The sequence below is a fragment of the Netta rufina genome, assembly GCF_964035555.1.
Source record: "Netta rufina genome assembly, chromosome: 18".
In the NCBI taxonomy this organism is placed as follows: Eukaryota; Metazoa; Chordata; class Aves; order Anseriformes; family Anatidae; genus Netta; species Netta rufina.
Genome location: NC_140142.1, coordinates 3743642 through 3813549, shown reverse-complemented (window position 1 = coordinate 3813549; position 69908 = coordinate 3743642). Strand labels below are relative to the sequence as shown.

The window sequence follows — 69908 nt, the reverse complement described above, 5'->3', positions numbered from 1 at the left end:
TCATAATGCTTTATTGGAATTTGGGGGGAAAACCCAGTGACAAGGGATGAGGTAAAGGCTAAGACACTTAATGCCTTCTTTGCCTCTGTTACTAGCAGCAAGACCAGTTGTTCCCCTGGTTATTTCTTCCTCCTCATGGCCAGTGCCATCCTTCCATTGCACACTTTGTGGCATTTTTTTCTCTATTGCTCTTCCCTGCTACCAAAGAAAGCTCCATCAGGGTGGAAACCACTCCTGAAGTAGGCATCCCAACCCAGCAGGCTCCTTGTGGCCTGTCAGCCAAGCAGAAACAAGTCACCTCAGCAGCAGCTTCCAAGCCAGGGGCCTGCTGCTGGCCTTGCAGCGTCTTGTGGAGACATAGCCAAGCCTTGTGCCTCCTGCTGTGCAGTCATGGACTCAAGCAGAAGGGACAGGACAACCCATCTGGGGGCCTTCTTTCTGCCTGGGTCCTCCTGGCTCTGGAGGCAGAGGGGATCCCCCAGTCAGCATGCCAAGCAGGTGCCTTCTGCTGGCCTAGCAGGGCCACTGCCAGATGTCAGCCCAAAAGTGCAGCACCCAGGCAGAATTCAAGGGTGATCTGCCACCTCCAGACACAAGTGACTTCACAGTCCCTTTCTGTGACACGTTCCTGCTGCTGCCCTATCAAGTGCAGAGACAGAAGTGACCTCACAGTCCCTACCACAGTCACATTGCTCCTGCTGGGGCAGTAGATCCTGAGGCAGAGCTGAATTTGCTCTAGCCCCCTCGGTATCTCTTTTTACTTTCTGGGTTAGAGATTAAGCAAAGTTTTAGTGGGATTGTTTGGTGTTCTGTTTGTGCTGTCACGTCTGTGGTTGAGGTATGGACAAGCTCTGTGGTTTACAGGTGTTTTACATCTGCCAAGGTGTTTAGGGTTAAATAGAGCATTTTAATGTTAGTTTTAAGGGAAGGGATTATGGTTATCAAGAGAGAAAATTGATTCCTTTCAGAGTGTTGTAGTAGCATTGAGGTTTAGGGATTAAAATCACTGTTTCCAGTAAAGTAAGGGACATACATTACTGTTTTAAGTCAGTGTTACTGCAGGATCGGCATAGCATGAATTCGCTTACCTCTATGAAATCATTAATTTCTGCTGGCCATGCTCCTCTTCCCACCCCAAAATCTCACGTGTCTTGTTCAGGCTGCTCCTGAACTCCCCATATCTTACTGGGATCAGCTTTCTGATGACATTTACCATCTCATTGTATCTGTCTCACCTCTGTTGCCTCCTCCATTCCTGAGAAGGAAGTGGCGTTGTAGTCAGGAGGGAAAAGGGCACAAAGGTCTTTAGGAGCATCCTGTGCAATGTGCCCATCAGCTCTACACCTCCATAAAACCATGCTTCCAAGCTACAAGTTTTGTTTCCCAAATGGCTTCTGTGGATCCAGGGTTACTTTTCCCAGGCCCTCTCACATTTTCAGTTTTGGATGTGCAGGGATGGGATAAGGAAAGCCAAGGCATGGATGGAACTGATCTTCTCAATGGATGCAAGTAATAAAAAGAAGAGGTCCTATAGGTACTTTGCTCAGAAAACAAAGGCCAAGGACAGTGTACCCCCTTCTGATGGATGAGAAAGCTGAACTGATAATGACAGGCATGCAGAAGCCTGAGGGACTCAACAACATCTTTGCCTCAGTCTTCCCTGCCAGTCAGGCTTCCCAAGTCTTTCATTCCCTGAACCTATAGATGGAGGCTGGGGGGCAAAGTCCCTCCTGCTCTAAGTAAAGAGGAGGTCTGAGTCCACCTGAAGAAACTGAGCACATGCAAGTCTATGGGGCTTGGTGACATGCATCCCAGGGTCCTGAGGGAGCTGGCTGATGTAGTCGTCAAGCCTCTCTCCATCATATTTGAAGAGTCCTGGCAGTCAGGTGAAGTCCCTGACTGGAAAAAGGAAATATCACTCCCATTTTTAAAAAGGGTAGAAATGAGAACCCATGGAACTACCGAATGCTGAGCCTCACCTCTGTGCCTCAAAAGATCATGGAAAAGATCCTCCTGGAATCGATGTCAAGGCACATGCAAGACAAAGAGGTGATCTCAGACAGCCAGCATGGCTTCTCCAAAGGGTAAATCATGCCTGACCAATGTGCTGGCTTTCTACAATGGAGTGATAACATCAGACAGCAACAGAAGACCAACCTACGTCATCTACTTGTAATTCTGTAAGACCATTGACACTGTCCCACATGACATCCTTGTCTCCAAACTGGAGAGATACACGTTTGATGGGTGCACCATTCAGTGGATAAGGAGTTGGCTTGAAGGTCACACCCAGAGCGTGGTGCTCAATGGCTCTATGTCTCTATGGAGGCTGGTGACAAGTGTTGTACCTCAAGGGTCTTTCCTGGGACTGGTGCTGTTTAATATCTTTATCTGTGACATAGACAGTGAGATCGACATTGAGAAAGTACATTCTGCGCTTGTAGCCCAGAAGGCCAACTGCATCCTGGGCTCCATAAGCAGAGGAGTGGCCAGCAGGTGGAGGGAGGTGACTTCTACTCCTTGTACTCTGCCTTTGTAAGGCCCCACTTGGAGTCCTGCATCCAGGACTGGGGCCCCCAGCACTAGAAGGGTGTGGGTCTGTTAGAAGAAGTCCAGAGGAGGGCCACAAAGATGATCAAGGGGCTGGAGCACCTCTCCTATGAAAAAAGGCTGAGAGAGCTGGGGCTGTTCAGCCTGGAGAAAAGAAGGCTCCGGGGTGACCTCTTTGTGGCCTTTCAGTACTTAAAGAGGGCTTATAAAAAAGATGGAGAGTGACTCTTTGCTCAGTCAGATAATGATGGGGCAAGGGGGAATTTTTTTAAGTTAAATGAGGGGAGATTTAGATTAGAGGTTAGGAGAAAATTCTTCAATCAGATGGAGGTGAGGCACTGGAACAGGTTGCTGAGAGACCTTAGAGGTGCCCCATCCCTGGAGCTGTTCAAGAGCAGGGTAGATGACGCCTTGGACAACCTGATTTCGTGGGGGGCATCCCTGCTTATGGCCAGGGGGTTGGAACTAGATGACCTTCAAGGTCCTTTCCAACAGGAGCCATTCTCTGTTTCTATGGTCTCACAAACTATACCTCAACCATGACTCCCATGCCATCAGCCTTCCTGTGGTCTCTCACCTGATCAGAACAGAAGGTGCCTCACCATCATCTTCAGTGCCTTGTGCATGCTTCTGGCCTTTACGGTCCCTATCTGTGTCACATTCCTCCTGCTGGTCCATCAGCTCCAGAGACCAAAGTGACCTCCCAGCCTCCGTCACAGCCACGTGCCTCCTGCAGGCCCAGCACATCCTGAGGCACACCTGACCTCATCCCAGCATTCCCAGCCAGCTCCTCCTTGTAGCCTCTGATCTGATCACATACCTGTCACCTCACATGCCTCTTCCAATGCCATGGGACTGCTGCAGGACCTCACAGTCCCTGCCCTGCCCCAAGGGGACAAGCAGCTGAAGTTAGGGGTAGGAGTGGGGTTGAGGATGAGATGTGCTGTGTGCATGGTGGAGGGCTTTGGGGGTTAGATGATCAGGTTAATGTTTAGGGATTAGAGGGCACCCTCCAGGGTCAAGGGAATGGCAAAGCATCGAGGGAGGGATTGGTGTTCTGCTTAAGGATCCTGCTCAAGGTTTAGGATAAGGGCAAGCTTTGAGGACTTCAGTTTAGGTCTGGTTTGGGGGTTAAGGCTAAGGTTGGCATTTTATTCCTTGGTTAGGCTTTATCATCCTTCTGCTTGCCCTCCTATTAGCAGATGAGTTTGACATCTGTCATTTCCATGTTCTGAGGAATGTCTTTGATCCATCTGTCCTTTCCAAGGTCTTTGAGATAGGTCTTATGATGACATCTGCAGATCCACTTGAACCTCTGTCACCCTTCCCACACCACCTCTAAGCAATCTGAAGAGTGACCAGGAGGACGATGTTTGCTTGGGAAAGAGTTTCGTTAAGATCTTTGAGGAGGGCTGTATTTGGCCTTCTCAGAGACCGTGATGGCAGTATCACAGAAAACAGTGACACTCGTGAGGACAGAAGAGCAGGTGGATAAGGCCTTGGCCTGCCAATACAGGACACACACACACATGAAAACTGCATGAGAGGGAAGAGGAAGATTGGATCCAAAATGTAGATTATGAAAGCAAAGACTGTGAGTATCACCTTGGCACTGCAGAACAGCTCCAGCAATGGGGCAAAACCACAGAAGGTGTCCACGACACTGGGGTCACAGAACAACAGCTGGGAGGAGAAGAAATAATTCCTGTACATGAGAGATCTTCCCCTGGTTCAGGTACAGCTGCCTTCTGGAACCAGACCTTCCACTACTCGAGCCTTGCAGAGAACAGGGATGACATACCGCCCGGGGCTGACCATGGAGCATGGTCCCCAGAAGGAAGCATGGCATCTGCAGGTGTTTGGTGGCAGGTACCAGAACAGTGTAGAGGGTGTTCCACATCCCAGTCACCGTGCTGGTCATGCGAGAGAGGAAGAAGAGATTTGTGTATGGGTAGAGGATCTTCCATTTGGATTGCTGGGAAAACTCAACAAATGGTGTCTTAGTGTCCAGTTCCCTTCATGGAAAACCTTTTAGAGCATTCAGGTCCCCCCTCTCTTGTTAGGACACATTCAGAGGGGTGAAATGATCCCTGGCAGTTGTGGCTAAGGTATCCTGCCATGCAATGGGAAAACAATAGAAGTTAAGGGAGGGAATCATTTTACTCACGATGGACAATCAAACTTAAATAGCATAAATCACACTTCTAAAATCAGTCTCTCCCAAGTTCAGCAAGGAGCAGTCAGTGAAGACTTCAGTCTACTTCAGGCACCACACCCCAGCAGAGACCCTGCTGCCTTCGGGAGCTGTCAGCCCTGAGGCCTTGGGGACACCTCGAGGGAGCCCAAGGGCACAGAGCAAGCGATGCCATGGTCGGGTGCTGTGCTGCTGAGCTGGGCCGGGTTCCTGGACCCAAGCGGAGCTCCTGGCAAGTGCTGCAGAGAGACAGCTGTGGCCAGGAGCAGCTCCTCTGCACAGCACAGCAGGGCTGGGGGCTCTGACCGCAGCTGGCACACAGAGAGGAGAGAAGGAGAGAGGGCTTGGAGGCACTGAGGAGCGCAACAACAGAGGGCAGCGTGTGGCAGGACACATCTGCAGGCTCTTGACACCGTGAGGCTCTGGCAGCAGGGCACTGCAGGTCGGGTTGCCAGAGGGGTCTTGTACAGCTGGCACATCCGATGGCTGATAGCATCTGTCAGGGTAGGTCTCTCTGTTTCTCCAGTGAGGAGTAGAAAACGCATTAGAGAGTGGCCTTTAAAATTGGATTTTTCAAGAGAAAGACCTGGGCAGGGACTACCTGAAAAGCAAGACGTTTTTTTCAGTCAGTGTATTCATATTCTTGCAGTGGAGTGGACAAAGGTTTCATGGTAATGAATTTTCAGGGCTGTACAGGAGACTGAGACTCCTGGAGCATAGCACTGAGAAATTGATATGTCAGTGATGAAATTTGTAAAGTACCTTCCCAAACCTCATCTCACGGACTGCACCAACATCATATTGTGGTCCTCCCAGGTTTTATCCTCGCTGATTTTTTGGAGCTAGAACCCCCCTGATATCCCCTGTCTTTGAGAGGTGTTTGCAGGCCAAAGCAGAGCAAACAGCATTCGCAATGAGCAGGAGCTGCCTATTCTCAGGCAGAGCTGCAGCACAGGAGGGTCTGCTGAGTGTCCGTCTGTCCCTCCCTGGCCTTGCCTCCCCTGGCAGCAGCACGCTGGCATTCCTCCTGGCTTCTCCAGCTGGCCATGCTGCTGCTGGTCTTGTTCCCAGGCTGGCTGGGGATGGGGGTTTCACATGCCCATGGCGTGAGCCCTCGGTGTGCTTGGGGGAAGGGGAGTACAGGGACAGGGTGAGGGGTGTGGAGATGGGCACTTTGAGCCTGGATTCCTCTGCTCTCAGCAGTATCCTGGTTTGTTTCAGGCAAACATAGGAGTGCAATTGTCCAGTAGGTCAAAGAGACACCAGCACAGGGCAGTTGACACTAGGACTAACACACAGACTTGATGTGCTCTCCCAAGGACACTGCACTGAAGCCATCACCACGTTGATGACATACAAGGTTTTACTTTGAGTACAGTGGGGCTGCTAGCACAAAAGAGACAAAATAAAAGTCACTATATGATCTTTACCACTAACTTAGGGCAGGACTGACTCCCGAATTGCCCACAGCAAGTCCCATGCTCTCAGTGACACCCTCTAGCAGCACCAGCCAGAACTCATGAAAAGGACCTGTCAAAAGTCTGAATGGAAATGGAGAATCATTTGGGATGGATTAAATGAAAAATGGAATGAGTTTTCCTCTGAAATGTGAAATTAAGTCATAAAAGAATTATTATTTTTTATTTTTTTTGTAAGACAACTCTGTTAAGATAACTCTGATAAACTCTCAGTGTTTTTCTGTTCCTTGTGCAGGACCTCATGACCAGAAGCAGGAAATGCCCAACATCAGCTCTGTGACTGAGTTCCTCCTGCTGGCATTCGCAGACACGCACGAGCTGCAGCTCCTGCACTTCGCGCTCTTCCTGGGCATCTACCTGGCTGCCCTCCTGGGCAACGGCCTCATCCTCAGCGCCGTAGCCTGCCACCACCGCCTCCACACCCCCATGTACTTCTTCCTCCTCAACCTCGCCCTCCTGGACCTGGGCTGCATCTCCACCACTCTGCCCAAAGCCATGGCCAATGCCCTCTGGGACACCAGGGCCATCTCCTATCAAGGATGTGCTGCACAGGTCTTCCTTTTAGTTTTCCTGGTTGGAGCAGAGTATTCCCTTCTCACCGTCATGGCCTATGACCGCTACGTTGCCATCTGCAAGCCCCTGCACTACGGGAGCCTCCTGGGCAGCAGAGCTTGTGCCCAGATGGCAGCAGCTGCCTGGGGCAGTGGCTTTCTCAATGCTGTCCTGCACACGGCCACTACTTTTTCCCTGCCCCTCTGCCAAGGCAATGCTGTGGACCAGTTCTTCTGTGAAATCCCCCAGATCCTCAAGCTCTCCTGCTCAGATGCCTACCTCAGGGAAGTTGAGGCACTAGTTTTTAGTGTTTCTTTAGCCTTGTTGCTTTGTTTTCATCATGTTATTCTATGTGCAGATCCTCAGGGCAGTGCTGAGGATGCCCTCTGAGCAGGGCCGGCACAAAGCCTTTTCCACTTGCCTCCCTCACCTGGCCGTGGTCTCCCTGTTTGTCAGTACTGCCATATTTGCCTACCTGAAGCCCCCCTCTATTTCCTGTCCATCCCTGGACCTGGTGGTGTCATTTCTGTACTCCGTGGTGCCTCCAGCACTGAACCCCCTCATCTACAGCATGAGGAACCAGGAGTTCAAGGATGCAGTAAGGAAACTCTTTGGATACGTGTTTCTTTGCAATCAATGTCTGTGAGTTCCCTGATTATTTCAGGAACTGTGAGGAAAATTTTTGTTACTATCTTTCTCTATAAATATTTTCTACAAATTATTTGTTTTGATTTAAATTCTGTTATCGTTAACCTGCTACCTGACTTTCCTATTTTTACTTTTTCATTTACAGTCATCTACTCAGTCATCATACCCAGTCATCTAATTACTGAAAGAAGCTGGTTATGTAGAAAAACTCAATTAAAAAAAATAATAAAACAACACATCAGAACTACACTGTTATCAGCTGCCATCTCTTCCCATACCCTCTGGAGCTGGGGGAGCAGCCCCAGCACACAGGAGGGGCTCAGGGCCAAGAGCCCAGCTGCTACATGGAGTTTGGGTGGGGGCTGCTGCTTCTCTGGAGCCATGGCCATGGCCAGCAGCAGGACGTGGCCTTTTCGCTGCTGCTCTCTTCTGGCTTCCAGTGTTTTCTCCTGTGCTCTTTTATTTGGACAAGCTGTCAGATCTCATGTACCTTGGTGACAGACCTGTTTTCTCTGCAGTGGCATCCCTGTGGCTGCAGGCAGCAGCAGGCACTGTGCAGCCCTGGGTCACAGCTGGCCTCCCTACTAGCACCACAGTAACAGGAGGGTCTTGCTCTGGGCAAACCCAGAAGCCTGGACACCTCTTCCAAATGTGCTATCAGGAACACAGCCAAGGGGTTTCTCCCTGCTCTTCTGTTTTCTGGGGTTCTTTGTGCGGGGTTCCTCACCTGGGGCACAACAACCCCAAACAGAGCTACAGGCTGGGAGATGAGTGGTTGGAAATCTGCCTGGCAGAGAAGGACCTGGGAGTGATGGTTAATAGTCGACTGAATATGGGCCAGCAGTGTGCTCAGGTGGCCAAGAAGGCCAACAGCATCCTGGCTTGCATAAGAAGCAGTGTGGCCAGCAGGTCCAGGGAAGTGATCGTCCCCCTGTACTTGGCTCAGGTAGTGAGAGGAGAGTGATGTAACCACTTGAGAAGCTAAAGTCAGAAGGAAAAGTTGAAGTGACTTGGAGTATTAATGGGCCCCACTGAGGGCTGTTACTAATGAAGCCTCCCCAGGGCCTTCTTAGGGGAGATAATTGTAGGCCGTGGTTACAGACAGGCAAAGCACTGTGCTGAGAAAAATCTTGGTTGGTTTTAGTGAAGCTGAAGGGCCAAGGCCTGACCAAGGCCACTGGGAGAGGAGACCCTGCACACCCATGTCTGGCTCAGGGCTAGTCTTGGGGTCTGTGGGATGTGGTGGGTAGTGTGATGCTATTAGAAGAACTTCATTTTGACACCTCCTCAGCCCTGCACATTGTTGCAAGGACAAATGCCAACAGTCAGCATGCCAAGCAGGTGCCTTCTGCTGGCCTAGCAGGGCCACTGCCAGATGTCAGCCCAAAAGTGCAGCTCCCAGGGAGAAGTCAATGGTGACCTGCCACCTCCAGACACTAGTGACCTCACAGTCACTTTCTGTGACACATTCCTGCTGCTGCCCTATCAAGTGCAGAGACAGAAGTGACCTCACAGTCCCTGCCACAGTCACATTCCTCGTGCTGGGGCAGGAGATCACAGAATCACAGAATTTCTAGGTTGGAAGAGACCTCAAGATCATCGAGTCCAACCTCTGACCTAACGCTAATAGTCCCCACTAAGCCATATCCCTAAGCTCTACATCTAAACGTCTTTTAAAGGCTTCCAGGGATGGTGACTCCACCACTTCCCTGGGCAGCCTGTTCCAATGCCTCACAACCCTTTCAGTAAAGAAGTTCTTCCTAACATCTAACCTAAAACTCCCCTGGCTCAACTTAAGCCCATTCCCCCTCGTCCTGTCACCAGGCACATGGGAGAACAGACCAACCCCCACCTCTCTACAGCCTCCTTTGAGGTTGCTGTAGAGAGCGATAAGGTCGCCCCTGAGCCTCCTCTTCTCCAGGCTGAACAAGCCCACCTCCCTCAGCTGCTCCTCGTAGGACTTGTTCTCCAGGCCCCTCACCAGCTTCGTCGCCCTTCTCTGGACCCGCTCAAGCACCTCGATGTCCTTCTTGTAGCAAGGGGCCCAAAACTGAACACAGTACTCGAGGTGCGGCCTCACCAGAGCTGAGTACAGGGGGACGATCACCTCCCTAGCCCTGCTGGTCACACTGTTCCTGATACAAGCCAGGACGCCGTTGGCCTTCTTGGCCACCTGAGCACACTGCTGGCTCATATTCAGCCGACTATCCACCATCACTCCCAGGTCCTTCTCTGCCTGGCAGCTCTCCAACCATTCCTCTCCCAGCCCGTAGCTCTGCTTGGGGTTATTGCGCCCCAGGTGCAGGACCCGGCACTTGGCCTTGTTGAACTTCATGCAGTTGGCCTCAGCCCATCGGTGCAGCCTATCCAGATCCTCCTGCAGAGCTTTTCCTACCCTCAAGGAGATCAACACACGCACCTAGCTTGGTGTCATTTGCAAACTTACTGAGGGTGCACTCAATGCCCTCGTCCAGATCATCGATGAAGATATTAAAGAGGACCGGCCCCAGCACCGAGCCCTGGGGGACGCCACTAGTGACTGGCCTCCAACTGGACTTGGCTCCATTCACCACGACTCTTTGGGCCCGGCTATCCAGCCAGTTTCTAACCCAATGAAGCGTGCGCCAGTCCAAGCCAAGAGCAGCCAGTTTCTTGAGGAGAATGCTGTGGGAGACGGTGTCAAAAGCCTTGCTGAAGTCAAGGTAGACCACATCCACAGCCTTTCCCTCGTCCACCCAGCGCGTCACTTAGTCATAGAAGGAGATCAGGTTCGTCAGGCATGACCTGCCTTTCATAAACCTATGCTGACTGGGCCTGATCGCCTGCTTGCCCTGCAAGTGCTGCGTGATGACTCTCAGGAGGATCTGCTCCATGAGCTTCCCTTACACTGAGGGCAAACTGACAGGCCTGTAGTTTCCCGGGTCTGCCCTCTGGCCCTTCTTGTAGATGGGCGTCACATTTGCTAGCCGCCAGTCAACTGGGACCTCCCCCGATCTCCAGGACTGCTGATAAATGATGGACAGTGGCTTGGCCAGCTCCTCTGCCAGTTCTCTCTGTACACTTGGGTGGATCCCATCCGGCCCCATCGACTTGTGCACATCTAAGTGCCGTAGCAGGTCACCAACCAGTTCTTTGTGGATAGTGAGGGCCACATCCTGCTCCCCATCCCCTTCCACCAGCTCAGGGTACTGAGTATCCAGAGAACAACCGGTATTGCCGCTAAAGACTGAGGCAAAGAAGGCATTGAGCACCTCCGCCTTTTGCTCATCTCTTGTAACTAAGTTTCCCCCCACATCCAGTAAAGGATGGAGATTCTCCTTAGTCCTCCTTTTTGTGTTTGTCCTGGTTTCAGTTAGCACAGAATTAATTTTCTTCCTAGTAGCTGGTGGAATGCTGTGTTTTGGCTTAGAATGAGAAGAGTGCTGATAACACCCCGATGCTTTAATTGTTGCAGAGCAGTGCTTATACTAAGCCAAGGACATCTCAGCCTTTGCTCTGTCCTGCCAACGGGCAGGCTGGGGGGTGCAGTAAGAGCTGGGAGGGGACAGACCCAGGACAGGTGACCCAAACTAGCCAAAGGGGTATTCCATACCATCTGACGTCATGCTAAACAATATATAGGGGTGGCTAGCCAGGGGGAGGGGGCCGGACTGCTCGGGGTTAGGCTGGGCATCGGTCAGCGGGTGGTGAGCAATTGCATTGTGCATCACTTGTTTGTACATACTATTATTACTTTCGTATTATCCCCATTGTATCATCATTATTATTATTGTTATTATTATTTTTGTTATTTTTTTTTTTTTTTTTTCCTGTCTTATTAAACTGTCTTTATCTCAACTCACGGGCTTCACTTTCCATTTCTCTCCCCCGTCCCAGAGAGGGAGGGGGGAGGGTGAGCGAACGGCTGCGTGGTGTTTAGCTGCCGGTCGGGTTAAACCACGACAGTGTTGATGTATTTATAGAAACGTTTTTTGTTATCTTTAACGGCAGTATCCAGATTGAGCTCCAGATGAGCTTTAGCCTTCCTAATTTTGTCCCTGCACAGCCTCACTACATCCTTAAAGTCCTCCCTAGTGGCCTTCCCACTTTTCCAAAGCTTATAAACCCTCTTTTTTCTAAGATCAAGCCACAATTCTCTGTTGAGCCAGGCCGGTCTTCTTCCCCGCCAGCTCATCTTTGGGCACTTGGGGACAGACCGCTCCTGACACATTCAGAGAAAGCCTCTGGGTCACAGATGATGTGGTGAAAACTAACACAAAACGTAACATTCAGAATGCTAAGAATTGCATTATAAAAAAAAAAAAATATATTTAAAATATTAACAGAGAAAAATAATTAAAAAAATATTATATCATCTTCCCAAATACCCTTTTATTTCTGTTAGGATTATTATCAATGATAATGTTATGATAGCACTAGTAAAGATAAAAATGAAATAACATAATATGAATCAAAATTCCACATTATTAGAAATACATCTTCTGAACACATTACTGATGCTTAAGAAGCATGTATTGAAACAGTTTTCTCACTGCATCCTTCACCTCTTGGTTTCTCATGCTGTAGATGAGGGGGTTCAGTGCTGGAGGCACGACCGAGTACAGAAGTGCGACCACCAGATCCAAGGATGGAGAGGAAATGGAGGGTGGCTTCAGGTAGGCAAATATGGCAGTGCTGACAAACAGGGAGACGACGGTCAGGTGAGGGAGGCACATGGGAAAAACTTTGTGTCGTCCCTGCTCAGAGGGCATCCTCAGCACAGCCCTGAAGATCTGCACATAAGACAACACAATGAAAACAAAACATCCAAAAAATAAAGAAACACTAAAGACAAGTGCCCCAGCTTCCCTGAGGTAGGCATCTGAGCAGGAGAGCTTGAGGATGTGGGGGATTTCACAGAAGAACTGGTCCACAGCATTGTCATGGCAGAGGGGCAGGGAAAATGTAGTGGCTGTGTGCAGGACAGCATTGAGGAAGCCACTGCCCCAGGCAGCTGCTGCCATCTGGGCACAAGCTCTGCTGCCCAGGAGGCTCCCGTAGTGCAGGGGCTTGCAGATGGCAATGTAGCGGTCGTAGGCCATGACGGTGAGAAGGGAAAACTCTGAGCCAAAGAAGAAGACTAAAAAGAGAACTTGAGCAGCACATCCTTGATAGGAGATGACCCTGGTATCCCAGAGAGAATTGGCCATGGCTTTGGGCAGAGTGGTGGAGATGCAGCCCAGGTCGAGGAGGGCGAGGTTGAGGAGGAAGAAGTACATGGGGGTGTGCAGGCGGTGGTGGCAGGCTATGGCGCTGAGGATGAGGCCGTTGCCCAGGAGGGCAGCCAGGTAGATGCCCAGGAAGAGCGCGAAGTGCAGGAGCTGCAGCTCGCGCGTGTCTGCGAATGCCAGCAGGAGGAACTCACTCACAGAGCTGATGTTGGGCATTTCCTTGTTCTGTGCATGGGGTCCTGCCCAAGGAACAGAAAGACGGTGATTATGAACATTAGAATTATCTAAGGAAAAGGATTTCCATTTCTCATTTCAGCCTCACAAAATGCTTGCTCACTTCCATGAAGATATTTGGCGGATTCCTTTCTTGCATTTGGATTGATGCTGGCTTAGACTGTGCTTTGGAGCAGAGGACTCTGCTATAGGCAATGTAGGAGTCAGTCTTGTCCTACACCGAGAGGTAAATAACATAGGAAGACTTGTATCTTTTCTTCTAGCTTAGCCATTACTCCTGTGGAGAATCTCTAAGGCAGAAATCCTGTACATTTCGTTCTTATTGCACATGAAATACTGGGGATCCTGTGGATCCTCTCCATGGTTTCAGCTGATCTGTGCTGCAGGAAAACTGCATTCAGAAGTTCACCTGAGAATAACCTGGACACTGCTGAGAGCAGAGACATCCAGGCTCAAAGTGCCCATCTCCCGATGCCTCACCTTCTCCCCGTACTCCCCTTCCCCCAAGCACACCGAGGGCTCTCCCCATGTGAATGTGAAACCCCCATCCCCAGCCAGCCTGGGAACAAGACCAGCAGCAGCACGGCCAGCTGGAGAAGCCAGGAGGAATGCCAGCGTGCTGCTGCCAGGGGAGGCAAGGCCAGGGAGGGACAGACGGACACTCAGCAGACCCTCCTGTGCTGCAGCTCTGCCTGCAGACGAGGCAGCTCCTGCTGGGGACACCGGGGGCTTGAGGGCAGAGGCTGTGCTGGTGGGAGAGGAGAGCAGGGGGTGTCCCAGGGAAGGTGCCTGCCCTGCAGGGGATGGCAGGGAGGTGCCTGAGCAATCCCTCGCACAACATTTCTGGCAGCAGCTCCCTCTTACTGCCTGCCCATGTCCCTGCTACCTACCCATATTCTTGCCAGAAGCCAGATTAGCATCAGCTCAGTAAAAACCTGAGGAGACCACAAACATGACATTGGTCCAATCTTTAAACTGAGGTGGCTGAAGGCAATTTATGAAGTTCATTTCTGACATATGGATCTCTCAGTGCAATGCTCCCGGAGTCTCAGTCTCCTACACAATGCTGACAACAAATTACCATGAAACCTGCCTGCACTCCACTGCCATAAGCTCAAAACACAGACCATAGAAAAAATTTACCCTTCAGGTAACCCCAGTTTTAGCCTTTCTAAATGTCCAACCATAGATGCCATTCTCTAAAGCATTTTCTGCTCATTTCTGGAGAAACAGAGAGACCCACCCTGACAGATACTATCAGCCATCAGATGTGCCAGCTGTAGAAGACCCCTCTGGCAACCCCATCTGCAGTGCCCTGCTGCAAGAGCCTCATGGTGTCGAGAGCCTGCAGATGTGTCCTGCCACACGCTGCCCTTTGTTGTGCTCCTCAGTGCCTCCAAGCCCTCTCTCCTTCTCTCCTGTCTGTGTGCCAGCTGCGGTCAGAGCCCCCAGCCCTGCTGCGCTGTGCAGAGGAGCTGCTCCTGGGCACAGCTGTCTCTCTGCACCAGGGCCCTCTTGCCACGACCTCTTTCTGTCCCACGAGCCCGGCCCAGCTCAGCAGCACAGCACCAGCCCAAGGCACTGCAATCACCCCTCTCGGGGCTTTGCTGATGAGCCCATGAATCTCAGGCACTCCGAGACAATTGAAGACAGCTCTCCAGAAGTCCAAGTCAGAGGCAAGTTTCCTGCAGTGTCCCCCTGAGGGCCAGCACTGACACAGCCTCCCTTGGAGCTCGTTCGAGCAGAAACCTGGAGGCAGTGAGGACAAGGAGACAAAGGCAATGTGAAGGTGACACTGAGGTGTAGGCAAACTGGATGTGTGTCACCAAGCACAAGGGACAGGCCTTGACCTCCAGTCCGTGAGAAGGAAGATCCTTTCCCTCCACACCTTGCTCATGGCTCTTTGTGGGGCAGTAGGAGTTGGGGATGTGCATGGCCAAGTGCAGGAGAATGGTACGACCCCTGCCTGGTTCAAGGGTGGGGGTGAGGAAGCAATGAGGCCCTGATGCTTTAATGATAAGCTGTCTCCTCATGGGCGTCAGTGGCAGAGACAACAGCCATAGCCATGGACACAGAGACCTGGTCCTGTTGGGACTTTCAGTCTTTTCACAGCCCTCTACCCTGTCTATACATGGCTTTCCTAGGGACTCCAAGACCTCCACATCATTCCTTTTTGGCTGCAGACCCTTATCTATGTGGTGTCACAGCAGATCTGAGCTGAGCGTGATAACTCAGTTCTTCTTGGTGGCCATGCCCCTCGTAAGGCAGCTCTGTAGGAAGCTGGCCTGGTTCCTGGTGAGCAGGCACCACAGCTCGTATGGCATCCCTCGTGGTGCCCAGGCCCTCCTCCTCCTGGGCATTGCTCACTCAACAGGGTCCCAGTCTGCCCTGATGTGTGGGGTTTCTCTTCCTCTGGTACAGGACTGGGCTCTTCTCCATGTAAAAGTCAAAAGTTTTCTGAAGTCAAAATCCTGCAGATTCTCAAGGTTCACCCATAGTGATGTTCCATTCTATCAGCTGTTAATGTGAGCAGGCAGATGGTTCAACCTTAGTGTAATTGTGCTATCTCTGACCAGACAGCAGCAGCATCAAGAGTTGCAGGAATATTTGGATAATTCAGGAGTAACTATTTGAATGGAATTGCAACACAGTCATAGAAAGCAGGGGATGGGAGGCAGTCAAGTTCCACATTTGCTGTGCTTTTTTCTCATGCATGCTGTCAGTTTCTCTGGAGTTGTGTCCTGAATGTTATGGGGCTGTGCACGTCAAAATTAGAAGGGCCAAAGCGCAGGTGGAGCTCAATCCATCTATTACTGACAAAGACAATAAAAAAAATATTTATATAAATACCTAAAATAAAGGCGGATTAAGGAGCATCATCATTCTTTATAGGATTTTGGGGGGAAAACGTGGTGACAAGGGATGAGGTAAAGTCTGAGGTATTTAATTCCGTCTTTGCCTTAGTTTGTAGCAGTAAGACCAGTTGTTCCCCTGGAAATTTCTTACACCTCATGGCCAGTGCCAATCTTCTAGGGTGGTTTGCATTGATTTTTTTTCTCTCCTGCTCTTTCCTACTACCACAGACAGCTCCATCAGGGTGGAAACCACTCCTGAAGTAGGCATCCCAACCCAGTAGGCTCCTTGCGGCCTCTCAGCCAACCAGACACAAGTCACCTCAGCAGCAGCTTCCAAGCCAGGGGCCTGCTGCTGGCCTTGCAGCTTCTTGGCTAGACACAGCCAAGCCTTGTGCCTGCTGCTGCCCAGTCATGCACTCAAGCAGAAGGGACAGGACAACCCATCTGGGGGCCTTCTTTCTGCCTGGGTCCTCCTGGGTCTGGAGGCAGAGGGGATCCCCCAGTCAGCATGCCAAGCAGGTGCCTTCTGCTGGCCTAGCAGGGCCACTGCCAGATGTCAGCCCAAAAGTGCAGCTCCCAGGGAGAAGGCAAGGCTGACCTGCCACCTCCAGACACCAGTGACCTCCCAGTCCCTTTCTGTGACACGTTCCTGCTGCTGCCCTATCAAGTGCAGAGACAGAAGTGACCTCACAGTCACTGCCACAGTCACGTTCCTGCTGCTGGGGCAAGAGTGACCCTGAGGCAGAGCTGAGCTCCTCAGAGCATTCCCATCCATCTCCTCTTTGTGACCCACAAGCTGATCAGATCCATGGCCCCTCACATCCATCTTTGAATGCCATGTGGCTGTAGAGCAGCCTCACTGTTCCTGCCTTGCCCCTAGGGAAAAAGAACCTAAATTTAAAAGTCAGGAAAAGGGTTACAGTTAATGGAGGAGGTTAATGCACAGGAAGACAGGCTTTGGATGTTTGTTGTTCTTTTATGGCATTAGGGAGTACAGCAAAATTTTCTGGGTTATACATTAAGCAAATTTTTAGTAGGAGGGTTTGGTGTTCTGCTTGGGGTGTCAGGTCTGTGGTTAGGGCATGTGGAAGCTCTTTGGTTTAGCATTTTGTTTAGATCTGCAAGAATACTAGAGTTAATTAGAGCATTTTAATGCTAGTGTTAAGGGCAGGGATCAGGCTGAGCAAGAGCGTAAAGGTAATGGAAAAGGGTTTGGGACTGATTTGGGACTTCAAGGGATATTTTGTTCAAAAATTAGAGCAGTGGATTCCTCTCAGGGTGTGGTGTGGCATTTAGATTTATGAATTAATATTACAGGTCAGAATAGGGTAAGGGCCTCACATGAGTGCTTTAAGTCAGCTTTATGATGGAATCACAGCAAGCTCTCAATTCCTTCGGTGCCCCAAGGGGTCAAGCACCTAAAGTTAAGGTTAGGAGATGGGTTGAATCTGAGGAGATTAACGCACAGGAACAGGGGCTTTGACTGTTCATCATTCAGGTTTGGGATCAGTGGGTAGGACTCACCTTGCTGGGTTAGCGATTAAGCAAAGGTTTATTGGGTGGGTTTGGTGTTCTGTTTAGGGTGTGACGTCTCTGGTTAGGGTATGGGTAAACTGTGTACTTTAAGGTTTTGCGTAGGTCTGCCAAGAAGTCTGGGGGTAAATAGAGCACTTAGAATCAAGTGTTAAGGGCTTGGATCAAGATAACCACTAGAGTAAAGGTAAGGGAACAAGGCTATGGGCTGAGTTCTGTGGATACTTCAGTGGATACTGTGAAATCAAACATTGGAGCAGTGAATTCCTGTCAGGATGTGGAGTAGTATTTAGATTTATGAATTCAGGTTATCGGCTGAAAGAGGGGAAGGGCCACATTTGACTGTTTTAAGTCACTGCTACTGGAGAATCAGCATAACCTGAATCCTCTTCCAATAAATCCTTAATTTCTGCTGGAAGAACCCTTATTCCTTCTCTCAAACCTTACATCTCTGTTAGGGTTTAGGAATTAGGGATTAGAGCTTTCCTGGGTTAGGCATAGTTCACAGTCTTAGGATGTTCAGGTCCGTATCTATGTTATGGACAAGTTTTTTGGGATAGGGTTTTGTTTAGGGCTGGCCTGAGTGCTAAGGTTAAATAGAGTATTTTAATCCTAGTGATAAGGACAAGGATTAGGGTGAGAGAGAGGTAAATGGTAAAGGCTTCTGGTTTGAGCTTTGGCTTGAAGTTAAGGTTTGAGGTTAAGCAAGAGAGTAGTGGATTACAGTCAAGGTGAGGAGTAGCAGTTAGGGGTTAGAAACACAGTAAGAGTCTAAAGGGAGTATTTTCAGAGTCAGTGTTGCAGCAGCATCAATATTACCTGAACCCCCTTACCTTTTCAGAATGGTTACTTTATGATGGCCAAGCCATCCAGTGGATCCAGGGTAACTTTTAATTCAGAGCTGGCAGTGTTGCTCTGCAGAGCGAAGGGGCTGTGGTGCCCAGGGCACAGGGGCAATCTGCAGGGCTGTGTTGGGCAGGCTGGGAGGCAGACCCAGCATATGGGGTCACTGCCGTTGTCCCAGGGCTGCAAGGCATCACTTGCCATGCCCATTTTGCTGGGGCTGCTGTGTGCCGTGGGGCTGCAGAGCTCTTCTTTGCCTGCTCACACCAGACTGAGCACTTGAGCTCTGGTTAGTCCACCTCAGACAGGCTCATGCTCTGTGGGCTCCATTCACTGCTGTCTCCTGGGCTCATGCTGCCCTGACAGAGGAGGCCAGTGAGTGATTCGTTGTAGCCCTGCGGCAATGGCAATGACATTTCCTTGTTTCTCACAACCTTCACACAATTGTTTCTCCTGGCCCTCCCCACTGCCCAGCACTGTCTCTCAGGTGGCACCCGGTGACCCTTCAGAAGGGCCTTTGGGCTTCCTCAATTGTCCTGGTGCTTATTAGCACCTTCCTGACTCCTTACAGAGCTTCTTGTCCATTGTGGGGACACTGATTCTGGCTGGGAAAGACTTCTTCTGCAGAGCAGCCCCTGTGGTGCTGTGTTTTTGATATGTGACCAGAGCACCGTTGGTTGCCCACGGCTGTAGTCGCTGTTCCTGTGCAGAGTTTGCACAGCATCAAGGCTTTCTCTGCTTCTCACTCTGCCCCACCATTGAGTCGGCTTCCACTAGACCAGGTAGCTCAAAGCCCCATCCAACCTAGCCTTGAATACTTCCAGGGATAGGGCATCCACAGCTTCCCTGGGCAGCCTGTTCCGCTGCCTTACCACCCTCTAAGTCAAGAACTTCTTTCTAATAGCTAATCTAAATCTACCCTCTTTCAGTTTAAAACCATTACCGCTACTCCTATCATGACACTGATGAAGAGTCCCTCCCCAGCTGTCCTGTAGGCCCCCTATTGGTACTGGAAGGGCTCTTTAAGGTCTCCCCAGAGCCTTCTCTTGTCCAGGCTGAACAAACTCATCTTCCTCAGCATGTTCCTAGGAAAAGTGCTGCAGCCCATTGATCGTCCTCATGGCCCTCCTCTGGACTCCTTCTAACATACACATCCTTACTGGGGCCCCAGAGCTGAACACAGTACTCCAGTTGTGGCCTCACAAGACCCCCTAACAGATCAACATTCACTCCAAACTTGGTGTCATCTGCAAACTTACTGAGGGTGCACTCGATCCCCTCATCCACATCATTGATGGAGATATTGAAGAGACCTGGCCGCGGTACGGGGCCCTGGGGGACACTAAGGACAGGCCTCCATCTGCATTTATTTGCATTTACCATGACTTTGGGCCAGATTTTAACCCCACAAAGCGTACACCTGTCCAAGCCTTGAGCAGCCAGTTTCTCTGGAGAATGTTGTGGGAAAAGATGGAAAAGCCTTACTGCGGCCTAGGTAGAGCATATCCACAGCCTTTCCCTCATCCACTGAGAGCATCACCTTGTCACACCTTGAGATCTGATTTGCCAAGACATATTTGACCTGCCTTTGACAAACCCATGCTGGCTGAGCCTGATCACCTGGTTGTTCTGGAAGCGTTGTGTGATGGAATTCAAGATAATCTGCTCCAAGAGCTTCCCCAGGACCGAGTTCAGACTGACAGGCTTGTAGTTCCACGATCCTCCTTCCAGCCACTTTGTAGGTGAGCATCACAGTTGCTAGTCACCAGCTGACTGGGAACACCTCTGATAGCCAGGACTGTTGATAAATGATGGAAGGCAGCTTGGTGAGCACTTCTGCCAGCTCCCTCAGTACCCTCGGCTATATCCCATCCAGCTCCATAGATTTGTGAACAGCCTCCATGAGGGATGCTGTACGAGTAGTGGTGCTTGCTCAAACTGGTTCAGCGAAGAGCAAGGACACTGGAAATGCTGAAAGTCCCCAACAGGACCAAAGTCTTTGTGTCCATGGTTATGGCTGCTGTCTAAGCCACTGAGGCCTAAGAGGAGACAGCTGATTGTTAAAGCACCAGAGCCTCATTGCCTCCTCGCCCCCACCCATGAAGCAGGCAGGGGTCGTACCATTTTCCTGCACTTGGCAATGCACATCCCCATCTCCTACTGCCCCACAAAGAGCCCTGAGCAACCTGTCAAGGGAAAGGATCTCACTTCCCAAGCGCTTGGGGTCAAGGCCTGGCCCTTGTGCTTGGTGAAACACATTCAGTTTTCCTACATATCAGTGTCACCTTCACATTGCCTTTGTCTCCTTGTCCTCACTGCCTCCAGGGTTCTGCTCGAACGAGCTCCAAGGGAGGCTGTGTCAGTGCTGGCCCTCAGGGGGACACTGCAGGAAACTTGCCTCTGACTTGGACTTCTGGAGAGATGTCTTCAATTGTCTCTAAGTGACTGAGGTTTCTGGGCTCATCAGCAAAGCCCCCAGAGGGGTGATTGCAGTGCCTTGGGCTGGTGCTGTGCTGCTGAGTTGGGCCGGGCTCATGGGACAGAGAGAGCTCGTGGCAAGAGGGCCGTGGTGCAGAGAGACAGCTGTGCCCAGGAGCAGCTCCTCTGCACAGCGCAGCAGGGCTGGGGGCTCTGACCGCAGCTGGCACACAGAGAGGAGAGAAGGAGAGAGGGCTTGGAGGCACTGAGGAGTGCAACAACAGAGGGCAGCGTGTGGCAGGACACATCTGCAGGCTCTTGACACCGTGAGGCTCTGGCAGCAGGTGGGGTTGCCAGAGGGGTCTTCTACAGATGGCACATCTGATGGCTGATTGCATCTGTGAGGATGTGTCTTATTCTACCTGTAATGTGGCATAGAAGATGCTTTAGAGAATGGTATTTTTGAGGGGGAATTTTAGCAGGAAGATCAAGGCTTTGTTTATCTGAAATGGAAGACTTGCTTGGATTCTGTGCTTTCAGATTCTTGGTGTGGAAGGAAGGCAGGGTTCATGACAATGAATTGTCTGGATTTTACAGGAGACTGAGACTCCAAGAGTATTGCAGGGAGAGATCAATATGGCAGCAATTAACCTGATCAAATCCCTTCAGGCACCTCAGCCTGAAGACTGAAACAACAATGTTTGTTGTCTCCTCGGGGCTTGTCAGGTCTTCAGGAGCTGCAACCCCTGTGATGTCCTGTACTCAGGAAGCACACAGCTTGTGGGATGGGGTCTCTGAGCATGGACAGGGTGGGGATGTGGGGACAGAGAACCGGCTCCCAGCAGGGACATAGAAACAAGTAGGGACATGGGCAGGCAGTGAGAGGGAGCTGCTGCCAGAAATGCTGTGCGAGGGAGGGCTCAGGCACCTCCCCGCAACCCCCTGCAGGGCAGACGCCTTCCCTGGGACACCCCCTGCTCTCCTCTCCCTCCAGCACAGCCTCTGCCCTCAAGCCCCCGGTGTCCCCAGAAGGAGCTGCCTTATCTGCAGGCAGAGCTGCAGCACAGGAGGGTCTGCTGAGTGTCCGTCTGTCCCTCCCTGGCCTTGCCTCCCCTGGCAGCAGCACGCTGGCATTCCTCCTGGCTTCTCCAGCTGGCCGTGCTGCTGCTGGTCTTGTTCCCAGGCTGGCTGGGGATGGGGGTTTCACATGCCCATGGCGTGAGCCCTCGGTGTGCTTGGGTCGAGGGACAGGGTGAGGGGTGTGCAGATGGGCACTGTGAGCCTGGATTCCTCTGCTCTCAGCAGGGTCTTTGTTCTTTTCAGTCAAACATGTGAATAGAACTTTCCTGCAGCTCTCACAGGGCAGCTGAAACCACACTTGGTGGACAGACTGGCCTGAAGGAGAACACCGTGCACTAAAGTGACAGTCCCTTTTTCTCTGATAATGATCTACAAGGATTCCCTTTGAGTTCAGCACAAATAGCCAGGGTTTGTGACTTGGAAACACTCCTCAGGAGTGGTGGGACAGAGGAAACAAAAAAATCAAATCAATCAATCAATCAATCAATCAATAAGGCTCCACAGCTCTGCTCTGCAGTTTGGTGAACTGGGAGCGATACTGGGGCAAAGCATTTTGTGAACAAGAAGGAAGTGAAACCAACATTTCCCCATGTTCCTCTTCACCTCTTGCTGTAGGACAGGGCTGACTCCTGCACTGCCCACAGTAGAGCCCCCTGTTCCAACAGACACCGTCAGGCAGAATGAATCAGGATGCATGAAAGGGATCTGCCAAATGTCACAATATAGGTGATGATTTTAAATGAGAAAGAGAATTCGTTTCCCTCTGATACATTTCTTGTACTTTATTACTCTCATCCTCTTCTTTTTTCAGGATCACATCCTGAAAAAAGCAGATGTCCAACAGAAGCACCATCACTGAGTTCCTCCTGCTGGCATTCGCAGACGCGCGCTGCAGCTCCTGCACTTTGCGATCTTCCTGGGCATCTACCTGGCTGCCCTCCTGGGCAACGGCCTCATCCTCAGTGCCGTAGCCTGCCACCAACGCCTGCACACCCCCATGTACTTCTTCCTCCTCAACCTCGCCCTCCTCGACGTGGGCTGCATCTCCACCACTCTGCCCAAAGCCATGGCCAATGCCCTCTGGGACACCAGGGCCATCTCCTATCAAGGCTGTGCTGCCCAACTCTTTCTCTTTGCTTTCTTGTTTGGAGCAGAGTATTCCCTTCTCACAGTCATGGCCTACGACCGCTACGTTGCCATCTGCAAGCCCCTACACTACGGGAGCCTCCTGGGCACCAGAGCTTGTGCCCAGATGGCAGCAGCTGCCTGGGGCAGTGGCTTTCTCCATGCTGTCCTACACACGGCCAGTACATTTTCCCTGCCCCTCTGCCACGGCAATGCTGTGGAGCAGTTCTTCTGTGAGATCCCCCAGATCCTCAAGCTCTCCTGCTCAGCTGTCCACTTCAGGGAAGGTCAGCTTTTCATGTTTAGTGCCTCTTTAACCACTGGATGTTTTGTTTTCATTGTGGTGTCCTATGTTCAGATCTTCAGGGCAGTGCTGAGGATTCCCTCTGAGCAGGGCCGGCACAAAGCCTTTTCTATGTGCCTCCCTCACCTGGCCGTGGTCTCCCTGTTTGTCAGCACCATCATGTTTGCCCACCTGAAACCCCCCTCAATCTCTTCCCCATCCCTTGACCTGGTGATTTCATTTCTCTACTCGGTGGTGCCTCCAGCAGTGAACCCCCTCATCTACAGCATGAGGAACCAGGAGCTCAAGGATGTCTTGAGGAAACTGATGCCTTGATTTGTTTCACAATCATGACATTGCCCTTCTTCTTCTGCTTCATTTGGTTGTTTTGCTCAGGTGAGCAGCTGAGCTCCACCACAACTGCTATCTGACTCCCCAATCCCCTTCCTCAATGGTAAACAGGAAGAAAATATGAATAAAAGGGCTCAAGGGTTGAGGTAAGGACCAGGAGATTAGTTTACAGTTATCATCAAGGGAAAAACAGACTCAGCATAGGGAAATTAGTTAAATTTACTGCCTATTACTAGCAAGCTATAGGATTGAGAATCAAAGAAAACAAAATAAAAACAACTTCCCCCTATCCACCTTCTTCCACCTCCTTCCCTCGAGCATTGCAGGGGAATGGCCAATAGTGGTTGCGGTCAGTCTGTAGCACTTCGTCTCCGATGTTCCTTCACAATCACTCTCTGCCTCTGCTCCATGTGGGGTCCCTCCAACAGGATGCCGTCCTTCCCAAACTGAGCCCACGGGGGCTGCCCACAGGCAGCAGCTCTTCAGGAACTGCTCCCACATGTCTCCGTACCACAGGGTCCATCCCCCAGAAGCAAACTGCTCCAGCATGGGTACCCCACAGGCGGCAGCTCCCCTCAGACCCCCTGCTCCATGTGGGCTCCTTTCCACGGGCTGCAGCTCGGGTCCAGGGCTTGCTCCTGCGGGGGTTCTCCATGGGCCGCAGCCTCCTCCAGGCCACGTCCACCTGCTCCACGAGAGGCCCTCTCCACAGGCCACAGCAGAACTGCTGCTGCGTGCCTGGAGCACCTCCTGCCCTCCTGCTGCACTGACCTTGGTGTCTGAAAGGCTGTTTCTTACTCCTCGCTCTCCTAGCTGCTGTTGAGCAGCATTTTTTGTTTGTTTGTTTGTTTTCCCCCTTCTCTTAAATCTGCCCTCACAAAGGCTCAAACACTCGTTTATTGGCTTGGCTCTCAGGAGCAGGTCCCCTTGGAGCTGGCTGAAACCAGCCCTTATCTCACATGGGGCATCTGGATTCTTCTCAAAGAAGCCACCCCTGCAGCCCCCCCAGGTAACATTGCCACGTAAACCCACTATACCCATCCCCGGAGGTGTTCGAGACCAGGTTAGAAGAGGCTCAGGGCAACCTGATCTAGTGGGTGGCATCACCTGCCCATGGCAGGGGAGTCAGAACTAGAGGATTTTTAAGGTCACTTCCAACCCCAGCCACTCAATGTTTCTATGACATCCCTGCCTGTTCTTTCTAACTCAAAGCTGTGGTTGCCTGGGTTTTTGCCAAGCCTGGGAGATCCCTGCAAACTCTTCTAGCTTCTTTTAAGTCCTGTTAAATAATCCTCAGTCACCTAGGATGTCCTGGACCCAAACCTGCTTCTGTCTTTGCCAGAAGACAGAATTCCTCTGTCCCTCTATCCCAGAACTGAACTCCCACATCCTCTTTCCCCTGCTACGCTCACATCAAACCTCAAGGTCCTCACCTTCAGCAAGGGCCATGCTATGCTCTTTCAGGCCTTCTTAATGCCCAGAACACACTTACTGCTCTGCACTCACCACTTCTGTCTGGAGGTCCCACATGTCTTACACTCCTTCCCCCTCTCCCCCTGCAGTAGTGGCACCTCACCACAGGAGATTCTATCATCTTCAAGCTCACAGGCGTTTCCAGATGGATGTAGCCCAGCCTTTGAAACACAATGCCACTGCCAGCAGTGGTCTTTATCCCCGTAACTGCATCTGTGCCCAGCACGTCAAACCCCTTCAAAGACAAAACGGGGCAAAACCCCTTCAAAAACAATCAATGCCACTCCAGCCTCTGTGAAAAGCCCTGCAGTCACTCCAACCCCTCTGACAGACCCTGCAGCTACTACAGCATCTGCAAAATGCCCTGCAGCAACTCCAGCTCTTTTTCTGGGCCCTGTGTCTGAGCCAGAAAACCAAGCTCTGTCTGTATCACTTGCTCCTCTATGCAAGAAAAACTAATGGATGTGAAAGTCAGTTAGTCAGAAGACGAGGCAGGCTTCAGAAAAGCTGGGGCCATCATGTGAGTAGGAGGACGAAGAGGAAGAAGTCATAAGAGCATCAGTAATCACCACGATCCCTATCCCCTCTGCTGCTCTGGTGCTGGGAGAAAACGGCGCCCCTCTCTGGAATTAAGAGGGGCAGGAAAGGAGATACAGTGGATACACACTATGTGCCCAACCCTATGCTTTTACGGGGTGTGACCATGGAGAGCACATGAGAAAGTGGGATGGAAAATCTACCTCCAGCCTTGAGGCATGGGTATGTGAGTGGCAAGGAAAAACAATCACTAAAAGGGGTTCTTAGAGAACTGCTGCTCCAATTTCCAGCGGGCTGTCCTGCAGACACAGTACTGAATACTATGAGCAGGACTAGAGGGGCTGTGCCTCCAGCCAGGGGGAGGAAGGGGACAGTCGGGTTTATTGGACTGTGGGGATTTGATGGCCTTGCACATCAGACCCACAGAAGTATCAGGAGCTAGTGGGCACCACTGCACAGTGTACCCTAATGCCATCAAGCTAAGAAGGTCGAACCCACTTGTATGTCTGCAGTGACAGGGGGATCCCAACTCTGAACTGTACTGGAGGCTGAAGTGTGTCTAAGTGGGAAGGAGTGGCAAAAACATTATTGGCACTGGCCCAGAGACTCTGTGCATCCTTGGAAGAGACTGCTTCAGGAGAGGATAGATATTTCAGGGACCCAAAAGAGTATCGGTAGGCTTTTGGCATAGCTGCCTTGGAGACAGAGGACATTATGCTGTTGTGGGGTTGATGAGGACTGAAGGACAGCTGGTGCCAATCCCTACCACAACCGTGCACCTGAGTAAGTATAGCAGCAACCGAGTGCACTAACAGAGGCCTATCGTGGCCTGAATGAAGTCCCGCAATTCTGAGTGCTGCCATGCCAGCAGCATGATTCAGAGAATCAGGAGATTGGCACTTTGAGCCTGGATTCCTCTGCTCTCAGCAGTGCCCAGGTTCTTCTCAGGAGAACCTCCTTAGAGCAATTGCCCTGCAGCTCAAGGAGACACAAGCAGAGAACAAATGAAGGAGCAACCAATGAAGGAAAGGGATCTGCCAACTCTCTACATGCAGTATGGCAAATGGTTTGAGAGGTTTAACTGAAAAAATGAAATGTTTTTTCTCAGATAATCCTGATATATTATCACTCTATTTCTGTTCCTTTAGCAGGACAACATACACAAAACAAGCAAATGCCCAACAGCAGCTCAGTGAGTGAGTTCCTCCTGGTCGCATTTGAAGACACACGCGAGCTGCAGCTCCTGCACTTCGCGCTCTTCCTGCATTTCGGCATCTACCTGGCTGCCCTCCTGGGCAACGGCCTCATCCTCAGCGCTGTAGCCTGCCACCACCACCACCACACCCCCACATACTTCTTCCTCCTCAACCTCAGCCTCCTCGACCTGGGCTGCATCTCCACCACTCTGCCCAAAGCCATGACCAATGCCCTCTGGGACACCAGGGCCATCTCCTTTCGAGGATGTGTTGCCCAACTCTTTCTGTTTGTCTTCTTGATTGTATCAGAATTTTATCTTCTCACCATCATGGCCTATGACCGCTATGTTGCCATCTGCAAGCCTTTGCACTATGGGAGCCTCCTGGGCAGCAGAGCCTGTGCCCAGATGGCAGCAGCTGCCTGGGGCAGTGGCCTTTTCAGTGCTGTCCTGCACACAGCCAACATGTTTTCCCTGCCCCTCTGCCACGGCAATGTTTTGGACCAGTTCTTCTGTGAAATCCCCCACATCCTCAAGCTCTCCTGCTCAGATTCAGACTACCTAAAGGAAGTTAGACTTCTGGTGGTTAGTGCATGTTTAGCATTAATTTGTTTTGTTTTCATTGTGCTGTCCTATGTGCAGATCTTCAGGGCTGTGCTGAGGATACCCTCTGAGCAGGGCCGGCACAAAGCCTTTTCCACGTGCCTCCCTCACCTGGCTGTGGTCTCCCTGTTTCTCAGCATTGCCATAGTTGCCTTCTTGAAACCCCCCTCCATCTCCTCTCCATCCTTCGACCTGATGTTGTCATTCCTGTACTCAGTGATACCTCCAGCAGTGAACCCCCTCATCTATAGCATGAGGAACCAGGAGCTGAAAACTACACTGAAAAACTGATTCTAGTGGTAATATTTACTTAGCAATAAATTGGCTATCTCACTTTTCTAGTTTACCTCAAGTTAATATCAGGCAATTTGTGACCTCTAGGTATAGCATTTGTCCTTGTTTCAGCTCGGATAGTGTTAATTTTCCTCCTAGTTGCTGGTAGGGTGTTATGTTTTGGCTTAGGATGAGAAGAGTGCTGATGACATGCTGATGTTTTACTTGTTGCAGAGCAGTGCTTACACCAAGCCAAGTACGTTTCAGCTTCTCACTCTCTCCTGCCAGCAGGCAATCTGGGGGTGCAGTGGGAGCTGGGAAGGGGGCAGACCCAGGACAGGTGACCCAAACTAGCCAAAGGAACATTCCATACCATCTGACGTCATGCTAAACAATAGATAGGGGTGGCTAGCAGGGGTGGGAGGGCTGGACTGCTCGGGGTTAGGCTGGGCATCAGTTTGTGGGTGGTGAGCAATTGCACTGTGCATCACTTGTTTGTACACATTATTAGTAGTAGCACTATTATAATCATTGTTGTTGTTATTATTGTTATTATTATTTTCCTGTCTTAATAAACTGTCTTTATCTCACCTCACAGGCTTCACTTTCCGTTTCTCTCCCCCATCCCAGAGGGGCAGGGGGGAGGGTGAGCGAATGGCTGTGTGGTGTTTAGCTGCCGGCCGGGTTAAACCACAATAATCCTTTTTAGCACCCAACGTGGGGCTCGAAGCATTGACATAACGACAGATCGGACCAGAATGTGTTAAACTAAAATTGGTATAACCATTAGACCTGAATAATAGTTGCTAGTCACAATGCTGATTGCTTTAATATCAAGTCTTCTGCACCTGTTTTCCAAACTGAGTTTTATAGCACATTACTTTCTGTATGTGCTCCCTGTCATGCTGTTTATCCTTTCCGGGCCCTGGTTTAAAATTGTTATGGTACTGTGCGGTGTAACAGTGGCTTATGACATGAAGAAATTTCTGGTCATGACCGTAACCTGGTATTTGTACTCAGCACTGTCGTCAACTCTGTACTTTGGAAACCATATCTTGGAAACTATTAGCAATTACACCTACTGCCTTTTTTTTTTTTTTTTTTTTTTTTTTTTTTTTTTTTTTTTGTCAGGGAGCCAATGTGTAGAGGGGAAAGAAGGAGACATTTTTTCCTACTCATTCAACCTTCCTTTCTCCTTCACCTCCCTCTTACCCTCCGAGCTTGGTACGATAGTTCTCCAAGATGTTGAATATCCTTGGGACACTCAGATGAGCATGTTCTTGTTGTTATGTCTCCTGAATGTGCTTCAGGTTTTGTTTAAGGTTAAACAACCACTTAGGAATTTTATCCAGAGATCTGTCCTGAGGCAGGATACTTGTGAGTGGCAGGGAGTGTGGGAGGATACGGGCAGGTTTCTAGAGCAGTGGGCACCTCCAATGTTTTGGAAATTCTCCCCTGAACAACTGCAAAATCCTAAAAAAACAGGTAGAATGCTTGAAAAACGGGTGTCATGACTCCGACAGTTCCAAAGTGACACAAATCACTGTAGTGTGCTGGGATCTGGCCCACAACTATCAAGCTGCAATTGATACTACAGCAGCTGCCCCAGGCAGCTGCTTTCTCAATGCTGTCCTGCACACGGCCAACACATTTTCCCTTCTCCTCTGCCAAGGCAATGCTGTGGACCAGTTCTTCTGTGAAGTCCCCCACATCCTCAAGCTCTCCTGCTCAGAAGCCTACCTCAGGGAAGTCGGGGCACTTATGTTTAGTGTTTCTTTACTATTTGGTTGTTTTGTTTTCATTGTGTTGTCCTATGTACTGATCTTTAGGGCAGTGCTGAAGATACCCTCTGAGCAGGGCAGGCACAAAGCCTTTTCCACATGCCTACCACACCTAGTCCTTGTCACCCTGTTTGTCAGTACTGGGATGTTTGCCTACGTGAAGCTCCCCTCCATCTCTTCTCCCATCCTGGACCTGGTGGTGTAATTTCTGTACTCGGTGGTGCCTCCGGCTCTGAACCCCCTCATCTACAGCATGAGGAACCAGGAACTCAAGGATGCAGTGGGGAAACTATTTGGATACCTGTTTCTTCATCATAAATAATGTGCCTGTTATACTAATTGGACTCACTGGTTTTCCAGAAAACTCTTAACATTGTTTCTTCTAATGAGTTTTTATTATTTTTTTTCCTACATTTTAATATTTTATTTATATTATTCAGTGTTGTGGTTCATCCCACCTGGCACCTAAACACCGCACAGCCGTTTGCTCCCCCTCCCTCTCTGTGATGGGGGAGAGAAATGGGAAAGTGAAGCCTGTGAGTGGAGATAAAGACAGTTTATTAAGACAGGAAAATAATGATAACAATAATAATAATAACAATAATGATGATATTAGTACTACGAATAATAATGTGTACAAACAAGTGATGCACAATGCAATTGCTCACCACCTGCTGACTGATGCCCAGACTAACCCCAAGCAGTCCAGCCCTCCTCCCCATGGCTAGCCACCCCTATCTATTGTTTAGCATGATGTCAGAAGGTATGGAATACCCCTTTGGCCAGTTTGGGTCAGGTGTCCTGGCTCTGTCCCCTCCCAGCTCCTGCTGCACCCCTAGCCTGCCCACTGGCAGGACAGAGTGAGAAGCTGAAATGTCCTTGGCTTGGTGTAAGCACTGCTCTGCAACAATTAAACATCAATGTGTTATTGGCACTCTTCTCTTCCTAAGCCAAAACATAGCATTCTACCAGCTACTAGGAGGAAAATAATTCTGTCCTAACTGAAACAAGGACAGTGAAGAAGGCATTAAATGTCTCTGCTTTGGCTATATCATTGTCTGTGAGGGGACATTCCCCGTCAAGTTGCGAACTTATGTTTTCTTTGGTTCTCCTTTTTCTGTTAACTTATCTAAAAAAAACCTTTTTTATTGTCTCTCACAAACATGGCCAGCTTCAACTCTAGTTGGGCTTTGGACCCACAAATTTTCTCCCTACAAACATGAACAGCATCCCTCTATTCCTTCCTCATCACCTGACCCTCTTTCCAGCAGCCATACAATTTCTTTTTCTGTCTAAGCTCCAGTAGAAGATCCCTGGTCAGCCAGGCCAGTCTTCTGCCCCGCCTGCCTGCCTTCCGATATTTTGGTATAACCTGATCTTGTGCTTTTAGGAGGCAGTGCTTAAAGATTGACCTGAAACACTGATGGACGGCAATGCCTTCAAAAGCAGCTACCCAGGGGACCTTGCTGACTAGTTCCCTGAGCAGCCTGAAGTCTGCTTTGCCCATATCCAGGGCTGAAATACTGGTGGCAGTTTTCCTTCTGTTGCCATAAATTCTAAACTGAACCACTTCATGGTCACTATGACTGAGACGGGCACCAATTGCCACATCTCCCACAACACCCTCTCTGTTCTCCAGTAACAGATGAAGGAGGGCACCTTTCCTAGTTGGCTCCCTTAGCACCTGCACCAAGAAGAGATCATCTAGGTGCTTTATGAACTTCCTGGACTTGCTTGTGTCAGCTGTGTGGTGATCCCAGTTGACGTCGGGCAAGTTGAAATCTCCCATAAGGACAAGGGAGTTGATCTCAAGGCATCTCTTAGTTCTGCAAAGAATAATTCATCGGCATTGTCATCCTGGCCGGGTGGTCTGTAATAGATTCCCACAACGGCATCCCATTTATCTGTTCATCCCTTAAAGTTGATAAGGCAGCACCAGGAATGTGTCACAGAAAGGGATGGTGAGGTCACTTCTGCTTGAAGTAGGTGGCAGGTAACCCTTGAGTTCTCCCTGGGAACTGCACTTTTGGGCTGACATCTGGCAGTGGCCCTGCTAGGCCAGCACAAGGCACCTGCTTGGCATGCTGACAGGGGGATTCCCTCTGCCTACACACCTAGGAGGACCCAGACAGAAAGAAGGCCCCCAGATGGGTTGTCCTGTCCCTTCTGCTTGAGTCCATGGCTGGGCAGCAGCAGGCACAAGGCTTGGCTGTGTGTAGCCAAGAAGCTGCAAGGCCAGCAGCAGGCCCCTGGCTTGGAAGGTTCTGCTGAGGTGACTTGTGTCTGGTTGGCTGAGAGGCCGCAAGGAGCCTGCTGGGTTGGGATGCCTACTTGAGGAGTGGTTTCCACCTTGATGGAGCTTTCTGTGGTAGTAGGAAAGAGCAGGAGAGAAAAACTTGCCAAAATGTGTGCCCAGGAATGTTGGCAATGGCCATGAGGAGGAATAAATGTCCAGTGGAACAACTGGTCTCGCTGATCTAGTCAGAGGCAAAGAAGGAATTAAGTACCTCATCCATTACGTTATCTCGAGATCTTCACGAGATTTCCCGCATATCTAATAAAGGATGATGGTTCTCCTTAATCTTCCTTTATTTATAGTATTTTTATAAACAGTTTTTCATTGTCTTTGAGAGTCACAGAGAGATTGAGCTCCAGCTGGGCTTTGGCCCTTCTATTTTTCACCTGCACAGCCCCATAACATTCAGGACACAGCTCCAAACTGACAGCATGCATGAGAAGGAAGCACAGAAGAGGTGGAACCTGGCAGCTTTCCATTCTCTTCTGTGGCTCTGTGCTGCAATGCCATTCAACTGGTTACTCCTGTATTTTCCAAACTTTCCTGATGCTGCTGTCTTCTCAAAGATAGCACAATCACAGGCAAAGTTTGAACTGTCTGCCTGTAGACATGAAGAGCTGACAGAATGGAGCATCAGTGTGGGGCAACCTTGAGAAACTGCAGGATTTTGCCTACAGAAACCTCTTGGCATTTACAAGGAGAAGAACCCCATACTGCACCACAGGAAGAGAAACCCACACATCAGGGCAGAATGGAACCTTGCTGAGTGAACAGTGGCCAGGAGGAGGAGGGCCTGGGCACCACAAGGGATGCCATGTGAGCAGTGGTGCCTGCTCATCAGCAGCTAGGCCAGTTTCCCACAGAGCTCCCTTACGAGGAGCATGGCCAACAAGAAGATCTGAGTTATGAGACTCCTCAGAGATCTAGTGTGGTACTACACAGAAGAGGGTCTGCAGCCAGCAGGAAAAGACATACAGGTCTAGGAGTCCCTCAGACAGCCTGGTGTGGGGAGGATCAAGGGCTCTACCAAGGCTGAAAGTCTCAACAGGACTCAGGTCTTTGTGTCCATGGCTATGGCTGTTGTCTCTGCTACTGACGCCTATGAGGAGACAGCTGATTGTTAAAGCACCAGGGCCTCATTGCCTCCTCGCCCCCACCCATGAAGCAGGCAGGGGTCGTACCATTCTCCTGCACTTGGCCATGCACATCCCCATCTCCTACTGCCCCACAAAGAGCCCTGAGCAACCTGTCAAGGGAAAGGATCCCCCTTAAAATGGGTTGGATGTCAAGTCCTGGCCCTTGTGCTTGGTGAAACACATCCAGTTTGCCTACACCTCAGTGTCACCTTCACATTGCCTTTGTCTCCTTGTCCTCACTGCCTCCAGGGTTCTGCTCTAACGAGCTCCAAGAGAGGCTGTGTCAGTGCTGGCCCTCAGGGGGACACTGCAGGAAACTTGCCTCTGACTTGCACTTCTGGAGAGCTGTCTTCAATTGTGTCTGAGTGCCTGAGGTTCGTGGGCTCATCAGCAAAGCCCCCATAGGGGTGATTGCAGTGCCTTGGGCTGATTCTGTGCTGCTGAGCTGGGCTGGGCTCGTGGGACAGAGAAAACTCATTTCAAAAGTGTTCCTGTTGCAGAGAGACAGCTGTGCCCAGGAGCAGCTCCACTGCACAGCGCAGTAGGGCTGGGGGCTCTGACCGCAGCTGGCACACAGAGAGGAGGGAAGGAGAGAGGGCTCGGAGGAAGTTGGCAGTGGGAGGATGCTGAGAGCTGCCTGCAGGAGAAACCTGCACAGCCCTTGACAAGGTAAGTGCCTGGCTGCAGGGCCATGCAGCTGCAGGTCCTGGAAGGGTCTTCCGCTGGGTGTTGTTTCTGGGAGGGCAGTGGGCAATGCAGTAGGCTTTGAGAGTCCTGCTGGGTTGCAGTGCAAGGTGAGAAAGTCTGGCAGAAGCCCCTTGGAGTGTCATAACCCAGCTGCTCTTTTTAGCCAAGAGTTGGGTGTCCAAGTCTCCTCCAGACACTGCAGGGGATGCAGATTGGGTATTGGGACGCCCCAGATTTCGAATATCCAGCTCTGTCCGTGGGGCATTGTCCTGGGCTGCATTCTTCTCTCCCGCAGGATGCAGCTCTCTCCTGGCATCCTTGTGTTATCCAGATACTTCAAAGAAAAGACACCTCCGTACTAACATGTCTGCGCTGCTGGATGGCTGTCTGTGGGCAGCTGGAGTGAGGACTCTGCAGCCTTTGCGAAGAGGGAAAAGCTGAGATCCTGCTCATGCACTTAGGGATAAGGTGAGGATTCTGTCCATCTGCACTGGGGTTTGAGCTTCTTTGCTTTAAGCTGTCTCCACTTCTTTGGAAACGCAAGAGTGTGATTGTTCTACTAAGCATAATAAAATCTGACTCGCTCTACAGTGTGGTTGGAGGTGTTCTTTGCAACAACCCTGCAAAGTTCATGGATCTCATAAGTGGACTGAACTTGAGTTTCCCCCTTGTTCCTGCTTTCTGACTGCTTCACAGAAGGAAGGACACCTCTAAAGGCCCCAGCAATCCACGCTTGCAGTGCCAGTCTCACCCAGCATCAGCTGGGACTCAAGCGATAAAGCTGCAGAAAGCTCCTTTTGCAAAGAGAGGCTTCAGATGAGAGTGCTCTAAGGCTTGTAGTAGGTTTTCCTCAGAGAATTGTCTTCTAAACTTTTTCTGCCTTCTGCTTCTCTACAGACAACTCTTCAATGTCAGAAAATGCCCAACGTCAGCTCAGTGAGCGAGTTCCTGCTGCTGGCATTTGCAGACACACGCGAGCTGCAGCTCCTGACTTTTGGGCTCTTCCTGGGCACCTACCTGGCTGCCCTCCTGGGCAACGGCCTCATCCTCACAGCCATAGCCTGCGACCACCGCCTCCACACCCCCATGTACTTCTTCCTCCTCAACCTCGCCCTCCTCGACCTGGGCTGCATCTCCACCACTCTGCCCAAAGCCATGGCCAATTCTCTGTGGGACACCTGGGCCATTTCCTATCAAGGGTGTGCTGCCCAAGTACTTTTTTTAGCCTTCTTTTTTGATGTAGAGTATTCCCTTCTCACTGTCATGGCTTACGACCGCTACGTTGCCATCTGCAAGCCCCTGCACTACGGGAGCCTCCTGGGCAGCAGAGCTTGTGCCCAGATGGCAGCAGCTGCCTGGGGCAGTGGCTTTCTCAATGCTGTCCTGCACACGGCCAACACATTTTCCCTGCCCCTCTGCCAAGGCAATGCTGTGGACCAGTTCTTCTGTGAAATCCCACAGATTCTCAAGCTCTCCTGTTCAGATGCCTCTCTCAGGGAAGTTTGGGCACTTGTGTTTAGTGTTTCTTTAGCCTTTCTTTGCTTTGTTTTCATCATGTTATCCTATGTGCAGATCTTCAGGGTAGTGCTGAGGATTCCCGCTGAGCAGGGCCGACACAAAGCCTTTTCCATGTGCCTCCCTCACCTGGCCGTGGTCTCCCTCTTTGTCAGCACTGCCATGTTTGCCTATCTGAAGCCCCCCTCCCTCTCTTCCCCATCCATGGATCTTATTGTGTCAGTTCTCTACTCAGTTGTTCCTTCATCAGTGAACCCCCTCATCTACAGCATGAGGAACCAGGAGTTCAAGGATGCAGTAAGGAAACTCTTTGGATACATGCTTCTTTGCAATCAATAATGTTTGTGAGTTCCCTGATTATTTCAGGAACTGTGAGGAAAATTTTTGTTACTATATTTCTCTATAAATATTTTCTACATTTTTTTTCTTTTGATTTAAATTATGTTATCCTTAACCTGCTACCTGATTTTCTTATTTTTATTTTTTCATTTATAGTGACCCAGTCATCTAATTATTGAAAGAAGCAGGTTATGTAGAGAAACATAATAAATTAAAAACAAAAACAAAACAAAACAAAAAAAAACATCAGAACTACATTTTATCAGCTGCCATCTCTTTCCATCCCCTCTGGAGCTGGGGTAGCAGCCCCAGCACACAGGAGGGGCTCAGGGCCAAGAGCCCAGCTGCTACATGGAGTTTGGGTGGGGGCTGTTGCTTCTCTGGAGCCATGGCCATGGCCAGCAGCAGGACGTGGCCTTGTCACTGCTGCTCTCTTTTGGCTTCCAGTGTGTTCTCCTGTGGTCTTTTATTCGGATAAGCTGTCAGATCTCATAGGCCTTGGTGACAGTCCTGTTCTCTCCGCACTGGCATCCCTGTGACTGCAGACAGCAGCAGGCACTGTGCAGCCCTGGGTTACAGCTGGCCTCCCAGATAGCACCACAGTAACAGGAGGGTCTTGCTCTGGGCAAACCCAGAAGCCTGGACGCCTCTCCAAAGCAGCTGCCAGGAACATAGCCAAGAGGTTGCTCCCTGCTCTTCTGTTTTCTGGGGTTCTAGTGCCGGGTTCTTCACCTGGGACTCAACAACCCCAAACAGAGCTACAGGCTGGGAGATGAGTAGTTGGAGAGCTGCCTGGCAGAGAAGGACCTGGGAGTACTGGTTGATAGTCGACTGAATATGGGCCAGCCGTGTGCTCAGGTGGCCAAGAAGACCAACAGCATCCTGGCTTGCATAAGAAGCAGTGTGGCCAGCAGGTCCAGGGAAGTGATTGTCCCCCTGTACTCAGTTGAGGTACTGAGAGGAGAGTGATGTAACCACTTGAGAAGCTAAAGTCAGAAGGAAAAGCTGAAGTGACTTGGAGTATTAATGGGCCCCACTGAGGGCTGTTACTAACAAAGCCTCCCCAGGGCCTTGTTAGGGCAGAAAATTGGAGGCCATGGTTACAGACAGGCAAAGCACTGTGCTGAGAAAAATCTTGGTTGGTTTTAATGAAGCTGAAGGGCCAAGGCCTGACCACGGCCACTGGGAGAGGAGACCCTGCACACCCATGTCTGGCTCAGGGCTAGTCTTGGGGTCTGTGGGATGTGGTGGGTAGTGTGATGCTACTAGAAGAACTTCATTTTGACACCTCCGCAGCCCTGCACAGTGTTGCAAGGAAGCAATGCCAACTGTCAGCATGCCAAGCAGGTGCCTTCTGCTGGCCTAGCAGGGCCACTGGCAGCTGTCAGCTCAAAAGTGCAGCTCCCAGGGAGAAGTCAAGGCTGACCTGCCACCTCCAGACACAAGTGACCTCACTGTCCCTTTCTGTGACACGTTCCTGCTGCTGCCCTATCAAGTACAGAGACAGAAGTGACCTCACAGTCCCTGCCACAGTTATGATCCTCCTCCTGGGGCAGGAGATGCTGAGGCAGAGCTGAGCTCCTCAGAGCATTCCCACCAATCTCCTCCTTGTGGCCCACAAGCTGATCAGATCAGGATGAGCAAGAGAGTAAAGATAAGGAAAAAGGGCTATGGGCTGAGTTTTGGCTTGAAGGGATACTTTGAGGTCAGGCATAAGAGTAGTGGATTCCTGTCAGGGTGTGGAGTAGCATTTAGAATTGACAATTAATGTCAGTGATTAAAGTAGTGCAAGGGCTTTACATGACTATTTTAAGTCAGTGTTACAGCAAAATCAACATTGCCTGAATGTTCGAACCTCACAGAAATCATTAATTTCTGCTGGCCAAACCCCTTTTCCCTCTCTCAAGTCTCACATCTCTCCTGGCCAGGCTTCTCCTGACTTCCCCATATCAGTCATCTTCCTAGGGGCAGCTTTCTGATGGCTTTCATGATCTCAAAGTATCTGCCTCACATCTGTTGGCTACTCCTTTCTTGAGACTGACATGGCACCTAAGTCAGGATGGAAAAGAACACAAAGGCTGTAGGTAAACCCTGCACAATGTGCCCAGCAGCTCTTGTACCACCCCAAAATTTTGTTTCCTGCCTCCAACTTTTAGATATGGAATGGTTTCTGTGCACCCAGGCTATCTTTTCCAAACCCTCATGCATGGTTCAGTTTGCCCCAAGCGTCTTGGAGGCAGTGGCCCTCTCTGTGTAGAAAACTGAAAGCAGTCCTAAAGAATGACTTCAGGCAAAAGCTGACACCTCTGACATGACAACCCCTACCCAAGACCTCTTCCTCTATGGGGCCTACCAGGTACTTAGAAAGAGCCGATCTCAGAAACTACATGCACAGCAAGTGCCTTCTGCTGCCCTACCATGGACACTGGCAGATGTGAGCCTAAAGGCACAGATCCCAGCCAGGAGTCAAGGGTGACCTGTCAGCTACTTCAGAAAGCAGTCACCTCACAGGCCATTTAACAGCCATTTGCTTCCTGCTGGACTTAGTGTTTCTGAGGCACCACTGAGCTTATAATACCACACCTACAAAACACCCCCTTTTTGGGCCAGGACCTGCCCAGGTAGAAATGATCTGTTTGTGATCCTCCAAGTTCATGGCACACCTGCTGAGCACCCAGCCTCTCTGACACTCAGGAGCCAGTTCTGTGCCAGTCCTGTGAGGTGCTAGGGCAGGAGGGACCTTGCAGGCAATGTTCCAGCCCCATGCCTGTTGGCGGTCTCTCAGCTCCTAGTGCACAGTGAAGATCACGCTTACATCCAGAAGTTGTGTGCCTGAAGCCAGCCTACAAGACACTCAGGGGAAGCATCCTTGCATCCCCAGCCCCAGCCGGTGGTGCTGCTCTGCAGAGGGAGGGGGCTGTGGTGCCCAGAGCATGGGGGCACTCTGCAGGGCTGTGCTGGGCAGGCTGGGAGGCAGACCCAGCTCAGGGGGTCACTGCCATTGCCCCAGGGCTGCAAGGAATCACTCGCCAGGCTCCTTTGATGGGGCTGCTGCGTGCCCTGGGGCTGCAGAGCTCTCCTCTGCCTGCTCACAGCAGATTGAGCACTTGAGCTCTGCTCAGTCCACCTTGGAGGAGATCCCCCCTTAGGAGGGAAGTGCTGCAGTGGAGGCCAGCTGTGCCACTGCCGTGCCCACTGCCTGTCCCTGCCTGCAGTCCCAGCACAGCCCCACAGCAGCACTGGCACCAAGTGATAGGAGCAGCTGAGCCTGACCCCACCAGCAGGGCTCAGCAGGAGAGGGCAGCAGTGGCAAGAGAGCAGCTCTGCATGCCCCAAACGCTGGTGTTCCCTGGCCATGCTGCTGGGATGAGACTCTTTTCCTCTGCACTCCTGCACATGGGCACTGCCCCTGCAGAGCCAGCACTGGTCTCAGAGGAAGGCTTCTCTCTGTAGATGTCAGAGACTGATTTTTTAAAATGTGATTTGTGCTTTGGACTCTGGTTGTCAAGCATGTTGTGCTTTATCCTGGCAGACAACTCAGCACCATGTAGCTCATCCTCATCCCTGAAATGCTCATGTGTTGAGGTAAAGATGGTTTGATAGCAAAGGAAAGGAAGAGATGTTGCTGCTGCTGCTGCTGCTGATGATGATAATGTAGTTTAGTAAATCAAGCGTTGCACAGTGCAATTGCTCACCACACACTGATACCCATCTCGTCCCCAAGCAGGGGTCCCCCTGAACCTGGCCAGCCTGCCTCAGGATCTCCTGTGTAGGTCCTTTGACCTTACTTTTTTTTACGTCAAAATCAGAGGTGGTGGGACTTCATTCAGTCCACAGATGTCCACCATTATCTTCCACTCCCCATTAGAATTTTGCACTGTTCATATGGGACTATTAAAGGGTGAGAGAGCCTTGCTGATCACTCCTTGGCTCTCCAGTCAATGAACCAGGTCATGCATGGGAATCAGGGAGTCTCTGTTAGTGCAATACTGCCTCAGGTGCACTGTTGTGGTAGCGATTGGCACCTGCTGCTCATTGGCCATCAGCACCTCCAGAGCAGAAGGGCCCTGTGAGAGAGTGGGCAAGGTAGACAACTGTTTAAAGGTAAGCCTTTGGATCTTTGAAGTACCCTTTCCTGAAGGAGTCTATACTAAGGATGCACAGAGCTTCTGGGCCAGTCTCAAGGGGTTGCTTTTGCCACTCTTTCCCATTAGACTCACAACAGCGTCCAATACAGTTGACTACTGGGATTCTCCCATCATTCCAGAAATACAATTGGGTTCTGGCCCTTTTAGCTTGATGGCATTACACTACACTGTGCATTGGTGTCCTTTAAAACCTAACACCTGCTGTGGGTCTGATGTGCCAAGTGAGTAATCCTCAAAGTCCAATACACCCAGTTGCCTCCTTCCTCCCCCTGGTTGGAGGTAGAACCCCTCTAGTCCCGCTCATAGTATTCATTACTCTGTTTGGAGGACTGCCCACTAGAAACAGGAGCAGCAATTTTCTCAGAAGAACCACTTTTTGTGAATGTTTTTCCTTGTGCTTCATGTATCCATGCCTCTAGGATGGAGGTAGATTTTCCATCCCATTTTCTCATGGCTTCTCCGTGATCACACAGTTAAAACCACAGAGCTGCACGTGGTATGTACCCACTATATCACCTTTCTTGAGTAGAGGGACACTTACACCTGAGAGCTGAGGTATTGGTTCGTACAGGTAGGGAGGAAGATGTATTCTCTTGTAGTTCTTGGACCTACTCAGACAGTTTCTCCATTGACGAGACACAGGTTCGTAGGGAAGAAGAGAGACTTTCTTTGTACTGTAGCTGGCTAGCCGATTCATCCACCATGGGTTCCTCTTGGACTTTCCTGGTCATTACTGCCAACGAATTGGCATATGATTATGGTGCGCTCTGTACAAACTTCTGTCACATGGGTCATGTGCAGTTGACTTTATCTGGATCTTTGGACAGCTGTTAGTTTCTAGGTTTCTACAAATCGCCTTCAGCATGGGTAATTCCCTTAGGTACAGGATACCCCTGTGCATGGTGGTCCACTTGCCTGGTTGACATAGAAGATCTTCCTTCAAGGGATACCTTTCTTTCAGGCCTGAGAGGATTAAGTTCCTTGTGCCCTTTTCCACTGGCTTTCTCAATCACCTCTCACCTACAGGAGGATCCCAGCTGCTTGGCTTCCCTGCCCTCTAAATCCAGACTGTTAGCCCCCTTCTCTCAGCACTGGAGCAGCCAGCTGACAATGTGCTCACCGAGATGATGGCTAAAATATTTTCCCATGTCTCGTAGCTTACACTGGGATAGGGATCACATGGTTTCTGATGCTTATATGACCTCTTCTTCTTGGTCATCCTGCTTCCTCTTGGTCATCCTGCTTCCATGATGGACCAACTTAGGAGAAACCTGCCTCTTCTACTTCCTCCACCTTTCTTGTCTGGGTGCCTGGGTTTCTTTCCTTTCTAAAGAAAAACTGACTTTTACACCCATTGTTTTCTCCTGCATAAAGACGCAACCGATACTGGCACAGGCTGGTTCTCTGGCCCAGCCACGGGGCCCATTGCAGGTGCTGGAGTGGCTACAGGGCCCATCGCTGGAGTTGTTCTGCCTGCAGGGCCTTTTGGATGAGTTGGAGTGGCTGCAGTGCCTATCATAGGTTTGGGAGTAGCTATAGGGCCTGTCACGGTTGTCAATTTAACTTTGGGCCCACCTCAGGAGCTGGAGTGCCTGCAGGGCCTGTTGCAGGGTTTGGAGTGGCTTTGGACAGGCTATATGCCTGTCCTGGAGGAGAAGGGGGAAGTGCAGGAGAAAGGGAGAGGGAAGAAGTGGTGAAAAGCATCCCCCACTGTCCATCCCAGTTCCACCCACCCTGCATAGGTTTACTCCCCAAGGAGAAAAGGCAAAGAGTTTAAAAGAGTGTAATTCTAAATAATTTCTAAGAGATGAAGAGATGGTTCCTGAGGTATGGAGGCAGCAATTATTTTATCCTGTCATAAGTCAGAGTTATCCAATACAGCAAAACAGTAACCTTAAACCAGCCCCCAGAACTGATAAAGAGCACACCATGGATGACAATTAGTAATGTGCTGTACAACACAATTCTGAAAACAAGCACCACAGACCCCAGATCAAAAATATCAATACTGTGATCAGCAACTGTTAAACTGATCTAATGCTTTTAACAATTTACTTTTAAAACGCTGTGGTCAGATCTGTCATCTCAACCTTTGTGCTCCATGCTAGGCACCAAAAAGCCTTGCTGTGGTTTGACCCAGCAGGCAGCTCAGAACTGTACAGATATTCATCCAATGGGCTGCAGGAGAGAAGAAGGAGAAAAAAAAAGTAAAAGTTTATGTGTTGATATAAAAGCAGAGTAATAGGACACAAAGAAAATAATAATAAAAACAACAATAGCAATAAATTGTTATTATTATATATTTTTATTAGTATTAGTATTAGTATTAGTATTAGTATAAACACAGATATAATTATTATTATGGCCAGGCACAACAGACCCACAAAATGTATCAGGCTCTACTAGACACCAGTGCACAGAGTACCCTAATGCCATCAAGCTAGAAAGAGGTAGAACCCACCTGTATTTCTGGAGTGACAGGGGGATCCCAACAGTTAACTGTACTGGAGGCTGAGGTGAGTCTAACTGGGAAGGAATGGCAAAAGCACCCCATTGGGACTGGCCCAGAGGCTATGTGCATCCTCGGCATAGACTGCTTCAGGAGAGGGAATTCAGAGTTCCAAGAGGGCACCACCGGTGGGGCTTTGGCAGTGCTGCCTCGGAGACAAAGGACATGAAACACTTGTCTACCTTGCTTGGCCTTCCACAGAACCCTTCTGTTGTGGGTTTGCTGAGGGGTGAAGAACAGCAGGTGCCAATGGCTACCACGGTGGCGCACCTGAGGCAGCGTTGCACTAACCGAGACTCCCTGATTGCCATCCATGAGCTGGGTCATCGACTGGAGAGCCAAGGTGTAAATGTAGAGCTTGGGAGCGTGCTTTAGTGATGGACTTGTCAGCACTAAGGTAAAGTTGCCTGACCTGGGAGACACGTCCCAGAGTAGTGTAAGGCACAGTGCAATTCTTTTTGCCTTCTGTATCTACAGCACAGGAAGTAGGACTTTGCCCTACTCTATTGACTAGGCAGGTCTTTTCACATTACTCAGTTTAGGTTTGTGTGGCTGGAAAGGGACAATTTCCCCAAAGATGCCAAGCTCATGGGTACAGCTACAGACACAGGAAGATTATTTTTCTTTTCACTTTTCACCCTGAGTTTTCCACAGAAGACCAAAGAGACACCCTGGATGTCCAGTTGTATACTAAGATTCATTTAGAATTTCTCAGGATCCAACAGTCATTTCAATTTTATTTTATTTTATTTTATTTTATTTTATTTTATTTTATTTTATTTTATTTTATTTTATTTTATCTTATTTTATTTTATTTTATTTTTTTCCCTGATTATCTTAGAAAGGTTTTCATGTGCTGAACTGTGCTACAGTTACAGGGACAAAGACCACTGCTGACAGTGGAGGTGTCAGACCTCCAGACTCTGTTTTTCTTCCCAATGAAGGTCTCCAAAGAAGTACCTCTGGATCAATAGCAATAGGAGAATGATACTCAAAACTGAAATGCAGAATAATTCAGCCTTTAAAACAAAAAAAGATTTGTATTAGCTGTTTTTTTGAAATCTTCTTCCTTAACTACTTCATGCAAGCTCTGCTATTAGGTGTATAAGTCTTGAAGTCATGAAGAAACCTATGCAAGAGATGTCAGGAGTTTCTGCGTTTTAATGAGTACCATGGTGTATTTTGGTGCTCAGTCTGTGAAGTTCAGGTCCTGAGAGGAGAATAATGCAAGTGCTAGAGAAAGTGAAGTCAGGAGGAAAAGTTGAAGTGACTTGGAGTATTAATAGGCCCCACTGAGGGCTGTTACTAACAAAGCCTCCCCAGGGCCTTGTTAGGGCAGATAATTGGAGGTCATGGTTACAGACAGGCAAAACAATGTACTGAGAAATGTCCTGGTTAGTTTTAGTGAAGAAGAAGAACAAATGCCTGATCCTTGTTACTTAGAGTCCTTTTATGCACAGGTTTCAATTTTTTTCCTAGATCTACTTTTATGGCTGGTTTCCATTCTCTATTCAGAGGTGGCCACTGACTCCAGGATGCCCTGGGGTAGCTGAGGAACTCAGATGGGACAAGTGACGTGAGGGAGCAGTTTTGAAGCACGAGCTTGGGGTCATGAACTGAGGCTGGGCCCTACAGGGGCTGTACAGGGCTGCTAAGCACAGAATCATAAAACTGCTCATGTTGGAACGGACCTTAAAGATCCTGTGGTTCCATAAGTTTCACAAACACACAAATCTCAAGCCTGTGCCACACTGCTGCTGGCCTAGGCCTTTTACTTCAGACGTAGGCCTTTTCCCGCAGCATTTACCATGTTGGTCATGGCACAAAAATGCTGTTTCTATACCAGCGATCTGGAGTCTCCTTCATGTGAGGCCACATTTCAGTGTCCTTCGTGCTGCTGGCAGGATTTTGTCTCATGGATGAACTGGATCACAGAATCCCAGAATCATCTAGGCTGGAAGAGAGCTCCAAGATCACCTAGTCCAACCTCTGACCTACCACTAACAAGTCCTCCACTAAACCATATCACAAAGGATCACTGAGTATTCTGAAGCCCAATACCATGCTACTGTTGTTGTGATGATGATGATGATGATGATGATGATGATTATTAATATTATTACTGTTATTATGACTTAGCCTCTGAAGCACAGAATCGGAGAATCATACAACGGTTGAGTTGGAAAGCACCTCGACGATCATCTAGTTCCAACCCCCCATAGGCAGGGACACCACCCCCTAGATCAGGTTGCTCAGGGCCTCATCTAACGTGGCCTTGAACACCCCCAAGGATGGAACATCCACAGCCTCAGCCACAGCATTCAACTCCCTGGAATGCAAGTCATCAAGTCCCATAGACTTGTACTTTTTGAGCTTCTTCAGGTGGCCTCAAACCTTCTCTTCACTTACAACAGGTGGGAATTTGCACCCCCCAGCCTCAATCTATGGGTTCAGGGAATGAAAGACTTGTGAAGCCTGACTGGCAGGGAAGATTGAAGAAAAGATGTTGTTGAGTCCCTCAGGCTTCTCCATGTCTGTCATTACCAGTTCACCCTTCTCATCCATCAGAGGGGATACACTCTCCTTGGCCTTTCTTTTCTGAGCAAAGTACCTACAGGATCTCTTCCTGTTATGCTTTTCATCCCCAGATAAGCTGAGTTCCATCCATGCCTTGGCTTTCCTTATCCCATCCCTGCACATCCAAAACTGAAACATGTGAGAGGGCCTGGAAAAAGTAACCCTGGATCCACAGAAGCCACTTGGGAAACAAAACTTGTAGGTTGGAAGCATGATTTTGTGGAGGTGCAGAGCTGATGGGCACATTGCTCAGGATGCGCCTAAAGATTTTTGTGTCCTTTTCCCTCCTGACTACAATGCCACTTCCTTCTCAGGAATGGAGGAGCCAACAGAGGTGAGACAGATACACTGAGATGGTAAATGTCATCAGAAAGCTGACCCCAGTAAGATATGGGGAGGTCAGGAGCAGCCTCGACAAGAGGCATGTGAGATTTTGGGGTGGTAAGAGGAGCACTGGCGAGAAGAAATTAATGATTTCATAGAGGTAAGAGCATTCATGCAATGCCGGTAGTACAGTAACACTGACTTAAAACAGTCATATATGGCCCTTACTTTATTTGAGCTAGTAATTTTAATGCTAAATAAACCTAAATGCTATTACAACAAACTGAAAGAAATCCATTTTCTCTCTTGATAACCGTAATCCTTTCACTTAACACTAACATTAAAATGCCTTATTTAACCCTAGACTCCTTGACAGACAAAAAACACCCCTAAACCACAGAGCTTGTCCATACCTTAACCACAGACCTGACAGCACAAGCAGAACACCAAAAACTCCTACTAAAACTTGGCTTAATCTCTAACCCAGAAAGTGAAAAAGAGATACCGAAAGGGCTAGAGAAAGCTCAGCTCTACCTCAGGATCTCCTGCCCCAGCAGCAGGAATGTGACTGTGGCAGTGACTGTGAGGTCACTTCTGTCTCTGCACGTGATAGGGCAGCAGCAGGAACGTGTCACACAAAGGTACTGTGAGGTCACTTGTGTCTGGAGGTGGCAGGTCAGCCTTGCCTTCTCCCTGGGAGCTGCACTTTTGGGCCGACATCTGGCAGTGGCCCTGCTAGACCAGCAGAAGGCACCTGCTTGGCATGCTGAATGGGGGATCCCCTCTGCCTCCAGAGCCAGGACGACCCAGGCAGAAAGAAGGCCCCCAGATGGGTTGTCCTGTCCCTTCTGCTTGAGTCCATGACTGGGCAGCAGGAGGCACAAGGCTTGGCTGTGTGTAGCCAAGAAGCTGCAAGGCCAGCAGCAGGCCCCTGGCTTGGAAGCTGCTGCTGAGGTGACTTGTGTCTGGTTGGCTGAGAGGCCTCAAGGAGCCTGCTGGGTTGGGATGCCTACTTCAGGAGTGGTTTCCACCCTGACGGAGCTTACTTTGGCAGTAGGAAAGAGCAGGAGAAAAAAACTGCCACGAAGCATGCCCTGGAATGTTGGCACTGGCCATGAGGAGGAAGAAATGTCCAGGGGAAAAAGCTGGTCTTGCTGCTGGAGACTTAGGCAAAGAAGGAATTAAGTACCTCAGCCTTCACCTCCTTTCTTGTCACCAGGTTGCCCCCCACATCCAATAAAGGATGATGATTCTCCTTAATCCTCCTTTATTTGGAGTTTATATATAAATAGTTTTTGTTTCTTTGACATAAATATACACATGGAGTTCCAGCTGAGCTTTGGCCCTTCTAATTTTCACCTGCACAGCCCCATAACATTCAGGACACAGCTTCAGACAAACTGAAAGCATGCATGAGAAGGAAGCATGGAAGACATGGAACCTGGCAGCCTTCCATATCCTGTGCTTCTGTGACTCTGTGCTTCAATTCCATTCAGCTGGTTACTCCTGTGTTATCCAAACTTTTCTGAAACTCCTGCTGCTGTTGTCTTGTCAGAGACAACACAATCACAGAAAGGTTGAACCATTTGTGTACAGACATTAACAGCTGAGAGAATGAAACATCAGTGCGGTGCATACAAGCAGTGGTGCCTGCTCAGCAGGAACCAGGCCAGCTTCCTACAGAGCTGCCTTATGGGGACCATGGCCACCAAAAGATCTGAGTTATCATACTCAGCTCAGCCCTGGTGTTACACCACACGGACAAGTGCCTACAACTAGCTGGTAAAGAGGTGAAGGTCTGGGAGTCCCTAGGACAGCCTGGTGTGGAGAGGAGCAAGGGTTCTACCAAGGCTGAAAGTCCCAACACTGAGGCCTGACTGAAACTCACTGCCACTGAGGCCTGTGAAGAGACATCTTGATAATGAGCTGTCGTGGTTCCGCTCGAGTGGGCAGTCGAGCTCCACCACAGCCGCTCTCTCACTCCCCCTCCTCAAAGAGGAATGGGGAGAAAATATGTGAAAAGGGCTCAAGGATTGAGATAAGGACGAGAAAATCATGCAATAATTATTGTAACGGGCAAAACAGACTCGGCATAAGGAGATAGTAAGATTTATTGCCTACAACTAACAAGCGAGAGAAGTGAGAAAACAAAGGAAAAAAAAACAAAAGCACCTTCCCCCCATCCACCCTCTTCCACCTCCTCCCCCCGAGCGGCGCAGGGGAACGGGGAATGGGGGTTATGGTCAGTCTACAGCACTTCTTCTCTGCCGCTCCTTCTCGGTCACTCTCGTCCCCTGTGCTGTGGGGTCCCACCCACGGGATGCAGTCCTTGATGAACTGATCCGGCGTGGGCTTCCCACAGGCAGCAGTTCTTCCAGAACTGCTCCAGATATGGGTCCGTACCACGGGGTCCATCCCTCAGGAGAAAACTGCTCCAACCTGGCTCCCCTACGGGCAGCAGCTCCTGCCAGATCACCTGCTCCTGCGTGGGCTCCTCTCCACGGGCTACAGGTCCGGCCCAGAATCTGCTCCGGCAGGGGTCTTCCACAGGCGGCAGCCTCCATCGGTGCAGGGCCACCTGCTCCACCATGGTCTCCTCCACAGGCTGCAGCGTGGAACCCTGCTCCACCGTGGTACTCCATGGGCTGCAGGGGGACATCCTGCTTCACCATGGTCCTCACCACAGGCCGCAGGGGACTTCTGCTCCGGCGCCTGGAGCACCTCTCCCCCTCCTTCTACACTGACCTTGGCGCAAGGCTGTTCCTCACTCCTCTCACTCTCCCGGCTGCTGTGTGGCGCAGCGTTTTTTCCCTGTCTTAAATATGCTCTCACAGAGGCGCAAAACAACATCGCTTATTGGCTCGGATCTGGAAAACAATGGGGCCCTTCCCAAACATGGGGCAGCTTCTAGATCTTTCTCACAGAAACCACCCCTATGGCTCCCTGCTACCAAAACCTTGCCACGTAAACCCACTACATTCCACCCCTCGCCTCTGTTAAAAGTATATTTAAGACTACTCACAACATACTCTTACTTTACAATTATCACAACAACCTTCACAAAATTCACTTAAATCAAAACGAAAAAGAATTCACCACACCAAAGTAAACATAACATCATCACAGCACCGACAAGGTGGACATTTTACACACACACCACCCCTCGTCCCTTCACCACACTAACATATCACAGTTACTGCTTTCTTAAATTCTTCACAACTTGTACATTCCTAACAATCATCCTGCACATATTTTTGCCCGTTACTTCTACTAACTATCATCCTTATCTCAAATTCCTTGAGCCCCACGTTGGGCGCCAAAAAAGACTGTCGTGGTTCCGCTCGAGTGGGCAGCCGAGCTCCACCACAGCCGCTCTCTCACTCCCCCTCCTCAAAGAGGAATGGGGAGAAAATATGTGAAAAGGGCTCAAGGATTGAGATAAGGACGAGAAAATCACGCAATAATTATTGTAACGGGCAAAACAGACTCGGCATAAGGAGATAGTAAGATTTATTGCCTACAACTAACAAGCGAGAGAAGTGAGAAAACAAAGGAAAAAAAAACAAAAGCACCTTCCCCCCATCCACCCTCTTCCACCTCCTCCCCCCGAGCGGCGCAGGGGAACGGGGAATGGGGGTTATGGTCAGTCTACAGCACTTCTTCTCTGCCGCTCCTTCTCGGTCACTCTCGTCCCCTGTGCTGTGGGGTCCCACCCATGGGATGCAGTCCTTGATGAACTGATCCGGCGTGGGCTTCCCACAGGCAGCAGCTCTTCCAGAACTGCTCCAGATATGGGTCCGTACCACGGGGTCCATCCCTCAGGAGAAAACTGCTCCAACCTGGCTCCCCTACGGGCAGCAGCTCCTGCCAGATCACCTGCTCCTGCGTGGGCTCCTCTCCACGGGCTACAGGTCCGGCCCAGAATCTGCTCCGGCAGGGGTCTTCCACAGGCGGCAGCCTCCGTCGGTGCAGGGCCACCTGCTCCACCGTGGTCTCCTCCACGGGCTGCAGCGTGGAACCCTGCTCCACCGTGGTACTCCATGGGCTGCAGGGGGACATCCTGCTTCACCATGGTCCTCACCACAGGCCGCAGGGGACTTCTGCTCCGGCGCCTGGAGCACCTCTCCCCCTCCCTCTACACTGACCTTGGTGCAAGGCTGTTCTCTCACTCCCGGCTGCTGTGTGGCGCAGCGTTTTTTCCCTGTCTTAAATATGCTCTCACAGAGGCGCAAAACAACATCGCTTATTGGCTCGGATCTGGAAAACAATGGGGCCCTTCCCAAACATGGGGCAGCTTCTAGATCTTTCTCACAGAAACCACCCCTATGGCTCCCTGCTACCAAAACCTTGCCACGTAAACCCACTACAGAGCTGTTCTTTAGGAGCTGCAGACAGGGAGATGTCCCCGGAGCTGTCCCCATCCCCAGGAGGTTTCTGCAGGGCAGAGCTGGGCACACAGCAGGTGGGATGGGGGCTGTGAGCATGGACGGGAGGAGACGTAGGGACAGCAAAAGAGCTGCTGGCAGAACAGCTGCAGGCAGCAGGGACATGGGCAGGCAGTGAGAGGGAGCTGCTCCCTCCCTGCCATCCCCTGAAGTGCAGGCGCCTTCCTCGCAGCAGCCCCTGGTCTCCTCTCTTCCCCTCACAGCTTCTGCCACGGCATGTATAACCTGGGGGGCTGAGAATATGGGGTGTCTGAACCCTAAATCTCTGTGTCAGTAGACACATTTGCTGCAGACCCCCTCTACCTTCCTCTGTGGAAGAAGGCACAGAATCAGAGAATCATAAAATATCCTGAGTTGGAAGAGACCCACAGGGATCATCGAGTCCAACTCCTGGCTCCACAGAGGTCTTACCCCCAAACTCCTACCATATGACCAGAAGCACATTCCAAATGCTTCTTAAACTCCAGAGCTCTTGTCCCTCTGCTGTCTGTGCAGGGCAGATGGCACAGGGCTATGAGAACAGGCGGTACCTCACCGACACCGCAGCCTCTGCACTGGGTTGGATCCGCCCTGCCTGCCCGTGCCTGCTTCTCTCCCTTGCCCAGGGTGCCAGCTGGTGGTGCCTGATTCTGACAGGGAGTGCTGTGCACGAAGGGTGAAGCAGGAGGGGATGCTCCCTGTTTTCTCCAGCCAGACACTCATGATCCACCTGCTGGTTTTGTCTCCTGGGTATTGAACAGGGAAGATGCACACAGGGTCACACAGCCAAACACCCCTCACTCAGCAGAGGGAGCCACTGCCCAGGAACCTTCCCTCTTGGAACCTCGAATGGAGCAGAGTAGGCTCATTGGGAGCTGCTGGGCAGAGGAGGCTGCAGTGTACAGGACACTCAGCAAGCAGAAAGCAGGGCTCCAGACAGGGAGAGACACAAAGATCCTCTTAGAAAGAGGGAACGTAAGATTTTAATTGGGGATTAACTGATTTTTGCTCACAGTCTTTACTCATAACACACGGTCTCACTCTCTATATATGTTTTGTTTCTCATTTCGCAGTCTCCTTGACCAAAGTAAGCAAATGCCCAACATCAGCTCAGTGAGCGAGTTCCTCCTGCTGGCATTCGCAGACACACGCGAGCTGCAGCTCCTGCACTTCACACTCTTCCTGGGCATCTACCTGGCTGCCCTCCTGGGCAACGGCCTCATCCTCAGCGCCGTAGCCTGTGACCACCGCCTCCACACCCCCATGTACTTCTTCCTCCTCAACCTCGCCCTCCTCGACCTGGGCTGCATTTCCACCACTCTGCCCAAAGCCATGGCCAATGCCTTCTGGGACACCAGGGCCATCTCCTATCAAGGCTGTGCTGCACAGGTTTTTCTGTTTGTTTTCGTGATTGGGTCAGAATTTTATATTCTCACCATCATGGCCTACGATCGCTACGTTGCCATCTGCAAGCCCTTGCACTACGGGAGCCTCGTGGGCAGCAGAGCTTGTGCCCAGATGGCAGCAGCTGCCTGGGGCAGTGGCTTTCTCAATGCTGTCCTGCACACGGCCAGTACATTTTCCTTGCCCCTCTGCCAAGGCAATGCTGTGGACCAGTTCTTCTGTGAAGTCCCCCACATCCTCAAGCTCTCTTGCTCAGACTCAGACTATTTCAGGGAAGTTGGGCTCATTGCCTTTAGCTTCTGTTTAGGTGTTGGTTGTTTTATTTTCATTGTGGTGTCCTATATTAAGATCTTCAGGACTGTGTTGATGATGCCCTCTGAGCAGGGCAAGCACAAGGCCTTTTCCACATGCCTCCCTCACCTGGCCGTGGTCTCCCTGTCTATCAGCACTGCCACATTTGCCCACCTGAAGCCCCCCTCCATCTACTCCACACACGTGGACGTGGTGGTGACAGTTCTGTACTCGGTGATACCTCCAGCAGTGAACCCACTCATCTACAGCATGAGGAACCAGGAACTCAAGCATGCACTGAAGAAGCTATTCCATTTGTCTTCCAGAAGCAGTTAGCTACAGCTCTTCTGTTACAATGGGAAAAAGTCACAAAAAAAAAAAAATAATGCCATAGAATCATAGAATATTCTGAATCATAGAATCATGGAATATCCTGAGTTGGAAGGGACTCATAAGGATCATCAAGTCCAGGTCTACCCAAAAATTCAGACCATATGACTAAGGGCACAGTCAAAATGCTTATTAAACTCTGACAGGCTTGGTGCAGTGACTACGTCCCTGGGGAGCCTGTTCCAGTGTGCGACCACCCTATAAGTGAAGAACTTCTTCCTGATGTCCACCCTAAACTTCTCCTGCCTCAGCTTGATGCCATTCCCTTGGGTTCCATCACTGTTGATTACGGAGAATAGATCGGCTCCTGCCCCTCTGCTCCTCCTCATGAGGAAGTTGTAGACTGCAATGAGGTCCCCCCTCAGCCTCCTCTTCTCCAGGCTGAACAGGCCCAGTGCCCTCAGCCGCTCCTCATACGTCTTCCCCTCTAGGCCCTTCACCATCTTCATCGCCCTCCCCTGGACACTCTCCAACAGTTTAATGTCCTTCTTGTACTGTGGTGCCCAGAACTGCACACAGTACTCAAGGTGAGGTCACACCAGGGCAGAGTAGAGCAGTACAATCTCCTCCCTCGACTGACTAGCAATGCCGTGCTTGATGCACCCCAGGATACGATTGGTCCTCCTGGCTGCCAGGGCACACTGCTGGCTCATATTCAACTTCCTTTCAACCACAACCCATAGATCCCTCTCTGTGGGGATGTTCTCCAGCATCTCATCGCCCAGTCTGTATGTATAGCCAGGGTTGCCCCATCCCAGGTGCAGGACCCAGCACTTGTCTTTGTTAAACTTCATGTGGTTGGTGATTGCCCAGCTCTCCAATCAGTCCAGGTCTCTCTGCAAGGCCTTTCTATCCTCAGCAGAATCTGCAATTTCTCCAAGTCTGGTGTCGTCAGCAAATTTGCTCAGAACACCTTCTAGTCCTACCTCCAAATCATGTATAAAGACATTGAAGAGGACTAGCACTAAAATGGAGTCTTGGGGGACCCCACTGGTGACGATCCACCAGCCTGATGTGGCCCCGTTTACCACAACTCTTTGTGCCCTACCCTTCAGCTAATTGCTCACCCGTTGCATGATGTTTTTGTTAAGTTGTATGCTGGACGTTTTGTCCAGTAGGGTCCTTTGAGAAACTGTGTCAAAAGCCTTACTGAAATCCAAAAAGATCACATCAGCTGGTTTCCCTTGATCGACTAGATGGGTGATCTTCTCATAAAAGGAAATCAAATTTGTCAAACAGGACCTACCCCTCATGAACCCATGTTGGCTGGGACCAGTGACTGCTTTTTCTCCCAGGTGCGCTTCAATAACTCCTAGGATAATCTTCTCATTAATTTTACAAGGAACTGATGTGAGACTGACAGGCCTGTAGTTGACAGGGTCTTCTTTCTTGCCCTTCTTGAAAATTGGGACTACATTTGCCAGCTTCCAATCTACTGGGACCTCTCCAGATTCCCAAGACCATTGAAAAATAATTGAGAGAGGTCATGCGATGACATCAGCCAGCTCTTTAAGCACCCTGGGATGGATCCCATCTGGACCCATGGACTTGTATGGATCTGGGTGGAGCAGGAAATTCTGCACACGTTCAGGGTCAGTTGGGAGTTTGTCATTCACATCAGCATGGTCCTCCAACTCAGGGCACCCAGGGTCCCAAAGCCCATCATCAGCATTGAAGGCAGAGGTGAAGAAAGCATTAAACGTCTCTGCTTTGCCTATGTCCTCGTCTGTGAGGAGACCTTGCCCGTCAAGTAAAGGACCTATGTTTTCTTTGGTTCTCCTTTTTTTTGTTCACATATCTAAAAAAACATCTTTAATTGTCTCCCACAGATGTGGCCAGCTTCAACTCTAGTTGGGCTTTGGCCACACAAATTTTCTCCCTACGAACGGGAACAGTGTCCCTGGATTCCTTCCACATTGCCTGACCCTGCTTCCAGCAGCCATACAATTTCTTGTTATGCCTAAGCTCCAGAAGAAGATCCCTGGTCAGCCAGGCCGGCCTTCTGCACTGCCTGCTTGACCTCCAATATTTTGGAATTCCCTGATCATGTGCTTTTAGGAGGCAGTGCTTAAAGGCTGTCCAACACTGATGGATGCCAAAACCTTCAAAAGCAGCTTCCCAGGGGCCTTGCTGACTAGTTCCCTGAGCAGCCTGAAGTCTGCTTTCCCCATATCCAGGGCTGAAGTTTTGGTGGCAGTTTTCCTTCTGTCACCAAAAAAGTTTAAACTCAACTGCTTCATGGCCTCTATGACTAAGACGGCCACCAATTGCCACGTCTTCCACAAGACCCTCTCTGTTTTCCAGCAACAGATCAAGGAAGGCACCTTTCCTGGTTGGCTTTCTTAGCACCTGCACCAAGAAGTTATCATCTAGGTGCTTTACGAACCTTCTGGACCTGCTCGTGTTGGCTGTGTGATATACCCAATTAACTTCTGGCAAGTTGAATTCCCCCATAAGGACAAGGGTAGTTGATCTCAAGGTATGTCTTAGTTCCTCAAAGAATAATTCATCGGTGTCATCATCCTGGTTGGGTGGTCTGTAATAGACTCCCACGATGACATCCCCTTCATTTGTTCATCCCTTAATCCTTACTCGGAGGCTCTCAACTTTGCCATCCCCAACTTGAAGCTCCCTACAGTCTAGCCCCTCCTTCACATACATCACCACCACCACCACCTCCTCACCTGCCCTGCCTGTCCCTCCTGAAGAGCCTGGAGCCATCTATTGCAGCACACCAGCCATAGGACTCATCCCCCCAGGTTTTGCTTATGCCAATGATGTCGTAGCTGTGGGACTGGGCCAAGACTTCTAACTCATCCATTTTATTCCTCATACTGCATGCATCTGTGTAGAAGCACTTCAAATGCACTTCATTGCATGCAGCACCTTGTGGAGCTGACCGAAAGGCCTCACTGGCACACAGTCCCTCTGATTCTAGTGCACCATCACCAGCTCATCACCAGCATGCCTGGTTTTATCCCTTTCCCCCTTCGACTCTAGTTTAAAGCCCTATCTATCAGCCCTGGCAACTCCTGAGCCAAAATCCTTACCCCTCTTCGAGAGAGGCGCATCCCATCTGGTGCCAGTGGAACCGGTGTCACATAGACTTTCCTGTAATAGAAAAAAAAAACAAAGTTCTGTCGGTTGCACCAGTCCCGAAGCCATGTATTAATGTGATGAGTCTGTTTGTCAGCATTGATCCCCCCTTATCGGAAGGACAGAGGCAAACACAACCTGTGCCCCTGATCCTTTAAGTAGTCTCCCCAAAGCCCCAAAGTCCCTTTTGATTGCTCTCAGGCTTCTCTTTGCTACCTTTTCGTTTCCAGCCTGAAAGACCAGTAACAGGTAGTAGCCGGTGGGCTGTACCATGCACTTAACTTTCTTAGCAATGTCTCTTCTCCGTGAGAAGTCTGTGGGTTGGGCCCAGTTGTCATATTGGGCCCTCTGTCCCTTTCAGAAGGGAGTCCCCCATGATGATAACCCTATAAGCCCTAAGAAAAAGGGATGGAAAAATCTAAAACCGCCATTCTAGAGGCACAGCTACAAGAAGTGAAAGGAAAAATATTGGCAAAAAGGTGTTCTGAGAATATTGTTTCTCCAGTTTCCAGCAGATAGTCCTCCAGACACACTAATGAATACTATGAGCAGGACTAGAGAGATCCTGCCTCAAGCCAGGGGGAGAAAACAGACAATTGTGTGCTATTCGACTTTAAGGATTTAATGGCTGGCACATCAGGCCCACAGCAGAATCAGGCTCTAGTGGAGAGCGGTGCACAGTGTACTGTGATGTCATCAAGGGCCAGAAGCCATTTGTATTTCTGGAGTGACAGGGGGATCCCAGCAGTTAACAGTACTGGAGGCTGAAGTGAGTCTCACAGGGAAAGAGTGGCAAAAGCATCCCACTGAGACTATCCTGGAGCCTTTGTGCATCCTTGGCATAGACTGCTTCAAAGAGGGTACTTGCAAGATCCAAATTTCACTGGTGGGTTTTTGGCATAGCTGCCTGGGAGATGGAGGACATTAACCAGTTGTGTCTACCTTGCCCACTCTTTCACAGGACCCTTCTGCTCTGGAGGTGCTGATGGCCAATGAGCAGCAGGTGCCAATCACTACCAGCCGTGCACCTGAGGCAGTATTACAGTAACAGAGACTCCCTGATTCCCCTGCATGAGCTGGTTCATCAACTGGAGAGCCAAGGACTGATCAATAAGACTCTCTCACCCTTTAATAGTCCCATATGGACAGTGCAAAATTCTAATGGTGAGTCAAAGATAACGATGGACTTCTGTGGCCTGAATCAAGTCCCACCACCACTGAGTGCTGCTGTGCCGGGTATGCTAGAACTTCATTCAGTATGAACTGAATGAAGTGAACATGACGCCCATCTACAAGAAGGGCCGGAGGGCAGACCCGGGAAACTACAGGCCTGTCAGTTTGACCTCAGTGCCAGGGAAGCTCATGGAGCAGATCCTCTTGAGAGTCATCATGCGGCACTTGCAGGGCAAGCAGGCGATCAGGCCCAGTCAGCATGGGTTTATGAAAGGCAGGTCCTGCTTGACGAACCTGATCTCCTTCTATGACAAAGTGACGCGCTGGGTGGATGAGGGCAAGGCTGTGGATGTGGTCTACCTTGACTTCAGCAAGGCTTTTGACACCGTCTCCCACAGCATTCTCCTCAAGTAACTGGCTGCTCTTGGCTTGGACTGGCGCACACTTCATTGGGTTAGAAACTGGCTGGATAGCCGGGCCCAAAGAGTCGTGGTGAATGGAGCCAAAAGGCTCTGCAGGAGGATCTGGATAGGCTGCACCGATGGGCTGAGGTCAACTGCATGAAGTTCAACAAGGCCAAGTGCCGGGTCCTGCACCTGGGGCGCAATAACCCCAAGCAGAGCTACAGGCTGGGAGATGAGTGGTTGGAAAGCTGCCTGGCAGAGAAGAACCTGGGAGTGATGGTGGATAGTCGGCTGAATATGAGAAGCCAAGAAGGCCAACAGCATCAGAAGCAGCATGGCCAGCAGGGCTAGGGAGGTGATCGTCCCCCTGTACTCGGCTCTGGTGAGGCCGCACCTCGAGTACTGTGTTCAGTTTTGGGCCCCTCGCTACAAGAAGGACATCGAGGTGCTTGAGTGGGTCCAGAGAAGGGCGACGAAGCTGGTGAGGGGCCTGGAGAACAAGTCCTATGAGGAGCGGCTGAGGGAGCTGGGCTTGTTCAGCCTGCAGAAAAGGAGGCTCAGGGGTGACCTTATCGCTCTCAACATAAGTTGCGCCAGGGCAGTTTTAGGTTGGATATTAGGAAGAACTTCTTTACCGAAAGGGTTGTTAGACACTGGAACAGGCTGCCCAGGGAAGTGGTGGAGTCACCATCCCTGGAAGTCTTTAAAAGACGTTTAGATGTAGAGCTTAGGGATATGGTTTAGTGGGGACTGTTGCTGTTAGGTCAGAGGTTGGACTCGATGATCTTGAGGTCTCTTCCAACCTAGAAATTCTGTGATTCTGTGATTCTGTGAGGAAATGTCCCTCTAAGGGTCGTGCTGTGGTGCCAGAAGTCACCCTCTGATCAGACCCTGGCTTTCTGTTTCCAGGAACAGTTTGTGAGGGCTGACGAGACGTGGGTGAAAGCAAGGCATGAGAGCAAGATGGTGAACAGAGATGGGTGTCTCCAGAGTTCAAGAAAATAGGGCAATGTGTGGGACAGCATTGGAAAGCCTGAAGAAAAGGCAGAGAGTGCTCGTAAAAAGGGAAGGCCCAACAGCCCTGAAGGTTTTTCCCCTTGGCAGTAGCTTAGGAGGAGATATGTTATATTCATTGCAATAGGGCCTCATTGATTCCTTGCAACCCTATGCAGCAGCTCAGAGGTGTCATACCACTGTTCTTCTCATGGCATCCCACTGCCCACCACATCCCACAGACCCCAGGAACAGCCTTGAGCCAGACGTGGCGGTGCAGGATCTCCTCTCCCAGTGGCTGGGGTCAGGCCTTGGCTCTTCTGCTTCACTAAAACCAACAAAGACCTTTCTCAGCACAGTGCTTTGCCTGTCTGCACCCATGGCCTCCAATTCTGCCTTAACTAGTCCCTGGGGAGGCTTTGTTACTAACAGCCCTCAGTGGGGCCCATTAATACTCCAAGTCACTTCAGCTTTTCCTTCTGACTTTACTTCCTCTAGCAGTTGCATCGTTCTCCTCTCAGTAACTGAGCTTCATAGACAGCACTACAATACACCATGGAACTCATTGAAATGCAGAACTTCCTCACATCTCCTCCATAGTTTTCTTTAAGGTTTCACGCCTTGTGCAACTAACTGCAGAGGTTGCATGACATAATTAAGGGAAAAGATTTCACAAAGCACATAATAAAAATATTTTCTTGTTTCAAAGGCTGAATTTTGTTGCATTTCAGTTTTGAGCATCATTCTCCTATTGCTATTCATCCAGGGTGACTTCTTTGGAGACCTCCATAGGGAGGAAGAGCAGAGTCTGGAGGTCTGACACCTTCACTGCCAGCAGTGGTCTTTGTTCCTGTAAGTGCAGCCCAGCCCAGCACATGAAACCCTTTCTAAAACAAGTCACGTTTTTTTGGGGGGGGGATAAAATAAAATAAATAGAATAAAACTGAAAAGAAAAGAAAAGAAAAGAAAAGAAAAGAAAAGAAAAGAAAAGAAAAGAAAAGAAAAGAAAAGAAAAGAAAAGAAAAGAAAAGAAAATTGAAATGACCATTGGAACCAGAGAAATTCAGATTAAATATTAGTAGGTACCTGGTCATCCATTGTCTCTCTTGGGTCTTCTGTAAAAAACTCAGGATGAAAAGTAAAGACATTTACTTTTTTTACCCTACTCTATTGTCCAGTCAATAGAGTAGGGCAGTCCTACTTCCTGTGCTGTAGATGCAGAAGGCAAAAAGAATTGCATTGTGCCTTATACTACCCAAGTACGTGTAACCCAGAACAAGTCTTACAAGGAGCAGCTGACGGAGCTGGGATTGTTCAGCCTGGAGAAGAGGATCAGGGGTGACCTTTTTGCTCTCTACAGCTACCTCAAAGGAGGCTGTAGCGAGGTGGGGCTTGGTCTGTTCTCCCACGTGCCCAGTGACCGGATGAGGGGGAATGCGCTAAAGTCGTGCCAGGGGAGGTTTAGGTTGGATATTAGGAAAAACTTCTTTTCTGAGAGGGTTGTTATGCATTGGAACGGGCTGCCCAGGGAAGTGGTGGAGTCACCATCCCTGGAAGTCTTTAAAAGATGTTTAGATGTACTGCTTAGTGATATGGTTTAGTAGAGGACTGCTTAGTGTTAGGTCAGAGGTTGGACTAGGTGATCTTGGAGGTCTCTTCCATCCTAGATGATTCTGTGATTCTGTGATCGTCTAGTCAAACCTTCTTCTATGGACAGGGACAATTTCCATTAGATTAGGTTGCCCAAAGTCACCTGCCAACTGGCCTTGAACAAGGGCTCACCTTTCTGCGTTAGAGTTTAAGCAACGGTTTGTTGGGAGGATTTGGTGTTCGGCATAGGGTTTAGGTCTGTGGCTGGGGTATGGACAAGCTTCGTGGTTTGTGGTTTTCTTTAGGTCTGCCAAGAAGTCGTCTAGGGTTAAATAAAGTGTTTTAATGCTAGTGTTAAGGGAAGAGATTAGGGTGAGCAAGAGAGTAAAGGTAAGGAAAGGGGCTATGGGCTGAGTTCTGCTTGAAGGGATACTCTGAGGTCAGGTATTACTGCAGGGGATTTCTGTCAAGGTGTTGGAGCAATATTCAGGTTTTGGGATTAGGGTTACTGGTCAAAATAGGGTAAGGGTTTTACATGACTGTTTTAAGCCAGTTTTAAAGCACCATCAATATTGCATGAAACCTCTTACCTCTACAAAATTGTTAATTTCTGCTTCCCAAGCTCCTCTTCCTTCCCCCAAATCTCACTTCTCTTCTGGCCAGGCTTCTCCTGTCATCCTCATAGTGGTTATCTTATTGGGATCAGCTTTCTGATGGCTTTCGTGATCTCAGAGTATCTGTCTCACTCTGCTGGCTCCTCTGTTCCTGAGACAGAAGTGGTGTTGTAGTCAGTAGGGAAAAGGGCACAAAGTTCTGTAGAAGCATCCTGCACATGCCCATCCACTCCGCACCTCCACAAAAGTGTACATCCTATGAAGAAGCGTTGGTTCCAGAATGACTCCTATGGATCCAGTGTAACAGTTTGCAGGCCGTCATGCAGGTTTTCCTCTCCTGAGGCATCTTGAAGGCAGTGGCTGCCTCTACGGAGAAAACTAAAAACAGCTATGAGGTATGAGTTTAGTCAAAAGCTGAGATCTCTGACATGACAACCAGAGGTGCTGCTCTGAAGAGTGAGTGGGCTGTGGTGCCTGGGGCATGGGGGCACTCTGCAGGGCCATGCTGGGCAGGCTGGGAGGCAGACCCAGCTCGTGGGGTCACTGCCATTGCCCCAGGGCTGCAAGGAATCACTTGCCAGGCACCTTTGGTTGGGCTGCTGCATGCCCTGGGGCTGCAGAGCTCTCCTCTGCCTACTCACAGCAGATTGAGCACTTGATCTCTGGTCAGTCCACCTCGGACAGGCTTTCAGTCTGTGGGCTCCATCCACTGCTGTCTCCTGGGCTCACACAGCCCCTGCATATATCTCCAAATGTTTTGCACACACCACTCTTGCCCGCAGGTCCCACGTGTCTCTCCAACCTTCCCCTCTTCTTCTGCAGTAGTGGCATCTCACTGGAGGAGGTTTGTGCATCCCCCTTAGCACATGGTCCCCTCAGATTTGAGGGCATTGCAGAGCCCTCCTTTAGCCCATGGACTCCTCAGATTCGTCTTTTCCTTTACCAAACCTTTCATTGGACGGTCACTCATTTTATGAAGTTTTCTATTCACTGTGCACTGAGCTCATTGTCCCTGGTTTCCCTGACATCTTCTGACAGCTCCAGATTCTTCTCCAGGATGGCATCGGCCACCCCACTGCGGGGGGCACAGTCCAGTGCTGATGAGTCCAGGACCAGTTACTGTCTGCTTGGGGAAGTGCCACCACAAATTGAGATCTTGGTCCATCACTTTGATCCCTCACAGACCCCCCTGGGACTTTCAGCCTGTGTCTATCACTCCACGAAGAAGCCCAGAAAACAGAAGAGCAATGAGTAACCCCTTGGCTCTATTCCTGACAGCAGCTTTGGAAAAGGCATCCAGGCTTCTGGGCTTGCCTTGAGCAGCCCCTTTTGTTACTCTGCTGTTAGGAGGGAGGCCAGCTGTGACCCAGGGCTGCACAGTGCCTGCTGCTGCCTGCAGCCACAGGGATGCCACTGCAGAGACAACAGGACTGTCACCAAGGTACACGAGATCTGACAGCTTATCCAAATAAAAGAGCACAGGAGAAAAATGTGGAGATCAAAAGAGAGCAGCAGTGTCAAGACCACGTCCTGCTGCTGGCCACAGCCATGGCTCCAGGGAAGCAGCAGCCCCGACCCGAAGGCAGCAGAGAGGCAGAGCCCAGCGGGCAGTGAGGGGCAGCCCCGAGGTCCACCGGGGCTGCTCCTGCATGTGGCAGCTGGGCTCTTGGCCCTGAGCCCCTCCTGCATGCTGGGGCTGCTCCCCCAGCTCCTGAGGAGATGTCAAGAGACGGCAGCTGACATCAACAAAGTTCACAGCTTCTTTATTCTATTTAACCACAGAGAACACAGTTCTGTAGGTATATTAGATGATTGGGTGACAGATAATAAAATAATTAATAGGCAGGATGACACGAGTAGAATTCAGTCAAAATCAGAAGTTTAAGAAATAATTTTAAAAATAATAAAAGAATTACAAGCTGTTGTATACACAGGTTTTTCCAGAAACCTGTCTGTCCTGTTCGTTTTATAGGCACATTATTGATGCCAAAGTAGCATGTGTCCAAAGAGTTTCCGCAAGGCTTCCTTGAGCTCCTGGTTCCTCATGCTGTAGATGAGGGGGTTCACTGCTATAGGCACCACCATGTACAGAACTGTCACGGAATATTCTCTACAGTGGCTACTTGCAGTGCTACAGCTTGTTTCTCTGACCCAGCCACAGGAGCCAGAGCAGCTGCAGGAGCAGGAGCTGGAGCGGCTGCAGGGTCCATCATAGGGGTTGCAGTGGCCATTGGGTCTGTCACAGGACTTGGAGTGGCCGCAGGGTCTGTCACTAAGTTGGTAGTAGTATCAGCTGCAGCTCAATAGGCATGGGCCAGACCCCAGCACACTACAGTGATTTGTGTCACTTTAGAACTGCCAGAGTCATGACACCCGTTTTTCAAGCATTCTACCCATTTTTTAGGATTTTGCAGTTGTTCAGGGGAGAATTTCCAAAACATTGGAGGTGCCCACTGCTCTAGAAACCTGCCCGTATCCTCCCACACTCCCTGCCACTCACAAGTATCCCGCCTCAGGACAGATCTCTGGATAAAATTCCTAAGTGGCTGTTTAACCTTAAACAAAACCTGAAGCGCATTCAGGAGACGTAACAACAAGATCATGCTCATCTGAGTGTCCCAAGGATATTCAACATCTTGGAGAACTATCGTACCAAGCTCGGAGGATAAGAGGGAGGTGAAGGAGAAGGAAGGTTGAATGAGTAGGAAAAAATGTCTCCTTTTTTCCCTTCCACAGATTGTCTCCCTGACAAAAAAAAAAAAAAAAAAAAAAAAAAAAAAAAAAAAAAGGCAATAGGTGTAATTGCTAATAGTTTCCAAGATATGGTTTCCAAAGTACAGAGTTGACGACAGTGCTGAGTACAAATACCAGGTTACGGTCATGACCAGAAATTTCCTCATGTCATAAGCCACTGTTACACCACACAGTACCATAACGATCTTAAACCAGGGCCCGGAAAGTATAAACAGCATGACAGGGAGCACATACAGAAAGTAATGTGCTATAAAACTCAGTTTGGAAAACAGGTGCAGCAGACTTGATATTAAAGCAATCAGCATTGTGACTAGCAACTATTATGCAGGTCTAATGGTTATACCAATTTTAGTTTAACACATTCTGGTCAGATCTGTCGTTATGTCAATGCTTCGAGCCCCACGTTGGGTGCTAAAAAGGATTATTGTGGTTTAACCCGGCCGGCTGCTAAACACCACACAGCCATTCGCTCACCCTCCCCCCTGCCCCTCTGGGATGGGGGAGAGAAACGGAAAGTGAAGCCTGTGAGGTGAGATAAAGACAGTTTATTAAGACAGGAAAATAATAATAACAATAATAACAACAACAATGATTATAATAGTGCTACTACTAATAATGTGTACAAACAAGTGATGCACAGTGCAATTGCTCACCACCCGCAAACTGATGCCCAGCCTAACCCCGAGCAGTCCAGCCCTCCCACCCCTGCTAGCCACCCCTATATATTGTTTAGCATGACGTCAGATGGTATGGAATGTTCCTTTGGCCGGTTTGGGTCAAGTGTCCTGGGTCTGCCCCCTCCCAGCTCCCACTGCACCCCCAGCCTGCCTGCTGGCAGGAGAGAGTGAGAAGCTGAAACGTCCTTGGCTTGGTGTAAGCACTGCTCTGCAACAAGTAAAACATCAGCATGTCATCAGCACTCTTCTCATCCTAAGCCAAAACATAGCACCCTACCAGCAACTAGGAGGAAAATTAACACTATCCGAACAGAAACAAGGACAAATGCTATACCTAGAGGTCACAAATTGCCTGATATTAACTTGAGGTAAACTAGAAAAGTGAGATAGCCAATTTATTGCTAAGTAAATATTACCACTAGAATCAGTTTCTTCAGTGTAGTTTTCAGCTCCTGGCTCCTCATGCTATAGATGAGGGGGTTCACTGCTGGAGGTATCACTGAGTAAAGGAATGACAACATCAGGTCGAAGGATGGAGAGGAGATGGAGGGGGGTTTCAAGTAGGCAACTATGGCAGTGCTGAGAAACAGGGAGACCACGGCCAGGTGAGGGAGGCAAGTGGAAAAGGCTTTGTGCTGGCCCTGCTCAGAGGGCATCCTCAGCACTGTCCTGAAGATCTGCACATAGGACACCACAATGAAAACAAAACAAATTAATGCTAAACATGCACTAACCACCAGAAGTCTAACTTCCTTTAGGTAGTCTGAATCTGAGCAGGAGAGCTTGAGGATGTGGGGGACTTCACAGAAGAACTGGTCCAAAACATTGCCATGGCAGAGGGACAGGGAAAATGTGTTGGCTGTGTGCAGGACAGCACTGAAAAGGCCACTGCCCCAGGCAGCTGCTGCCATCTGGGCACAAGCTCTGCTGCCCAGGAGGCTCCCATAGTGCAAAGGCTTGCAGATGGCAACGTAGCGGTCATAGGCCATGATGGTGAGAAGATAAAATTCTGATACAATCAAGAAGACAAACAGAAAGACCTGAGAAGCACATCCTCGAAAGGAGATGGCCCTGGTGTCCCAGAGGGCATTGGCCATGGCTTTGGGCAGAGTGGTGGAGATGCAGCCCAGGTCGAGGAGGCTGAGGTTGAGGAGGAAGAAGTATGTGGGGGTGTGGTGGTGGTGGTGGCAGGCTACGGCACTGAGTATGAGGCCGTTGCCCAGGAGGGCAGCCAGGTAGATGCTGAAATGCAGGAAGAGCGCGAAGTGCAGGAGCTGCAGCTCGCGTGTGTCTTCAAATGCGACCAGGAGGAACTCACTCACAGAGCCGCTGTTGGGCATTTGCTTGTTTTGTGTATGTTTTCCTGCTAAAGGAACAGAAATAGAGTGATAATATATCAGGATTATCTGAGAAAAAACATTTCATTTTTTCAGTTAAACCTCTCAAACCATTTGCCATACTGCATGTAGAGAGTTGGCAGATCCCTTTCCTTCATTGGTTGCTCCTTCATTTGTTCTCTGCTTGTGTCTCCTTGAGCTGCAGGGCAATTGCTCTAAGGAGGTTCTCCTGAGAAGAACCTGGGCACTGCTGAGAGCAGAGGAATCCGGGCTCAAAGTGCCAATCTCCTGATTCTCTGAATCATGCTGCTGGCATGGCAGCACTCAGAATTGCAGGACTTCATTCAGGCTAGGCCTCTCTTAGTGCACTCGGTTGCTGCTATACTGACTCAGGTACACGGTTGTGGTAGGGATTGGCACCAGCTGTCCTTCAGTCCTCATCAACCCCACAACAGTATAATGTCCTCTGTCTCCAAGGCAGCTATGCCAAAAGCCCACCGATACCCTTTTGGGTCCCTGAAATATCTATCCTCTCCTGAAGCAGTCTCTTCCAAGGATGCACAGAGTCTCTGGGCCAGTGCCAATAATGTTTTTGCCACTCCTTCCCACTTAGACACACTTCAGCCTCCAGTACAGTTCAGAGTTGGGATCCCCCTGTCACTGCAGACATACAAATGGGTTCGACCCTCTGTAGCTTGATGACATTAGGGTACACTGTGCAGTGGTGCCCACTAGCTCCTGATACTTCTGTGGGTCTGATGTGCAAGGACATCAAATCCACACAGTCCAACAAACCCGACTGTCCCCTTCCTCCCCCTGGCTGGAGGCACAGCCCCTCTAGTCCTGCTCATAGTATTCAGTACTGTCTCTGGAGGAGAGCCCGCTGGAAATTGGAGCAGCAGTTCTCTAAGAACCCCTTTTAGTGATTGTTTTTCCTTGCCATTCACATACCCATGCCTCAAGGCTGGAGGTAAATTTTCCATCCCACTTTCTCATGTCCTCTCCATGGTCACACCCGTAAAAGCACAGGGTGGCACATAGTGTGTATCCACTGTATCTCCTTTCCTGCCCTCTAATTCCAGGGAGGGGCGCTGTTTCTCCCAGCACCAGAGCAGCATAGGGATAGGGATCGTGTGATTACTGATGCTCTTATGGCTTCTTCCTCTTCGTCCTCCTACTCATATGATGGCCCAGCTTTTCTGAAGCCTGCATCTTCTGACTAACTGACTTTCACATCCATTGTTTTTTCTTGCATAGAGGAGCAAGTGATACAGACAGAGCTTGGTTTTCTGGCTCAGACACAGGGCCCAGAAAAAGAGCTGGAGTTGCTGCAGGGCATTTTGCAGATGCTGTAGTAGCTGCAGGGTCTGTCAGAGGGGTTGGAGTGACTGCAGGGCTTTTCACAGAGGCTGGAGTGGCATTGATTGTTTTTGAAGGGGTTTTGCCCCGTTTTGTCTTTGAAGGGGTTTGACGTGCTGGGCACAGATGCAGTTACGGGGATAAAGACCACTGCTGGCAGTGGCATTGTGTTTCAAAGGCTGGGCTACATCCATCTGGAAACACCTGTGAGCTTGAAGATGATAGAATCTCCTGTGGTGAGGTGCCACTACTGCAGGGGGAGAGGGGAAGGAGTGTAAGACATGTGGGACCTCCAGACAGAGTGGTGAGTGCAGAGCAGTAAGTGCGTTCTGGGCATTAAGAAGGCCTGAAAGAGCATAGCATGGCCTTGCTGAAGGTGAGGACCTTGAGGTTTGATGTGAGGGTAGCAGGGGAAAGAGGATGTGGAGTTCAGTTCTGGGATAGAGGGACAGAGGAATTCTGTCTTCTGGCAAAGACAGAAGCAGGTTTGGGTCCAGGACATCCTAGGTGACTGAGGATTATTAACAGGACTTAAAAGAAGCTAGAAGAGTTTGCAGGGATCTCCCAGGCTTTGGCAAAAACCCAGGCAACCACAGCTTTGAGTTAGAAAGAACAGGCAGGGATGTCATAGAAACATTGAGTGGCTGGGGTTGGAAGTGACCTTAAAAATCCTCTGGTTCTGACTCCCTGCCATGGGCAGGGATGCCACCCACTAGATCAGGTTGCCCTGAGCCTCTTCTAACCTGGTCTCAAACACCTCCAGGGATGGGTATAGTGGGTTTACGTGGCAATGTTACCTGGGGGGCTGCAGGGGTGGCTTCTGTGAGAAGAATCCAGATGCCCCATGTGAGATAAGGGCTGGTTTCAGCCAGCTCCAAGGGGACCTGCTCCTGAGAGCCAAGCCAATAAACGATGTTGTTTGAGCCTTTGTGAGGGCAGATTTAAGAAAGGGGAAAACAAACAAACAAACAAAAAATGCTGCTCAACAGCAGCTAGGAGAGCAACGAGTAAGAAACAGCCTTTCAGACACCAAGGTCAGTGCAGCAGGAGGGCAGGAGGTGCTCCAGGCACTCAGCAGCAGTTCTGCTGTGGCCTGTGGAGAGGCCTCTCGTGGAGCAGGTGGATGTGGCCTGGAGGAGGCTGCGGCCCATGGAGAACCCCCGCAGGAGCAAGCCCTGGACCCGAGCTGCAGCCCGTGGAAAGGAGCCCACATGGAGCAGGGGGTCTGAGGGGATCTGCCGCCTGTGGGGTACCCATGCTGGAGCAGTTTGCTTCTGGGGGATGGACCCTGTGGTACGGAGACATGTGGGAGCAGTTCCTGAAGAGCTGCTGCCTGTGGGCAGCCCCCGTGGGCTCAGTTTGGGAAGGACGGCATCCTGTTGGAGGGACCCCACATGGAGCAGAGGCAGAGAGTGATTGTGAAGGAACATCGGAGACAAAGTGCTACAGACTGACCGCAACCACTATTGGCCATTCCCCTGCAATGCTCGAGGGAAGGAGGTGGAAGAAGGTGGATAGGGGGAAGTTGTTTTTATTTTGTTTTCTTTGATTCTCAATCCTATAGCTTGCTAGTAATAGGCAGTAAATTTAACTAATTTCCCTACGCTGAGTCTGTTTTTCCCTTGATGATAACTGTAAACTAATCTCCTGGTGCTTACCTCAACCCTTGAGCCCTTTTATTCATATTTTCTTCCTGTTTACCATTGAGGAAGGGGATTGGGGAGTCAGATAGCAGTTGTGGTGGAGCTCAGCTGCTCACCTGAGCAAAACAACCAAATGAAGCAGAAGAAGAAGGGCAATGTCATGATTGTGAAACAAATCAAGGCATCAGTTTCCTCAAGACATCCTTGAGCTCCTGGTTCCTCATGCTGTAGATGAGGGGGTTCACTGCTGGAGGCACCACCGAGTAGAGAAATGAAATCACCAGGTCAAGGGATGGGGAAGAGATTGAGGGGGGTTTCAGGTGGGCAAACATGATGGTGCTGACAAACAGGGAGACCACGGCCAGGTGAGGGAGGCACACAGAAAAGGCTTTGTGCCGACCCTGCTCAGAGGGAATCCTCAGCACTGCCCTGAAGATCTGAACATAGGACAGCACAATGAAAACAAAACATCCAGTGGTTAAAGAGGCACTAAACATGAGAAGCTGACCTTCCCTGAAGTGGACAGCTGAGCAGGAGAGCTTGAGGATCTGGGGGACCTCACAGAAGAACTGCTCCACAGCATTGCCGTGGCAGAGGGGCAGGGAAAATGTAGTGGCCGTGTGTAGGACAGCATGGAGAAAGCCACTGCCCCAGGCAGCTGCTGCCATCTGGGCACAAGCTCTGCTGCCCAGGAGGCTCCCGTAGTGCAGGGGCTTGCAGATGGCAACGTAGCGATCGTAGGCCATGGCAGTGAGAAGAAAATATTCTGCTGATATAAAGAAGAGGAAGAAAAAGACCTGTGCAGCACATCCTTGATAGGAGATGGCCCTGGTGTCCCAGAGGGCATTGGCCATTGCTTTGGGCAGAGTGGTGGAGATGCAGCCCAGGTCAAGGAGGGCGAGGTTGAGGAGGAAGAAGTACATGGGGGTGTGGAGGCAGTGGTCGCAGGCTACGGCGCTGAGGATGAGACCGTTGCCCAGGAGGGCAGCCAGGTAGATGCCCAGGAAGAGCGCGAAGTGCAGGAGCTGCAGCTCGCGCGTGTCTGCGAATGCCAGCAGGAGGAACTCAGTGATGGTGCTTCTGTTGGACATCTGCTTTTTTCAGGATGTGATCCTGAAAAAAGAAGAGGATGAGAGTAATAAAGTACAAGAAATGTATCAGAGGGAAACGAATTCTCTTTCTCATTTAAAATCATCACCTATATTGTGACATTTGGCAGATCCCTTTCATGCATCCTGATTCATTCTGCCTGACGGTGTCTGTTGGAACAGGGGGCTCTACTGTGGGCAGTGCAGGAGTCAGCCCTGTCCTACAGCAAGAGGTGAAGAGGAACATGGGGAAATGTTGGTTTCACTTCCTTCTTGTTCACAAAATGCTTTGCCCCAGTATCGCTCCCAGTTCACCAAACTGCAGAGCAGAGCTGTGGAGCCTTATTGATTGATTGATTGGTTGATTGATTTGATTTTTTTGTTTCCTCTGTCCCACCACTCCTGAGGAGTGTTTCCAAGTCACAAACCCTGGCTATTTGTGCTGAACTCAAAGGGAATCCTTGTAGATCATTATCAGAGAAAAAGGGACTGTCACGTTAGTGCACAGTGTTCTTCAGGCCAGTCTGTCCACCAAGTGTGGTTTCAGCTGCCCTGTGAGAGCTGCAGGAAAGTTCTATTCACATGTTTGACTGAAAAGAACAAAGACCCTGCTGAGAGCAGAGGAATCCAGGCTCAAAGTGCCCATCTCCACACCCCTCACCCTGTCCCCGTACTCCCCTTCCCCCAAGCACACAGAGGGCTCACCCCATGGGCATGTGAAACCCCCATCCCCAGCCAGCCTGGGAACAAGACCAGCAGCAGCACGGCCAGCTGGAGAAGCCAGGAGGAATGCCAGCGTGCTGCTGCCAGGGGAGGCAAGGCCAGGGAGGGACAGACGGACACTCAGCAGACCCTCCTGTGCTGCAGCTCTGCCTGCAGAGGAGGCAGCTCCTGCTGGGGACACCAGGGCAGAGGCTGTGCTGGAGGGAGAGGAGAGCAGGGGGTGTCCCAGGGAAGACACCTACCCTGCAGGGGATCGCAGGGAGGTGCCCGAGCACTCCCTAACAAAGCATTTCTGGCAGCAGCTCCCTCTCACCACCTGCCCTGCTCATATCTCTACTGCCTTCCTATGTCCCTGCTGGAAACAGGATCTCTGTCCCCATGTATCTGCCATGTCCTTGATCACAGACCCCATCTGAGAAGCTGTGTGCTTCCTGAATAAAGGACATCACAGGGGTTGCAGCTCCTAAAGACCTGATAAGCCCTGAGGAGACAACAAATGTTGTTGTTTCAGTCTTTAGGCTGAGGTGCCTGAAGGGATTTGATCAGGTTAATTGCTGCCATATTGATCTCTCCCTGCAATACTCTTGGAGTCTCAGTCTCCTGTACAATCCAGACAATTCATTGTCATGAACCCTGCCTCCCCTCCACACCAAGAATCTGAAAGCACAGAATCCAAGCAAGTCTTCCATTTCAGATAAACCAAGACTCGGTCTTCCTGTTAAAATGCCCCCTCAAAAATACCATTCTCTAAAACATCTTCTATGCCACATTACAGGTAGAATATGACCCATCCTGACAGATACTATCAGCCATCAGATGTGCCAGCTGCAGAAGACCCCTCTGGCAACCCCACCTGCATCGCCCTGCTGCCAGAGCCTCACGGTGTCAAGAGCCTGCAGATGTGTCCTGCCACACGCTGCCCTCTGTTGTTGTGCTCCTCAGTGCCTCCAAGCCCTCTCTCCTTCTCTCCTCTGTGTGTGCCAGCTGCGGTCAGAGCCCCCAGCCCTGCTGCGCTGTGCAGGGGAGCTGCTCCTGGGCACAGCTGTCTCGCTGCACCACGGCCCTCTTGCCAGCAGCACTCTCTGTCCCACGAGCCCGGCCCATCTCAGCAGCACAGCACCAGCCCAAGGCACTGCAATCACCCCTCTGGGGGCTTTGCTGATGAGCCCACGAACCTCAGGCACTCAGAGACAATTGAAGA

At 50.2% G+C, this 69908-nt stretch overlaps 5 protein-coding genes and 2 pseudogenes across 7 annotated transcripts; 5 read left to right on the top strand and 2 right to left on the bottom strand.

The window, feature by feature from the left end:
* Window positions 1-5226: 5226 nt before the first annotated feature.
* Window positions 5227-7420, top strand: LOC311216236 (olfactory receptor 14C36-like; annotated as a pseudogene). The gene is made up of 2 exons: window positions 5227-5248; window positions 6458-7420. The product of its transcript is annotated as an olfactory receptor 14C36-like (transcript).
* Window positions 7421-11912: 4492 nt separating this feature from the next.
* On the bottom strand, window positions 11913-12848 carry LOC311216235 (olfactory receptor 14J1-like; the record flags this gene model as incomplete). Its single annotated transcript, XM_084297782.1, has 1 exon — window positions 11913-12848. One exon carries the CDS (start codon window positions 12846-12848, stop codon window positions 11913-11915), a length of 936 nt encoding a protein of 311 aa, XP_084153908.1.
* Window positions 12849-22428: 9580 nt separating this feature from the next.
* Window positions 22429-23339, top strand: LOC311216234 (olfactory receptor 14C36-like; annotated as a pseudogene). Its single transcript has one exon. The product of its transcript is annotated as an olfactory receptor 14C36-like (transcript).
* A 3199-nt stretch (window positions 23340-26538) lies between these two features.
* On the top strand, window positions 26539-27453 carry LOC311216233 (olfactory receptor 14C36-like; the record flags this gene model as incomplete). Its single annotated transcript, XM_084297781.1, has 1 exon — window positions 26539-27453. The coding sequence occupies one exon, from the start codon at window positions 26539-26541 to the stop codon at window positions 27451-27453; it is 915 nt and encodes a 304-aa protein (XP_084153907.1).
* Window positions 27454-34253: 6800 nt separating this feature from the next.
* On the top strand, window positions 34254-35189 carry LOC311216232 (olfactory receptor 14J1-like; the record flags this gene model as incomplete). Its single annotated transcript, XM_084297780.1, has 1 exon — window positions 34254-35189. The coding sequence occupies one exon, from the start codon at window positions 34254-34256 to the stop codon at window positions 35187-35189; it is 936 nt and encodes a 311-aa protein (XP_084153906.1).
* Window positions 35190-49229: 14040 nt separating this feature from the next.
* On the top strand, window positions 49230-51202 carry LOC311216230 (olfactory receptor 14C36-like; the record flags this gene model as incomplete). The annotated part of the gene is made up of 3 exons (XM_084297777.1): window positions 49230-49245; window positions 49798-49921; window positions 50245-51202. The coding sequence occupies 3 exons, from the start codon at window positions 49230-49232 to the stop codon at window positions 51200-51202; spliced, it is 1098 nt and encodes a 365-aa protein (XP_084153903.1).
* A 15870-nt stretch (window positions 51203-67072) lies between these two features.
* On the bottom strand, window positions 67073-67987 carry LOC311216229 (olfactory receptor 14C36-like; the record flags this gene model as incomplete). Its single annotated transcript, XM_084297776.1, has 1 exon — window positions 67073-67987. The coding sequence occupies one exon, from the start codon at window positions 67985-67987 to the stop codon at window positions 67073-67075; it is 915 nt and encodes a 304-aa protein (XP_084153902.1).
* Window positions 67988-69908: the final 1921 nt, after the last annotated feature.